General features: G+C 44.4%; 1 protein-coding gene across 1 annotated transcript; it reads left to right on the top strand.

Moving 5' to 3' along the window:
* Positions 1–38,688: 38,688 nt before the first annotated feature.
* Positions 38,689–66,357, top strand: LOC311120772 (cholinesterase-like; the record flags this gene model as incomplete). Its single annotated transcript, XM_084195348.1, has 8 exons — positions 38,689–38,998; positions 47,365–47,623; positions 47,727–47,859; positions 47,956–48,294; positions 48,412–48,722; positions 50,657–50,866; positions 56,087–56,244; positions 66,134–66,357. The coding sequence occupies 8 exons, from the start codon at positions 38,689–38,691 to the stop codon at positions 66,286–66,288; spliced, it is 1,875 nt and encodes a 624-aa protein (XP_084051474.1). The 3' UTR covers positions 66,289–66,357.
* Between the last annotated feature and the right edge of the window lie 5,732 nt (positions 66,358–72,089).

Here is a 72,089-nt window from a genome sequence, read left to right as displayed (position 1 = left end):
GGTGGAAAGTTGTCCTTTGGTCTGGAGTCCAAACTGAAGATTTTTTGTTCCAACCGTGTGGCTTTGTAAGACGCGGTGTGGGTAAACGGATGATCTCCGCATGTGTATTTCCCACCTTAAAGCATGGAGGAGGAGGTGTTATGGTATGGGGGTGCTTTGCTAGTGTCTGTGATTTATGTAGAATTCAAGGCACACTTAACCAGGATGGCTACCACAGCATTCTGCAGCGATACACCATCCCATCTGGTTTGGGCTTAGTGGGACTATCATTTGATTTTAAGGAGGACAATTACCCAACACACCTCCAGGCTGTGCAAGGGCTATTTTACCAAGAAGGAGAGTGATGGAGTGCTGCATCAGATGACCTGGCCTCCACAATCCCCTGACCTCAACCAAATTGAGATGGTTTGGGATGAGTCGGACCGCAGAGTGAAGGAAAAGCAGCAAACAAATGCTCAGCATATGTGGTAACTCCTTCAAGACTGCTGGAAAAGCATTCCAGGTAAAGCTGGTTGAAAGAATGCTAAGTGTGTGCAAAGCTGTCATCAAGGCAAAGGGTGGCTATTTGAGGTATCTCAAATATAAAATATTTTTAGGTTTGTTTAACACTTTTTTGTTTTTTGATTCCATATGTGTTATTTCATAGTTTTGATGTCTTCACTATTATTCTACAATGTAGAAAATAGTACAAATAAAGAAAAACCCTTGAATGAGTAGGTGTTCTAAAACCTTTGACCGGTCGTGTATATTTTAAAGGAACAGAACACTCAGTGAAAATAATTAACATAGAACACCCTCCAACACATTGAGTTAAAGCTAGATTGCACACAACTCCCCCACTTTCACAAAACTCATTTTTTACCATAAATACATTATTCTTACATATTTGTATGACTTACATACATATTTTTCCCAGTTTAAAAAGACTAAATTTTGTTCAGGCGTATATTTTGGCATCTTTTTTTAAGTTTTACTGTGAGAGAAAAGTGCTGTCACTGCAAAAGAGTATTTTTTCCTGAGCAATTCCCAGACATTATGCTCCAGCTTACACTGAGGACAATATCAAATTACTCTCTAAATACAGATTTCCAAATACATTTGTGTGTGTGTGTGTGTGCGCGTGTGTGTGTGCTCTTATGCGTAGAGGTAGTGTATGAGCGTGTGTTGGCACGTGTTGCATAAGTGTGTATGGGAGGTGATGTTAGAGAGAGAGAGAGAGAGAAAGAGAGAGAGAGAGAGAGAGAGAGAGAGCGAGAGAGAGAGAGGGGGGAGAGAGAGAGAGAGAGAGAGAGAGAGAGAGAGAGAGAGAGAGAGAGAGAGAGAGAGAGAGAGAGAGAGAGAGAGAGAGAGAGAGAGAGAGAGAGAGAGAGAGAGACAGAGAGAGAGAGAGAGAGAGAGAGAGAGATAAAAAAGAGGAGATAAGCAGGGAGAGACTAAAAGAGAGTGAAGTGTGTAAAGGTTATATTGGCTCTGTTTTCTGTAAGGGTTGGTGTGAGTTGTGACCCAGGTGCGATGCAGGATAGACAGTAGGCAGTAGGCAGAGATGGTGAAACAAGGATCTTTACTGGTGGTCCCGAAGCCAAAATACAAAATATCAGACTTATCACGATAAAAGAAAGTTGGAGCAAAAAAGTATCCAAAAACCGGATGACAGCCAAAATACGAAATACTACCTATGACTGAAACAAATAACGAAACAGGGAGAACACTTCTCAAGTACCTGTACATACAGTGAGGAAAAAAAGTATTTGATCCCCTGCTGATTTTGTACATTTGCCCACTGACAAAGACATGATCAGTCTATAATTTTAATGGTAGGTTTATTTGAACAGTGAGAGACAGAATAACAACAAAATAATACAGAAAAACGCATGTCAAAAATGTTATATATTGATTTGCATTTTAATGAGGGAAATAAGTATTTGACCACTCTGCAAAACATGACTTAGTACTTGGTGGCAAAACCCTTGTTGGCAATCACAGAGGTCAGACGTTTCTTGCAGTTGGCCACCAGGTTTGCACACATCTCAGGAGGGATTTTGTCCCACTCCTCTTTGCAGATCTTCTCCAAGTCATTAAGGTTTCGAGGCTGACGTTTGGCAACTCAAACCTTCAGCTCCCTCCACAGATTTTCTATGGGATTAAGGTCTGGAGACTGACTAGGCCATTCCAGGACCTTAATGTGCTTCTTCTTGAGCCACTCCTTTGTTGCCTTGGCCGTGTGTTTTTGGTCATTGTCATGCTGGAATACCCATCACGACCCATTTTCAATGCCCTGGCTGAGGGAAGGAGGTTCTCACCCAAGATTTGACGGTACATGGCCCGTCCATCGTCCCTTTGATGCGGTGAAGTTGTCCTGTCCCCTTAGCAGAAAAACACCCCCAAAGCATAATGTTTCCACCTCCATGTTTGACGGTGGGGATGGTGTTTTTGGGGTCATAGGCAGCATTCCTCCTCCTCCAAACACGGCGAGTTGAGTTGATGCCAAAGAGCTCGATTTTGGTCTCATCTGACCACAACACTTTCACCCAGTTTTCCTCTGAATCATTCAGATGTTCATTGGCAAACTTCAGACGGGCCTGTATATGTGCTTTCTTGAGCAGGGGGACCTTGCGGGCGCTGCAGGATTTCAGTCCTTCACGGCGTAGTGTGTTACCAATTGTTTTCTTGGTGACTATGGTCCCAGCTGCCTTGAGATCATTGACAAGATCCTCTTGTGTAGTTCTGGGCTGATTCCTCACCGTTCTCATGATCATTGCAACTCCACGAGGTGAGATCTTGCATGGAGCCCCAGGCCGAGGGAGATTGACAGTTATTTTGTGTTTCTTCCGTTTGCGAATAATCACACCAACTGTTGTCACCTTCTCACCAAGCTGCTTGGCGATGGTCTTGTAGCCCATTCCAGCCTTGTGTAGGTCTACAATCTTGTCCCTGACATCCTTGGAGAGCTCTTTGGTCTTGGCCATGGTGGAGAGTTTGGAATCTGATTGATTGATTGCTTCTGTGGGCAGGTGTCTTTTATACCGGTAACAAGCTGAGATTAGGAGCACTCCCTTTAAGAGTGTGCTCCTAATCTCAGCTCGTTACCTGTATAATAGACACCTGGGAGCCAGAAATCTTTCTGATTGAGAGGGGGTCAAATACTTATTTCCCTCATTAAAATGCAAATCACTTTATAACATTTTTGACATGCGTTTTTCTGGATTTTTTTGTTTTTATTCTGTCTCTCACTGTTCAAATAAACCTACCATTAAAATTATAGATGGATCATTTCTTTGTCAGTAGGCAAACGTACAAAATCAGCAGGGAATCAAATACTTTTTTCCCTTACTGTAGGTCTCCGATCAGACACCGAGTAGTACTGCTGGACATAGAGAAACTAACAGAGAAACTGAGCAAGGGAACACAGGGAAGTGAGGGCATAAATACACAGGTGAACAGGTAGACACAGGTGACACCAATAGGATACTGATTAGTCCAGACTGTGAGTGAGGAGGTGCCTAAGGTCTCGGAGGATGACACCTAGTGGGTCGCTCCGGAACTGCAACCCCCTCCTGTAACAGAAGTGGTCCTCTGTAGATCAGTTGGTAGAGCGTGGCACTTGCACAACCATGGTTGTTGGTTTGATTCCCGGGACCACCCATATGTAAAATGAATGCACTCATGACTGTAAGTCGCTCTGGATAAAAGCACCTGCTAAATGATATTATATCAGGGATATAGCTTTTCACAACCTCTTACTTTGAACAGTTTAACTTTGTCTCCCACTGGGTGTGTATGTAATACCATCTCAGAGGAGACTCAACAACAAACAAACAGGCGTCTCTCCTCTCCTCCTCTGTGTGTGTTTCGGGTAGTGTTACATTACACTGACAGATAAAGACAAGAGGATAGGCTTAGTGTGCCCCTCGGTTACACTAAGCCTATCCTCTGGTGTATGGTATTAAATAACACCCCTGATGTAGCGACAAACATACGCATGCAGGGACGCTTCACAGCCCACGTGACACTGGAGAGAACACACATGCACACACTCACGCACGCACGCACAGACACACACACACACACAAATCCACTTTGCTGGTGTGAATATGCATTGCCTGCAGCGCTATAACCATATAGGGAAAAGTACGGTTATCTTTTGTCTCAGCACAGATAGAGTCACACACTTCATAAAGCTGATACGTCCCTCTACAAGCCCAGTCTATTTATCTGATCCATTCTCCACGGCAGTACAGCCATAGATATACAGCCAGTCTATTTAAACAGCAGTACAGCCATAGAGATAAAGCCAGTCTATTTAAACAGCAGTACAGCCATAGAGATAAAGCCAGTCTATTTAAACAGCAGTACAGCCATAGAGATAAAGCCAGTCTATTTAAACAGCAGTACAGCCATAGAGATAAAGCCAGTCTATTTAAACAGCAGTACAGCCATAGAGATAAAGCCAGTCTATTTAAACAGCAGTACAGCCATAGAGATAAAGCCAGTCTATTTAAACAGCAGTACAGCCATAGAGAAACAGCCAGTCTATTTATCTGATCCATGCTACACGGCAGTTCAGCTGTAGAGATACAGCCAGCCTCACACAACTGAAAACACAAGCAGTGACTCTCTTCCTCTCCTCTCTCCTAACTTACCTTTCCTTTCCTCTCTCTCCCTCTGCCTTCTCTCCCCCCTCTCTCTCCCCCTCTCTCTACCCCCTCGCTGTACCGTCCCATGACTGCTAGCGCGTAGGTTTGATGCTCATATGGTTTCTAATTACCTGCAGTGTCCTCAGGTTTGTGATGAGGCCGTCTATGCTGGTGTCATCAGCATATTTAAATACCTTAACTGAGATGTCTGGTTCTGATCCTCAGGAGGTCCAGTATCCACTGGCACATAGCTGGGTTGATGTTCATGTCCTGCAGCTTAGTGAATAGTTTGTGGGGATCCGTAGCGGTGCGTGGGTAAAATCATTGCGGACATATTTCAACCTACACTACCAGTCAAAAGTTTGGACACACCTCCTCATTCAAGGATTTTTCTTTATTTTTACTATTTTTTACATTGTAGAATAATAGTGAAGACATCAAAACTATGAAATAACACATATGGAATCATGTAGTTCAAATAGCGACCCTTTGCCTTGATGACAGCTTTGCACACTCTTGGCATTTTCCTAACCAGCTTCATGAGGTAGTCACCTGGAATGCATTTCAATTAACAGGTGTGCCTTCTTAAAAGTTAATTTGTGTAATTTCTTTCCTTCTTAACGAGTTTAAGCCAATCAGTTGTGTTGTGACAAGATAGTGGGGGTATACATATTGCTACAAGACCATGGTGCTTTCCTACGGAGCTGTGAGGGGAACGGCACCTAAATTTACACAATGTAAATGTAAATGTATCCAGAAGATAGCCCTATTTGGTAAAAGACCAAGTCCATATTATGGCAAGAACAGCTCAAATAAGCAAAGAGAAACGACAGCCCATCATTACTTTAAGACATGAAGGTCAGTCAGTACGGAAAATGTCAAGAACTTTTAAAGTTTCTTCAAGTGCAGTCGCAAAAACCATCAAGCTCTATGATGAAACTGTCTCTCATCAGGACCGCCACAGGAATGGAAGACCCAGAATTACCTCTGCTGCAGAGGATAAGTTCATTAGAGTTACCAGCCTCAGAAATTGCAGCCCAAATAAATGCTTCACAGAGTTCAAGTCACTGACACATCTCAACATCAACTGTTCAGAGGGGATTGTGTGAATCAGGCCTTCATGGTCTAATTGTGGCAAAGAAACTATTACTAAAGGACACCAATAAGAAGAAGAGATTAGTTTGGGCCAAGAAACATGAGCAATGGACATTAGACCGGTGGAAATGTGTCCTTTGGTCTGGAGTCCAAATTTGAGATTTTAGATTCCAACCACCATGTCTTTGTGAGATGCGGTGTGGGTGAAGGAATTATCTCTGCATGTGTAGTTCCCACCGTAAAGCATGGAGGAGGAGGTGTTATGGTGTGTGGGGACTTTGCTGGTGACACTGTCTGTGATTTATTTAGAATTCAAGGCACACTTAACCGGCATGGCTACCACAGCATTCTGCAGCGATACGCCATCCCATCTGGTTTGGGCTTAGTGGGACTATAATTTGTTTTTCAACAGGACAATGACCCAAGACACCTCCAGGCTGTATTAAGAGCTATTTTACCAAGAAGGAGAGTGATGGAGTGCTGCATCAGATGGCCTGGCCTCCACAATCCCCCAACCTCAACCCAATTGAGATGATTTGGTATGAGTCGGACCGCAGAGTGAAGGAAAAGCAGCATATGTGGGAAATCCTTCAAGAATGTTGGAAAAGCATTCCAGGTGAAGCTGGTTGAGAGAATGCCAAGAGTGTGCAAAGCTGTCATCAAGGCAAAGGGTGGCTATTTGAAGAGTCTCAAATATAAAATATACTTTGATTTGTTTAACACTTTTATGGTTACTACATGATTCCATATGTGTTATTTCATAGTTTTGATGTCTTCACTGCTATTCTACAATGTACTCCTGAGTGGTGCAGTGGTCTAAGGTACTGCATCGCAGTGCTAACTGTGCCACTAGAGATCCTGGTTCGAATCCAGGCTCTGTCGCAGCCGGCCGCGACCGGGAGACTCATGGGCGGCGCACAATTGGCCCAGCGTTGTCCAGGGTAGGGGAGGGAATGGCCGGCAGGGATGTAGCTAAGTTGATAGAGCATGGTGTTTGCAACGCCAGGGTTGTGGGTTCGATTCCCACGGGGGGCCAGTATAAAAAAAATATACTCACTAACTCTTGGTCCTCTGTAGCTCAGCTGGTAGAGCACGGCGCTTGTAACGCCAAGGTAGTGGGTTCGATCCCCGGGACCACCCATACACAAAATGTATGCACGCATGACTGTAAGTCGCTTTGGATAAAAGCGTCTGCTAAATGGCATATTTATTTTTATTTATTTAACTGTAAGTCGCTCTGGATAAGAGCGTCTGCTAAATGACTAAAATGTAAATGTAAATGTAGACAATTATACAAATAAAGAAAAACCCTGGAATGAGTAGGTGTGTCCAAACATTTGACTGATACTGTATATGTTGTGATAATTGCGTTGTTTGCTCTATAACCTGTTAGTTCATATGCCTTGACAACGTGATATATAGGCCTAAAGGCCGAGACAATAAGAAGACACAGTGGCAGAATAAATTCAACCACACCTGTGTTTCACCACAAAACCGGATAGCAACCTCTGTCTGGTGAAGTCCACAAAGCATATTTCATTTAACAAGCAGTTACATGACCTACAGCATGGTCAATCAAGTTAATTTTTCAGACATTTTCAGACTACCAAACAACTATTGATTTAGAACCACAGAGAGTTACCACAAGTCGCAAAGAAAACAGGAGCTTTATCCACTATTCAAGCACCATTTCAACTGCATAATTTCAACATCATCAAATCACCTATGCTTAGTGTACTACAGTGACAACTAAACGATTCCAAAAACGATTTAGTCCAATCAACGTAAGCTAAATATGATGTGGCTATCCATGGTACTGATTTCTGTGTGTGTGTTTGTGTGTTTGTGTGTGTGTGTGTGTGTGTGTGTGTGTGTGTGTGCATGCGAGAGTGAAAATAGAAAAATCATGTTGACCCACCCTACTTTTAGAGAAACGCCAACGCCATCCCCCTCTCTTTGACGACCCATAAAGTGCACGCTTGTAGTTTTTGTTGTCCTAGGCTACCTGGCTAAAATGCTTGCTAGCTAGCCTAACTTCCTGTCATTGGCAAGCCAGCTATTTAACATTAGCCTACTATATCTAGCTACATATTGAACTTCCATCCTCTCAGGCCAGGGGCAACATTGATTAATTTGTGGTTGGATCAGAATCACCGATATAGTCATTGGCCAGTACGGAGAATTAAGTTAAACCACAAGTCCAAATCCCTATCTCCATCCATGGCTAATTTAGGAAAGGGACAATTTTAGCTAGCTAGCCACCGGAGAACAATGACAAAACAAGATGCAACAATTCATATTTTTTCTGTAAATGACGTGTTGCTTTTGTATGTGATGTGATTGGTGTGAAGCCAAAACCAATCTGGCTTCCCTTGACAGTCTTTTTTGGTGCGCCAGGACAATTCACAGTTGAGCTCAGTCAGTTTAGATCAACGCTGATTTGCTATTATCTTAAAGTTCTTCATCAAGGGAAGCCAAATGCTCGCTGGCTTCCTTTGCATTCAATACTATGGGCAGCAACAATGTCATTCTCTTTTTGACTAGACAGCGTCAAATAGATGATCTACATATACTGAGACAGAGGCACACTGTTACTCTCACTCGGATGCTTTATCCGATACATTCAGCCTCTTGCAAATTGAAGGAAAATTATTCAACATTATTATTATTATTATTATGTATTTGTACATTTTGGGGGGAAGCCTGACTTCCCTTGGCATCGATGAATACACGCCACTGGTCGGGATTGATGGTATTGAAGGCCGAGTTAAAGTCTATGAACAAGATGCGTGCATAGGTATTACAACGTGTGGTGGAGAGCCAGGTTGACAGCATCTTCAACCGACCTATTAGCTCTGTAGGCAAACTGGAGTGGGTCCATCAGTAGAGATGTGAATGATTTTAAGTAGGCCAGGACTATGCGTTCAAACTCCTCCATGGCCACAGAAGTCAGGGCGACGGTTCTGAATTCGTTCAGGCAGGTTGTTTTGGGTGATTTGGGGACAGGGGTGATGGTGGATACTCTGAAGCACTGTGTTACTGTACACTGTTGCAGCTCTCACAGTCTCTCGTCAGAATTAGACGTTCATCCATGTTTTCTCAAACATCACATTTCGAAGTTTTTAAGTGTTTAATTAAGGTTAAGTTTAGGCATTAACTCCAAATTGTTTTACATTAGAATTTGGATTATAATAATTGAGAATATATATATATATATACTGTAGCTTCAAAAATAATGTGTGTGACGACCCTCCCACTCTGTCTGCCGTATTCTCTCTCTTTGCTCTGGTTTCCTTATTAGGATGCCGGTGGGCGGAGTTGGGAGGGTCGTCAGCTACATGGGAAACACCTGGGCCCGGGTGTGTCCCAGGATAAATGGACCTCTTCTACATTCATTGGGGAGACTCTCTCCAGGCAGATACTTTGATAGATTTTTGTTGTGGTAGTTTGTGGTTTTTGGTTATTTGCTTTGGCACCTTTCAACACCTTGCATTATTAAATGTATGCATGCAAACCCTCACTTACACTACTGATTACTGATTACACACACCATTGTTAATTGATTTAGTTTACTTTAGCTAATAAATATATATTTGGGTATTCCTTGTCTCCACGGTGTCTCCCTTTTTGTTACGAACTTTGAGCCGGTTTGTGACAGTGTGATCAGAAACGTGCACACACATGCACACTGACACACACACACACACACTGAACATGTCAAGGGCTTTTTTTACTAATTGTGCCTTTCATTAGGATGTGATCCGAATGGAAATGAATTAGCTCCATTTTAATCTCATGTGAATGAAACCCTGTTTGGATTTATGTGTGTCACGATTTAACTAGATATGAACCCAAATGCAGACAACTACACCGAGCCAGAGAAGGTTTAACAGGTTTATTTACAACGTGCAATTGTCCAGGTTTCCAAAAATAGGGGAAGAGGAAGTCCAGGTTTACAGGGAGGGTAACAGATCCCAGGTTCTGAGCAGGAGTGGTACCGTAACGTCCGTTACGTGTCCGTGGTGAGTCCAAAAGGGAGGTCCGGTAGTGGAAAGCAGGGTGGTGGTGGCAGGAGTGAAGCGGAGCAGGAGTCAGGTTCCAATAATTATGTGGCACAGGAGAAAAGTAAATAGAACAGGCCAAAACACAAAGAGCGAAAACAAGCAGGTTGAGTCAACAGCGAGACTAACATGGTCGTCTTGACTATGATCTGACGATGAGTGGTAAGTTTGACCGGGTCTTAAAGGCTGAGGTGATTATGGTGAATGAGCTGCAGCTGGAAACCCTGACTCCCGCACACCAGACTTCACTCCTGCAATCAAAACAGACAGAGGGGAGGGGGAGAGCAGAGAGAGAGCTACCTAGCAGCAGTAGGCCTAACAATGTGCTCTTATGATCAATATACAGTTTCAGGGCTGCACTGGGAGGCAAAGGCCAAAGTCATCTCCAAATGAGTTTTTTGCTGTAACGAATGAGGTCTCAACAGCGCAATATGTTGGGTTCCACACATTGTGTGTGTGTGTGTGTGTGTGAATGAGGACTTCAGTGAAAGATTGTGTTCTAACGATGAGGAACAACATCAATATGCGCCAAACACACAGCAATAAAACAAGGAAACAGACACACATTAAAATGCGGGAGCATAAGTCATTTCAATTTACAGACTGGATGTGATTATTTTTTTTTTACAAAATGTAACATTATGACATTTGTGATGCAATGGCAGGAAAATAAACAAATTGCAGAAGCCAGGCAACAGCAATTTCTCCATCTTACGAAAATCACTTTCATTATTTGTGACGGTGGAGTTTTTACACGGGTAATGGGAATAAAATGTTATGGTGGAAAGTCTACTTCTGGTAACTCTACCTCTCCATCCTCCACCTCCCTCACTGTTTCCCTGGTAACTCTACCTCTCATCCTCCACCCCCCTCAGTATTTCCCTGGTAACTCTACCTCTCCATCCCTACCCCCCCTCAGTGTTTCCCTGGTAACTCTACCTCTCCATCCTCCACCCCCCCCTCAGTTTCCCTGGTAACTCTACCTCTCCATCCTCCACCCCCCTCAGTGTTTCCCTGGTAACTCTACCTCTCCATCCTCCACCCCCCTCAGTGTTTCCCTGGTAACTCTACCTCTCCATCCTCCACCCCCCTCAGTGTTTCCCTGGTAACTCTACCTCTCCATCCTCCACCCCCCACACTTTGTCATCCCTCCTCCTCACCTGTGAGTCACTACAACAATTACATTTAGACCAGAAAGAAAGAGGGGAGGGATAGAGAGAAAGGGGTGAAGGGGGGAGAGAGAGAGAGAGAGAGAGAGAGAGAGAGAGAGAGAGAGAGAGAGAGAGAGAGAGAGAGAGAGAGAGAGAGAGAGAGAGAGAGAGAGAGAGAGAGAGAGAGAGAGAGAGAGAGAGAGAGAGAGAGAGAGAGAGAGAGAGAGAGAGAGAGAGAGAGAGAGAGAGAGAGAGAGAGAGAGAGAGAGAGAGAGAGAGAGAGAGAGAGAGAGAGAGAGAGAGAGAGAGAGAGAAAGAGAGAGAGGGAGAGAGAGAGAGAGAGAGAGAGAGAGAGAGAGAGAGAGAGAGAGAGAGAGAGAGAGAGAGAAATAATATAAGTATCCCTCTTCTCCTCTCCTGCAATCTCTTTTATAAATCTCAACATTCCCTTCCCTGTACAAACCCCTTAGGCATTTTAGGGAAACTACATGAAACTACAACTAGGCCATGATGAAATATGGCTTCAATATAAAACAACACTTCAGAAGCACTGCAGAGGTACATTGTAAACATGTGTGTGTGTGTGTGTGTGTGGGTGTGTGTGTGTGTGTGTGTGTGTGTGTGTGTGTGTGTGTGTGTGTGTGTGTGTGTGTGTGTGTGTGTGTGTGTGTGTGTGTGTGTGGGTGGGTGCCCACATGGAGGGGCACTAAACATATAGCTTCTGGTTAAGTGCAATATCAAGATTTTCCCAAATGAGGGCATTTCTCTGCAATAAGAGTGTATAGACAGTGTCCCTTATTTTGTGCCACAATTGTTTTTGTGTGTGTGTGTGTGTGTTTGTGTTTGTTTGTGTGTGTGTGTGTGTGTGTTTGTGTGTGTGTGTTTAGGTACCATAAATTCATGCAGAAAAGTGAGGGAATTAACAGACTAATACGTCAATAATCTCTATCTGCCACAGAAGCTGACCCTCCCCAGACAATATGTCCATCACTAAAATAGGACTTGGCCTACATAGCAGATGGGCATTTTAACACCGAAACAGATAAACCTCTCTCGTTCTCTGTGTGATTGTGAATGAGTGAGTCTGCGTGTGTGTGTGTGTGTCCGTGTGTGTCTTTACTCTACAGTATAATTTATATGGTTGACACGTTGTCGGTATTTCATTTTCACTGACAGAATCACAACTAATCTGAGACAGTTTTTCCCTACTCCTCTCTTCCTCTTCCCCCAGTTAGGCTGACCTGCGCCCTGGACATGACTGTTTCTCAGTTAGGCTGGCCACACGACTGTCTCCCAGATAGGCTGGCCACACGACTGTCTCTCAGTTAGGTTGGCCACACGACTGTCTCCCAGAGAGGCTGGCCACACGACTGTCTCCCAGATAGGCTGGCCACACGACTGTCTCGCAGTTAGGCTGGCCACACGACTGTCTCCCAGAGAGGCTGGCCACACGACTGTCTCCCAGATAGGCTGGCCACACGACTGTCTCCCAGATAGGCTGGCCACACGACTGTCTCCCAGATAGGCTGGACACACGACTGTCTCCCAGATAGGCTGGCCACACGACTGTCTCCCAGTTAGCCAATTAAACTGGTCTGTTCTGATTAGGGTTGCAAAGCTAAAGGTCGTTTTCCCAAGTTACTGGAACATTCAATAATTTGGGTAATTAACATGTAATCTATGGCAATCTATTGTAACTTTGGTAATTTCTATTTACCACCACGAACCGATGCTGGCACTAAGACCGCACTCAATGAACTGTATAAGGCCATAAGCAAACAGGAAAACGCTCCTCCAGAGGCGGCACTCCTAGTGGCTGGGGATTTTAATGCAGGGAAACTTAAATCTGTTTTACCTCATTTCTACCAGCATGTTAAATGTGCAACCAGAGGGGAAAAAAATTCTAGACCACCTTTACTCCACACACAGAGACACATACAAAGCTCTCCCTCGCCCTCCATTTGGCAAATCTGACCATAATTCTATCCTCCTGATTCCTGCTTACAAGCAAAAACTAAAGCAGGAAGCACCAGTGACTCGGTCAATAAAAAAGTGGTCAGATGAAGCAGATGCTAAGCTACAGGACTGTTTTGCTAGCACAGACTGGAATATGTTCCATGATTCTTCCGATGGCATTGAGGAGTACAATACATCAGTCACTGGCTTCATCAATAAGTGCATTGATGACGTCATCCCAACAGTGACTGTACGTACATACCCAACCAGAAGCCATGGATTACAGGCAACATCCGCACTGAGCTAAAGACTAGAGCTGCCGCTTTCAAGGAGCAGGACTCTAACCCGGAAGCTTATAAGAAATCCCACTATGCCCTCCGATGAACAATCAAACAGGCAAAGCGTCAATACAGGACTAAGATTGAATCGTACCTCACCGGCTCCGACGCTCGTCGAATGTGGAAGGGCTTGCAAACTATTACAGACTACAAAGGGAAGCACAGCCACGAGCTGCCAAGTGACACGAGACTACTGGACGAGCTAAATTGCTTCTATGCTCGCGTTGAGGCAAGCAACACTGAAGCATGCATGAGAGCATCAGCTGTTCCGGACGACTGTGTGACCACGTTCTCTGTAGCCGATGTGAGTAAGACCTTTAAACTGGTCAACATTCAGAAGGACAGATTACCATAACATTTTATTCCCATTACCCGCGTATAGACTCCACCGTCACAAATACTGAAAGGGATTTCCATAAGATGGAGAAATTGCTGTTGCCTGGCTTCCGCAATTTGTTTATTTTCCTGCCATTAAATCACAAATGTCATAATGTTCAATTTTGTAAAAAGATAAATCACATCCAGTCTGTAAATTGAAATGGGGAGGAGGTCAGAGAACTGGCCGTGTGGTGCCAGGACAACAACCTCTCCCTCAACGTGATCAAGACAAAGGAGATGATTGTGGACTACAGGAAAAAGAAGAGGACCGAGCACGCCCCCATTCTCATCGACGGGGCTGTAGTGGGGCAGGTTGAGAGCTTGGAGTCCACATCACCAACAAACTAACATGGTCCAAACACATAAGACTCCTGAACATCTAATCCAATGGCTACCTAGATTGCCCCCCCCCTCCGCCCCCCCCCCCTCCGCCCCCCCCCCCCCCCCGCTGCTGCTACTTTCTGTTAATTATCTATGCATAGTCACTTTAATAACTCTACCTACATGTACATATTACCTCAATTACCTCGACTAACCGGTGCCCCCGCACATTGACTCGATACAGGTAACCGCTGTCCACATCACCATCATCACTCCTTGGAGTCCACATCACTAACAAACTAACATGGTCCAAGCACACCAAGACAGTCGTGAAGAGGGCACGACAAAACCTATTCCCCCTAAGGAGACTGAAAAGATTTGGCATGGGTCCTCAGATCCTCAAAAGGTTCTACAGCTGCACATTCGAGAGCAACCTGACTGGTTGCATCACTGCCTGGTATGGCAACTGCTCGGCCTCCGACCGTAAGGCACTACAGAGGGTAGTGCGTACAGCCCAGTACATCACTGGGGCCAAATTTCCAGCCTTCCAGGACCTCTATAACAGGCGGTGTCAGAGGAAGGCCCTAAAAATTGTCAAAGACTCCAGCCACCCTAGTCATAGACTGTTCTCTCTGCTACCGCACGGCAAGCGGTACCGGAGCGCCAAGTCTAGGTTCTAAACAGCTTCTACCCCCAAGCCATAAGACTCCTGAACATCTAATCAAATGGCTACCCATATTGCCTCCCGCTGCTGCTACTTTCTGTTAATTATCTATGCATAGTCACTTTAATAACTCTACCTACATGTACATATTACCTCAATTACCTCGACTAACCGGTGCCCCCGCACATTGACTCGGTACAGGTACCCGCTGTATATAGCCTTGCTATTGTTATTTTTACTGCTGCTCTTAATTATTTGTTACCTTTATTTCGTATTATTTTATATTTTATTTTTTTGTGATTTTTGGGGGGTATTCTTTCTTAAAACTGCATTGTTGGTTAAGGGCTTGTAAGTAAGCATTTCACTGTAAGGTCTACACCTGTTGTTTTCGCCGCATGTGACAAATCAATTTTGATTTGATTTGATTTGATTTGCATTTATACTTGGATAACTTTTTAAAATGTGTTACTATACAGTATATAATTTTTTTTATATTTGTGTCCATATTGAACATCAGTTTCTAGTAGATAGACCATATGGTTCAAAAGATAAAAGCCTAATTAATAAAAAAAAATATTTAATCAATGATTATTTTCAGTTAACTCTGCAACTCTTCCAACTATTGACTTTTTTCACAACTGCCAACACATTAACAACAACAGCTTTCTCTGTTATAAATGGTTTCCCAGTTCAACTGGTTTCATGTGTAACTGGAATCACAGTAGGTGTGACTATGTCTTCACATGCAGTGGGGCTAAAATAGCCTCGGTAGTATGGTTGTATGCTTTTTAGTGGAAATACAGACCTGCATCCTTGCATATACAGTACATGAATACTCGACATACAAATACACACAGAAATAAACCCACACACATCATACATTCAGTAGGCCTACATTCAAACATGTTTAAAAATACACCTATCCCTCTCGGAGACGCAAGGAAAATATACACTATATATACAAAGTAGTGGATTTGGCTATTTCAGCGACACCCGTTGCTGACAGGTGTATAATGGCCCCGTGTAGCTCAGTCGGTAGAGCATGGTGCTTGTAACGCCAGGGTTGTGGGTTCGATTCCCACGGGGGGCCAGTATGAAAAATGTATGCACTCACTAACTGTAAGTCGCTCTGGATAAGAGCGTCTGCTAAATTACTAAAATGTAAATGTAAAAAATCGAGCACACAGCAATGCAATCTCCATAGACAAATGTTGCCAGTAGAATGGACTTACTGAAGATCTCAGTGACTTTCAACGTGGCACCGTCATAGGATGCCACCTTTCCAACAAGTCAGTTCGTCAGATTTCTGCCCTGCTAGAGCTGCCCCAGTCAACTGTAAGTGCTGTTATTATAAAGTGGAAACGTCTAGGAGCAACAATAGCTCAACTGCGAAGTGGTAGGCCACACAAGCTCACAGAACGGGACTGCTGAGTGCCGAAGTGCGTAGCGCATAAAAATAATCTGTCCTCGGTTGCAACACTCACTACCGAGTTCCAAACTGCCTCTGGAAGCAACGTCAGCACAATAACTTTTCGTTGGGAGCTTCATGAAATGGGTTTCCATGGCCGAGCCTAAGATCACCATGTGCAATGCCAAGTATTGGCTGGAGTGGTGTAAAGCTCACCACCATTGGACTCTGGAGCAATGCAAACGTGTTCTCTGCAGTGATGAATCACGGTTCACCATCTGGCAGTCTGACGGACGACTCTGGGATTGGCGGATGCCAGGAGAACGCTACCTGCCCCAATGCATAGTGGCAATTGTAAAGTTTGGTGGAGGAGGATTAATGGTCTGGGGCTGTTTTTCATGGTTCGGGCTAGTCCTTTTAGTTCCAGTGAAGTGAAATCAATTTGGGGAAAGGCCCTTTCCTGTTTCAGCATGACAATGCCCAAGTGCACAAAGCGATGTCCATACAGAAATGGTTTGTCGAGATTGCAAGTCCCTGCAGCAATGTTCCAACATCTACTGGAAAGCCTTCCCATAGGAGTGGAGGCTGTTATAGCAGCAAAGGTGGGACTAACTCCATTTTAATGCCCTTGATTTTGAAATGAGAAGTTTGACGAACAGGAGTCCACATACTTTTGGTGATGTAATGTATGCATAAGCACATCGTACCCGGTAACACAAGAGGACACTAGATTAATAAAATGTTTTCCTTTTAGATGTAAATATTGTAAACGGAGATTGACGTTAAAATGGACGTCTGTGAAACGAAGTCTGTTGTGATGTTTGCTGCAGTCTCAGACCTGGTTTGATGATCTTAGAATGAGAGAAACATTCTCTCAAAGGCCCAAATCAAATGCCTGTCAGTTCTCCCTTTAACTGGCTAATCCCAATGGCATATGGAAAGGTTGAAGATGGCTCCCTTCTGAAAACACTGTTTACACTCTCCCTCCCTCTATTTAGACCCCCCTCTGAGCACTACAAGCCTCTAAAGCGGTTGCGTTATTAGGTCTGGGCTTCCGGGGTATCAGCCCCGGATGGTTTTGATCCAGCACCGAAACTTCTGATAGTCCCAATTTTTTTTTTTTTACATTTCAGTCTGATATGAGTTTCCATAATCATATATCACTTGGGGCTATGCAGTATTTTTTTTTTAAAACATTACATTATTTAACGACACAATACACTGTGCTAGGCGGTAGCAGGCAGCAACAGGAGAGGGCAGACAAGAGAGACAGCAACAGGAGAGGGCAGAAAAGAGAGACAGCAACAGGAGAGGGCAGACAAGAGAGACAGCAACAGGAGAGGGCAGACAAGAGAGACAGCAACAGGTGAAGGCAGAAAAGAGAGGCAGCAACAGAAGAGGGCAGACAAGAGAGACAGCAACAGAAGAGGGCAGACAAGAGAGACAGCAACAGAAGAGGGCAGACAAGAGAGACAGCAACAGAAGAGGGCAGAAAAGAGAGACAGCAACAGGAGAGGGCAGAAAAGAGAGACAGCAACAGAAGAGGGCAGACAAGAGAGACAGCAACAGAAGAGGGCAGAAAAGAGAGACAGCAACAAGAGAGGGCAGACAAGAGAGACAGCAACAGAAGAGGGCAGACAAGAGACAACACAGCGAAAGTGATGGAGAGGCAGAGACAGTAGACTGTGTCACTTAAAGCTGCTCTATGGATTCAAATTACTTCACTGTGTGTGTGTGTGTGTGTGTGTGTGTGTGTGTGTGTGTGTGTGTGTGTGTGTGTGTGTGTGTGTGTGTGAGTGTGTGTGTGTGTGTATGAGTGTGTGTGTTTGTGTGGATGTATTTAACTATAGTTGTGGGGACCAGCTGGGGACATTTTGTTGGTCCCCACAAGGTCAAATTATATTTCTAGGGGGTTTAGGGTTAAGGTTAGAATTAGTGTTAGAGTTAGAATTAGGTTTAGGTTTAGGAACTAGGGTTAGGTTTAGGGTTAAGGTTAGGTTTTTGGGTTAAGGTTAGGGTGAGGGTTAAGGTCAAAGTTAGGGTTAAGGTTAGGGGTTAGGGAAAATAGGATTTTGATGAGAGAGATCGGTCAGAGAGGCTCATTGGATACCGTCAGAGTCTATGTTTAGAGTGGTTTTTGGTAATACTAGATGTACTGTATGTGTTCCAAAGTAGAAAGTGTTCCCGAGTAGAGAGTAGAGAGTCTTCCAGAGTAGAGAGTAGAGAGTGTTCCAGAGTAGACAGTGTTCCAGAGTAGAGAGTGTTCCAGAGTAGAGAGTGTTCCAGAGTAGAGAGTGTTCCAGAATAGAGAGTGTTCCAGAGTAGAGAGTGTTTCAGAGTATATAATACAGAGTGTTCCAGAGTAAAGAGTGTTCCAGAGGAGAGAGTGTTCCAGAGTAGAGAGTGTTCCAGAGTAAAGAGTATTCCAGAGTAGAGAGTCTTCCAGAGTAGAGAGTCTTCCAGAGTAGAGAGTGTTCCAGAGTAGAGAGTGTTCCAGAGTAGAGAGTGTTCCAGAGTATAGAATATAGAGCGTTCCAGAGTAGAGAGTGTTCCAAAGTAGAGAGTGTTCCAGTGTATAGAATATAAAGTGTTCCAGAGTAAAGAGTGTTCCAGAGTAGAGAGTGTTCCAGAGTATAGAATGTTCCAGAGTAAAGATTGTTCCATAGTAGAGAGTACTCCAGAGTAGAGAGTGTTCCAGAGTAGAGAGTGTTCCAGAGTAGAGAGTGTTCCAGAGTAGAGAGTGTTCCAGAGTAGAGAGTGTTCCAGAGTAGACAGTGTTCCAGATTAAAGACTGTTCCAGAGTAGAGAGTGTTCCAGAGTAGGCAGTGTTCCAGTGTAGAGAGTGTTCCAGAGTATAGAATATAGAGCGTTCCTGAGTAAAGAGTGTTCCAGAGTAGAGTGTTCCAGAGTAAAGAGTGTTCCAGAGTAGAGAGTGTTCCAGAGTAGAGAGTGTTCCAGAGTAGAGAGTGTTCCAGAGTAGAGAGTGTTCCAGAATAGACAGTGTTCTAGAGTAGAGTGTTCCAGAGTAGAGTGTGTTCCAGAGTAGACAGTGTTCCAGTGTAGAGAGTGTTCCTGAGTATAGAATATAGAGTGTTCCAGAGTTAAGAGCGTTCTAGAGTAGAGTGTTCCAGAGTAAAGAGTGTTCCAGAGTAGAGAGTGTTCCAGAGTAGAGAGTGTTCCAGAGTAAAGAGTGTTCCAGAGTAGAGAGTGTTCCAGAGTAAAGAGTGTTCCCGAGTAGAGTGTTCCAGAGTAGAGAGTGTTCCAGAGTAAAGAGTAGAGAATGTTCCAGAGTAGAGAGTGTTCCAGAGTAGAGAGTGTTCCAGAGTAGAGTGTTCCAGAGTATAGAGTAGAGAATGTTCCAGAGTAGAGAGTGTTCCAGAGTAGAGAGTGTTCCAGAATAGAGAGTGTTCCAGAGTAGAGTGTTCCAGAGTAGAGAGTAGAGAATGTTCCAGAGTAGAGAGTGTTCCAGAGTAGAGAATGTTCCAGAGTAGAGTGTTCCAGAGTAGAGAGTATTCCAGAGTAGACAGTGTTCCAGAGTAAAGAGTGTTCCAGAGTAGAGAGTGTTCCAGAGTAGAGAGTTTTCCAGAGTAGAGTGTTCCAGAGTAGAGAGTAGAGAATGTTCCAGAGTAGAGAGTGTTCCAGAGTAGAGAGTGTTCCAGAGTAGAGTGTTCCAGAGTATAGAGTAGAGAATGTTCCAGAGTAGAGTGTTCCAGTGTATAGAGTAGAGAATGTTCCAGAGTAGAGAGTGTTCCAGAGTAGAGAGTGTTCCAGAATAGACAGTGTTCCAGAGTAGAGTGTTCCAGAGTAGAGAGTAGAGATTGTTCCAGAGTAGAGAGTGTTCCAGAGTAGAGAGTGTTCCAGAGTAGAGTGTTCCAGAGTAGAGAGTATTCCAGAGTAGACAGTGTTCCAGAGTATAGAGTGTTCCAGAGTATAGAGTGTTCCAGAGTAGAGAATGTTCCAGAGTAGAGTGTTCCAGAGTAGAGAGTAGAGAATGTTCCAGAGTAGAGAATGTTCCAGAGTAGAGAGTGTTCCAGAGTAGAGAGTGTTCCAGAATAGACAGTGTTCCAGAGTAGAGTGTTCCAGAGTAGAGAGTGTTCCAGAATAGACAGTGTTCCAGAGTATTAAATAGAGATTGTTCCAGAGTAGAGAGTAGAGAGTGTTCCAGAGTAGAGAGACTACAGTAGCAACTGTAATTGAGTACTGGCAGTGTCTGTTGTGGCAGAAGGAGGTTCAAGTTAGCCAGCCTGGACTCATAGACTAGACGTAACGTAGAACACATATATCCGGGACCCTCAAATTAGTATGATATGTTACATTTTGTTTGATTGCTTAAGACATTCCTTAAGGCAAAAACGAAAGTAGGGTGGGTGGCGCCGGAGAAGATGGCTGCCGTTTTACAGCCCTCTAACCAATTGTACTATTATGTGTGTTTTTCCGCGTTATTTGTAATTTATTTTGTACATAATGTTTCTGCCATCGTCTCTTATAACCAAAAAGAGCTTCTGGATATCAGGACAGCGATTACTCACCTCGCATTGGACGAAGATTTTTTCTTCAACGAGGCGGCCGCGAAGGATATCATACAGACACCCGACAAGGCCCAAATCCCCGTCATTCGCGTGAGGAAGAGACGGAGATATCGCGGACGCAGATCCGGATGCCTTGTAAGGATCCGATGGCGAGCGAGTAAACTGCCTCTTCCATCAATCCTATTAGCCAACGTTCAATCTTTTGAGAATAAAATGGACGATTTAAGATTACGGTTATCCTACCAACGGGACATAAAAAACTGTAATATCTTATGTTTCACGGAGTCGTGGCTGAACGAGAACAATGATAACATTCAGCTAGCAGGCTATACGCTACATCGGCAGGACAGAACGGCTGACTCTGGTAAGACAAGGGGTGGCGGTCTGTGTATATTTGTAAACAACAGCTGGTGCACAAAATCAAATACTAAGGAAGTCTCGAGGTTTTGCTCGCCTGAGGTAGAGTATCTTATGATAAGCTGTAGACCACACTATTTACCAAGAGAGTTTTCATCTATATTTTTCATAGCTGTCTATTTACCACCACAAACCAATGCTGGCATTAAGATTGCACTGAATGAGTTGTACAAGGCCATTAATCAACAGGAAAACGCTCATCCAGATGCAGCGCTCCTAGTGGCCGGGGACTTTAATGCAGGGAAACTTAAATCCGTTCTACCTAATTTCTACCAGCATGTTAAATGTGCAACCAGAGGGGAAAAAACTATAGACCACCTTTACTCCACACACAGAGACGCATACAAAGCACTCCCTTGCCCTCCATTTGGCAAATCTGACCATAACTCTATCCTCCTGATTCCTGCTTATAAGCAAAAACTGAAGCAGGAAGCACCAGTGATTCGGTTAATAAAAAAGTGGTCAGATGACGCAGATGCTAAGCTACAGGACTGTTTTGCTAGCACAGACTGGAACATGTTCCGGGATTCTTCAGACAGCATTGAGGAGTACACCACATCAGTCACTGGCTTCATCAATAAGTGCATCGATGATGTCGTCCCCACAGTGACCGTACGTACATACCCCAACCAGAAGCCATGGATTACAGGAAACATCCGCACTGAGCTAAAGGGTAGAGCTGCCGCTTTCAAGGAACGGGACTCTAACCCGGACGCTTATAAGAAATCCCGCTATGACCTCCGACGAACCATCAAACAGGCAAAGAGTCAATACAGGTCTAAGATTGAATCATACTACACTGGCTCTGACGCTCGTCTGATGTGGCAGGGCTTGAAAACTATTACAGACTACAAAGGGAAGCACAGCCGCGAGCTGCCCAGTGACACAAGCCTACCAGACGAGCTAAACCACTTCTATGCTCGCTTCGAGGCAAGCAACACTGAAGCATGCATGAGAGCACCAGCTGTTCCGGATGACTATGTGATCACGCTCTCCGTAGCCGATGTGAGTAAGACTTTTAAGCAGGTCAACATTCACAAGGCCGCAGGGCCAGACGGATTACCAGGACGTGTACTCCGAGCATGTGCTGACCAACTGGCAAGTGTCTTCACTGACATTTTCAACATGTCCCTGACTGAGTCTGTAATACCAACATGTTTCAAGCAGACCACCATAGTCCCCGTGCCCAAGAACTCTAAGATAACCTGCCTAAATGACTACCGACCCGTAGCACTGACGTCTGTAGCCATGAAGTGCTTTGAAAGACTGGTCATGGCTCACATCAAAAGCATAATCCCAGAAACCTTAGACCCACTCCAATTTGCATACCGCCCCAACAGATCCACAGATGATGCAATCTCTATCGCACTCCACACTGCCCTTTCCCACCTGGACAAGAGGAACACCTACGTGAGAATGCTATTCATTGACTACAGCTCAGCATTCAACACCATAGTGCCCTCTAAGCTCATCACTAAGCTAAGGATCCTGGGACTAAACACCTCCCTCTGCAACTGGATCCTGGACTTCCTGACGGGCCGCCCCCAGGTCGTAAGGGTAGGTAACAACACATCTGCCACACTGATCCTCAACACGGGGGCCCCTCAGGGGTGCGTGCTCAGTCCCCTCCTGTACTCTCTGTTCACCCATGACTGCATGGCCAGGCACGACTCCAACACCATCATTAAGTTTGCCGACGACACAACAGTGGTAGGCCTGATCACCGACAACGATGAGACAGCCTATAGGGAGGAGGTCAGAGATCTGGCCGTGTGGTGCCAGGACAACAACCTCTCCCTCAACGTGACCAAGACAAAGGAGATGATTGTGGACTACAGGAAAAAAAAGAGGACTGAGCACGCCCCCATTCTCATCGACGGGGCTGTAGTGGAACAGGTTGAGAGCTTCAAGTTCCTTGGTGTCCACATCACCAACGAACTATCATGGTCCAAACACACCAAGACAGTCGTGAAGAGGGCACGACAAAGCCTATTCCCCCTCAGGAGACTAAAAAGATTTGGCTTGGGTCCTCAGATCCTCAAAAAATTATACAGCTGCACCATCGAGAGCATCCTGACTGGTTGCATCACCGCCTGGTTGGCAACTGCTTGGCCTCCGACCGCAAGGCACTACAGAGGGTAGTGCGTACGGCCCAGTACATCACTGGGGCAAAGCTTCCTGCCATCCAGGACCTCTATACCAGGCGGTGTCAGAGGAAGGCCCTCAAAATTGTCAAAGACTCCAGCCACCCTAGTCATAGACTGTTCTCTCTGCTACCGCACGGCAAGCGGTACCGGAGTGCCAAATCTAGGTCCAAAAGACTTCTCAACAGCTTCTACCCCCAAGCCATAAGACTCCTGAACAGCTAATCATGGCTACCCGGACTATTTGCACTGCCCCCCCACCCCATCCTTTTTACGCTGCTGCTACTCTGTTAAGTATTTATGCATAGTCACTTTAACTCTACCCACATGTACATATTACCTCAACTACCTCAACTAGCCGGTGCCCCCGCACATTGACTCTGCAACGGTACCCCCCTGTATATATAGCCTTCCTACTGTCACTTTATTTTACTTCTGCTCTTTTTTTCTCAACACTTTTTTTGTTGTTGTTTTATTCTTACTTTTTTTTTGTTTAAAATAAATGCACTGTTGGTTAAGGGCTGTAAGTAAGCATTTCACTGTAATGTCTGCACCTGTTGTATTCGGCGCATGTAACCAATAAAATTTGATTTGATTTGATTTGATTTGGTCGGGATGGATGTGTTGGCATATAATAAGAACGTCTCGCAACCCAAAGGTTACGAGTTCGAATCTCATCAAGGACAACTTAACCATAACCCAAACCCTAGCCTTGCTAATGTTAGTCAGGTAGCTAACGTTAGCCAGGTAGCTAGAATTCGTAACATATCATATGTTTGGAAAATTCGTAACACATAGATTTTTTTGCAAATCCGTAACATATTGTAAGTTTTTCAAATTTGTAACATATTATATAAATTGTAATTCAAATCAAATCAAATTTTATTTGTCACATACACGTGTTTAGCAGATGTTATAGCGGGTGTAGCGAAAAGCTTGTGCTTCTAGCTCCGACAGTGCAGTAATATCTATCAATTTCACAACATATACCCAATACACACAAACAAGTAAGGAATGGGATTTAAGAATATATACATACAATGGGGAAAAAAAGTATTTAGTCAGCCACCAATTGTGCAAGTTCTCCCACTTAACAAGATGAGAGAGGCCTGTAATTTTCATTATAGGTACACGTCAACTATGACAGACAAAATGAGAAAAAAAAATCCAGAAAATCACATTGTAGGATTTTTTATGAATTTATTTGCATATTGTGGTGGAAATTAAGTATTTGGTCAATAACAAAAGTTTCTCAATACTTGGTTTGAAGAAATCAACTGTGGGAGCAATTATTAGGAAATGGAAGACATACAAGACCACTGATAATCTCCCTCGATCTGGGGCTCCACGCAAGATCTCACCCCGTGGGGTCAAAATGATCACAAGAACGGTGAGCAAAAATCCCAGAACCACACGGGGGGACCTAGTGAATGACCTGCAGAGAGCTGGGACCAAAGTAACAAAGCCTACCATCAGTAACACACTACGCCGCCAGGGACTGAAATCCTGCAGTGCCAGACGTGTCCCCCTGCTTAAGCCAGTACATGTCCAGGCCCGTCTGAAGTTTGCTAGAGTGCATTTGGATGATCCAGAAGAGGATTGGGAGAATGTCATATGGTCAGATGAAACCAAAATATAACTTTTTGGTAAAAACTCAACTCGTCGTGTTTGGAGGACAAAGAATGCTGAGTTGCATCCAAATAACACCATACCTACTGTGAAGCATGGGGGTGGAAACATCATGCTTTGGGGCTGTTTTTCTGCAAAGGGACCAGGACGACTGATCCGTGTAAAGGAAAGAATGAATGGGGCCATGTATCGTGAGATTTTGAGTGAAAACCTCCTTCCATCAGCAAGGGCATTGAAGATGAAACGTGGCTGGGTCTTTCAGCATGACAATGATCCCAAACACACCGCCCGGGCAACGAAGGAGTGGCTTCGTAAGAAGCATTTCAAGGTCCTGGAGTGGCCTAGCCAGTCTCCAGATCTCAACCCCATAGAAAATCTTTGGAGGGAGTTGAAAGTCTGTGTTGCCCAGCGACAGCCCCATAACATCACTGCTCTAGAGGAGATCTGCATGGAGGAATGGGCCAAAATACCAGCAACAGTGTGTGAAAACCTTGTGAAGACTTACAGAAAACGTTTGACCTGTGTCATTGCCAACAAAGGGTATATAACAAAGTATTGAGAAACTTTTGTCATTGACCAAATACTTATTTTCCACCATAATTTTCAAATAAATTCATAAAAAATCCTACAATGTGATTTTCTGGATTTTTTAAAATGTTTTGTCTGTCATAGTTGACGTGCACCTATGATGAAAGTTACAGGCCTCTCTCATCTTTTTAAGTGGCAGAACTTGCACAATTGGTGGCTGACTAAATCCTTTTTCCCCACTGTATAAATTATGTGTCTCCGATTTAGTTCGAGAATAATGCGAAATCCTCTGAGATCAGTTTGAGTAACCTGACATTTATTTTTACAATCTCTCAATTGTATCTAATCAAAGTGCACCAAATCCATGTATTTAGCTGTTGAAATTCCTTTCAGGCCCCAAGACTGGCTTTGGGCTAAGTCCTCAATGTTATCAAACCCTAGAAACGCCACTGCTCTAAACAGCCTACCCTACTTCCCACCTTCCTCCATCCATCCCTTCCTACTTCCTGCCTGTATTACTAGTCTTCTGATTTATTTTAAGTGTAAATGAGAGAGAGAGAGAGAGAGAGAGAGAGAGAGAGAGAGACAGAGAGAGAGAGAGAGAGAGAGAGAGAGAGAGAGAGAGAGAGAGAGAGAGAGAGAGAGAGAGAGAGAGAGAGAGAGAGAGACAGAGAGAGAGAGAGAGAGAGAGAGACAGAGAGAGATAGAGAGAGTGGGAGAGAGAGAGAGAGAGAGAGAGAGAGAGAGAGAGAGAGAGAGAGAGAGAGAGAGAGAGAGAGGAGAGAGAGAGAGAGAGAGAGAGAGATCACTTTGTTTCAATGACAGAGCATGTCATGTCAGACAAGGCCTATCTCCTGCCTAACATAACGGGTGCCTCCAACATAACGGGTCTGTACACTTATTATTCACAACCCTGACACACACACACACACTCACATGCACACACACACACTCACGCACACACACATGCACACACTCATTCATCCATCCAACTGATAATTGAATCGCTTAATTCTCCCCAACCCCCTTGCTTTGCCGAATGTGGAGGGGAGAGCAAACAGCCCCCCACAGACAACCAAACTGACCCACAGATAATTACTGGTCTTTATAAGCCCTTTCAAATGCTCACATCATATCACCCATAAAGCTGTGTATCATCATGACACACCAAACGCTATGACTGACCAAGTTATAGGTTTGTCATCTCCTTTCAGGCCCAAAATGTGGAGGGAATAAATATACACAGTGAAGATAAATAAATAAAGACATTCAAAGAGATGAGTGTGAAATGAGGCAGTTTGAAAGGCAGTCATTTCACGCATCATCTTGCCATCAGCTGTAACAGGGCTGGAGTGCGCTGGGGACAGGAAGACACATCACATCACAGCATGACGAATCACCGCTACTGACATGTCCATGTGGAGAGGACAGGGAGGAGAGGGAGGACAGGGAGGACAGGGAGGACCGGGAGGAGAGGGAGGACCGGGAGGAGAGGGATGACAGAGGGACAGGGAGGAGAGAGAAGAGAGTAAAGAGAGGTAGGAGACACCCTAACTAGGTTACCATAGAAATAGAATCTATAGAAAGGGCTTGGAACCTCTAACCCTGATAATTCGACTGGGTATACTCACAATGGCTGCCCAGTTTGCCATCAATGACTTGAATGGGGAGGTATATTCTATGGATTATATTTCTATGCAGGTTAAATGTGCACACTAAAAAATGAGGGTTTCTCAAGGGTTCTTTTGGAAGGGTGATGGTTCCATATGGAACCATGCTGACCCAAAGAACCATTTGAGCCCTTCAATGGTTCTTTTCAGTTCAAAGAAGGGTTCATTCCTCTTTTAGTGATAATTAAATTGTAGGCGCGGCGGCTCATTCAAATATTTTGGGGTGTGGTTTGCTCACAGCTCTTTTTGTGTAATCCGTTAGTGAAAGTGTTATTCCAGTTCATCTAAACTGTTGTGTTATAGTATTACATTTCATATCTGAATATGGCCAGTGACTGTTTATTGTGAAAGACTCGCGTATGACTTTGTGTCAATTGAGACTGGTTCATTAAATCAGTCAGTGATTTTCAACGCTCTCCTTGGGGGACCCCCAGTTGTTCCAGAGGTAGCTCACTTGATTCAACTTGTTAATAAACACAATAAGAAAACCTATGGAATTATGGTTATTAAATAGTGACGGGAAAGCTTTCACCAAATTGTGTTGAAAAACGGTTAATTACTCGGAGCTTCATTATCGGTTCACAATGCACATTAGTGACATCTGCAGGTCAGCAATAAATAGCTGCGTGTGATTATTAGATAAAAAATATATATAAATATTTATTCTCCACTGTTTTTATCCAAACACGTTGGCTTTAGTAGCCTATACTGAGTTGGAATTCCAGTTTGGCATCTTAGATCATGCTACCCTTTTTTTGCATTCAAGTTTACTATTTTTCCAAAAATGAATCTATGTCATTATTTAGGATGCTTAAGACAGAAGCGTATACTATACTAAATAAAACTAATTATTTGAACAACAGTGCAGAAAGTGCCGTTTCACATAAATAAATAAAATCTAAATAGTGTGCCTTCAGCGGGATTCAACCTCGCACCCTCATGTCCCTGAGTGTTCCATAGTTCCCTACTCTACCAGCTACTGGTCAGGTGTAAGTACGGTGTCCAGTAGAGGTTGGTGTTTGAAAGCAGTTTGGAATCAAAGAAGGCACTGGGCCCATGGCGAAATTAGTGTGATCTCGCATTTTGCAAAACATGATTTAATCAAATGAAGCTTCGGAAGTCATTGATAATGTACGTTTGATAAAGCGATACACACATCGGCACACTGCTTCAAAATTTGCTTCTTAGTGATTTTGACGCACGCCTCGGAGCTCCGGTATCAAACGTAACATTACTTCTAATAAACCAGAAGAAAAACAAACCTTTATGTTTCTACAAGAACCCTTCAGATTGAGAAAGGTTCTTTATAGAACTATTCTCCATAAAGTTTCTATATAGAACCTTAGGAAATTGTTCTTTATAGCACCATACAGGTTCCATTTAGAACATGGTTCTTCATAGAACCTTGAAAAAAAGACTCCACATAACACAAAAATGGTTTCACTATGGTTACAAGTGCAATCTTTATCAGCATCATAAAAGCCATTGCCTCATACCCCTGCACATCGACTTGGTACTGGCACCCAGTGTACACTGAGTATACAAAACATTAGGAACACCTTCCTAATATTGAGTTGCACCTGTCCGCCCCCCGTCCCCCTTCCCCCCCTTGCCCTCTGAATAGCCTGAATTTGATGGGGCATGGACTCTAAAAGGTGTCGAAAGCATTCCACAGGGACGCTGGCCCACGTTGACTTCAATGCTTCCCACAGTTGTGTCAAGTTGGCTGGATGTCCTTTGGGTGGTGGACCACTCTTGATACACACAGGAAACTGTTGAGCATGAAAAACCCAGCAGGGTTGCAGTTTTTGATACAAACCGGTGCGCCTGGCTAGGGCTGTTACGTTGACCATATTACCGCCACACAAGCGGTCACAAGTCATGACAGCAGTCAAATTCCACATGACCGTGTAGTCACGGTAAATAGGCTTCTCCAAGCTCTGATGCTGCTGCTGGTCATTAGTAGCCTACCAAACTTGCTAACTGCCGGGTACTCAGCACTCTATTGTCCCTCTCATCACTCTGACATCAGTGGAAATGTAATCGAAAATCCAATCAAACACTTAATGAGAGCCCATGAGCTCATGTTGCGCAACATTTCTATAGGCTATGCAATTGCATGAGAAAACAGAGTGATGGCATCTATTAAAAATAGGAGGATCCCATCAGCTTTCTGTAGGCTAGGCCTACTGTATTTATTTCTCAACTTTCCTAATATTAAGCATTATCTTTACAACAGGAGTATAGCCTATCTGGCTGGCATGAAAATGAACCGCGGGAAAAGCATCCTCCATTCATTATTTAAGTGCATAGATGACATGTATTTTTCACGCTGCCCCCTGTTTCGAGACAGGTGCATGATAATGGTCCATTCTAAATCCAAACTAATTTCACACGTACATTATTTAGTACAGGTAAAGGCAAGATTAAATCAAAAATAGTCTGATGGTTGACAATATTAGCCTATCACTTGTGAATGATATATTATCACTTGTGAATGATGCCCAGTGTGTGTGCAGTAAGGCAGGAAACAGCGCATGCCATTTTCTTTACAACTTTTTCTAATCATAGTCGCACACCTCATGTAGCCTAGCCCATAGGCCTATATGTTTTGATAAGGTTTGTATCACAACTAAAGTGGCAAAATAACTTCTTAAAATTAAGCACATTCATCCGCTTTACACCCGGGGTAGAGCCTAACAGTCACGTATACTCCCTCTCCGGCGTTCCAGGTCGCCAGTCTGCTCATTGTTATGCACACCTGTCACCATCGCTTCGCGCACCTGCACCTCATGAGACTCACCTGGACTCCATCACCTTCCTGATTACCTCCCCTATATATGTCACTCCCATTGGTTCCTTCCCCAGGCGTTATTGATTCTGTTCCTGTGTCTCATGTCTGTACGCTACTCGTATTGCTTGTGTTGGTCCATGTTTAATTTATTATTAAATTCACTCCCTGTACTTGCTTCCTGACTCCCAGCGTACACGTTACAGAATAACACCTCCCCAAAGGGAAGCATCAGGGATTTTTTAGTTTTTGTTGGTGATGGCTCAATTCCTCAGCTGGCTCGAGAGGTTCACAAGCCTCGGTTGGCTCGTCGGGCTTCAATGCCTCAGTTGGCTCGGCAGGCTCCCATGCCTCAGTTGGCTCGTCGGGCTCCCATGCCTCAGTTGGCTTGGCAGGCTCCCATGCCTAGGTTGGCTCGGCAGGCTCCCATGCCTCAGTTGGCTCGGCAGGCTCCCATGCCTCAGCTGGCTCGAGAGGTTCACAAGCCTCAGCTAGCTCGTCAGGCTCCCATTCCTCAGTTGGCTCATCAGGCTCCCATGCCTCAGCCAGCTCGGCAAGCTCCCATGCCCCAGCCGGCTCGGCAGGCTCCCATGCCCGAGCCAGCTCGTCAGGCTCCCATGCCCCAGCCGGCTCGACAGGTTCCCGCGCCTCAGCAGAAGCGGTCAGCCCGCTCCTGGTCCCCGGCACGGTCCCTCTGGTCGGCGTCCTGCGGCTGGGAGGGGGTACTGTCACATATACTCCCCCTCCGGCGTTTGAGGTCGCCAGGCTGCTCATTATTACGCACACCTGCGCCTCATGAGACTCACCTGGACTCCATCACCTTCCTGATTTCCTGATTACCTCCCCTATATATGTCACTCCCTTTGGTTCCTTCCCCAGGCGTTATTGATTCTGTTCCTGTGTTTCATGTCTGTACGCTACTCGGGTTTCTTGTTTTGTTCCATGTTTAATTTATTATTAAATTCACTCCCTGTACTTGCTTCCCGACTCCCAGCGTACAAGTTACACTAACTGGCATACATTAGCAGCGCGTGAGTTTCAAATCTGGGGAAGATAATTTTCACCATAAAAGTGAACCTTTTTAAATAAAAGCATTACATGCATACTTGCATGTGCGGTCTCTTTTGAGAATGGTGTTTCCGGCTAATTGATTGCATTTTGGAACATTCATGCTTATAGCCTACTGCCATGTGCACATTGCTGCCCTAATAATGTGAAGAAATAGCCTATTAACATTTTAAGCTAAACGTTCTGATCTGCTGCGTCAGCCTCAATGCTTAAAGTTTTTTGGGAAAGCTAGTGGTTGTATAAATATGGGATCTACAGTTGAAGTTGGAAGTTTACATACAACTTAGCATAATACATTTAAACTAAGTTTTTCACAATTCCTGAAATTTATTCCTAGTAAAATCCATGTCCTAGGTCAGTTAGGATCAGCACTTTATTTTAAGAATGTGAAATGTCAGAATAATAGTAGAGAGAATGATTTATTTCAGCTTTTATATCTTTCATCACATTCCCAGTGGGTCAGAAGTTTACATACACTCAATTAGTATTTGGTAGCATTGCCTTTAAATTCTTTAACTTTGGTCAAACATTTCGGGTAGCCTTCCACAAGCTTCCCACAATAAGTTGGGAGAATTTTGGCCCATTCCTCCTGACAGAGATGGTGTAACTGAGTCAGGTTTGTAGGCCTCCTTGCTTGCACACATGCTTATTTAGTTCTGTTATAGACACAATAAGGCCACGCACACACACACACACACATACACAATCCTAATACACACCTACAGTGGGGGAAAAAAGTATTTAGTCAGCCACCAATTGTGCAAGTTCTCCCACTTAAAAAGATGAGAGAGGCCTGTAACTTTCATCATAGGTACACGTCAACTATGACAGACAAAATGAGGAAAAAAAATCCAGAAAATCACATTGTAGGATTTTTAATGAATTTATTTGCAAATTATGGTGGAAAATAAGTATTTGGTCAATAACAAACGTTTCTCAATACTTTGTTATATACCCTTTGTTGGCAATGACACAGGTCAAATGTTTTCTGTAAGTCTTCACAAGGTTTTCACACACTGTTGCTGGTATTTTGGCCCATTCCTCCATGCAGATCTCCTCTAGAGCAGTGATGTTTTGGGGCTGTCGCTGGGCAACACAGACTTTCAACTCCCTCCAAAGATTTTCTATGGGGTTGAGATCTGGAGACTGGCTAGGCCACTCCAGGACCTTGAAATGCTTCTTACGAAGCCACTCCTTCGTTGCCCGGGCGGTGTTTTTGGGATCATTGTCATGCTGAAAGACCCAGCCACGTTTCATCTTCAATGCCCTTGCTGATGGAAGGAGGTTTTCACTCAAAATCTCATGATACATGACCCCATTCATTATTTCCTTTACACGGATCAGTCGTCCTGGTCCCTTTGCAGAAAAACACCCCCAAAGCATGATGTTTCCACCCCCATGCTTCACAGTAGGTATGGTGTTCTTTGGATGCAACTCAGCATTCTTTGTCCTCCAAACACGACGAGTTGAGTTTTTACCAAAAAGTTATATTTTGGTTTCATCTGACCATATGACATTCTCCCAATCCTCTTCTGGATCATCCAAATGCACTCTAGCAAACTTCAGACGGGCCTGGACATGTACTGGCTTAAGCAGGGGGACACGTCTGGCACTGCAGGATTTGAGTCCCTGGCGGCGTAGTGTGTTACTGATGGTAGGATTTGTTACTTTGGTCCCAGCTCTCTGCAGGTCATTCACTATGTCCCCCCGTGTGGTTCTGGGATTTTTGCTCACCGTTCTTGTGATCATTTTGACCCCACAGGGTGAGATCTTGCGTGGAGCCCCAGATCGAGGGAGATTATCAGTGGTCTTGTATGTCTTCCATTTCCTAATAATTGCTCCCACAGTTGATTTTTTCAAACCAAGCTGCTTACCTATTGCAGATTCAGTCTTCCCAGCCTGGTGCAGGTCTACAATTTTGTTTCTGGTGTCCTTTGACAGCTCTTTGGTCTTGGCCATAGTGGAGTTTGGAGTGTGACTGTTTGAGGTTGTGGACAAGTGTCTTTTGTACTGATAACAAGTTCAAACAGGTGCCATTAATACAGGTAACGAGTGGAGGACAGAGGAGCCTCTTAAAGAAGAAGTAACAGGTCTGTGAGAGCCAGAAATCTTGCTTGTTTGTAGGTGACCAAATACTTATTTTCCACCATAATTTGCAAATAAATTCAATACAAATCCTACAATGTGATTTTCTGGAATAAAAATTCTCAATTTGTCTGTCATAGTTGACGTGTACCTATGATGAAAATTACAGGCCTCTCTCATCTTTTTAAGTGGGAGAACTTGCACAATTGGTGGCTGACTAAATACTTTTTTCCCCCACTGTATACATATGAGATGAGTAGTGCAAGATATGTAAACATTATTAAAGTGACTAGTGTTCCATTTCTTAAAGTGGCCAGTGATTTCAATAGGCAGCAGCAGCCTCTAATGTGCTAGTGATGGCTATTTAACAGTCTGATGGCCTTGAGATAGAAGCTGTTTTTCATTCTCTCGGTCTCAGCTTTGATGCACCTGTACTGACCTCGCATTCTGGATTATAGCGGGGTGAACAGGCAGTGGCTCGGGTGGTTGATGTCCTTGATGATCTTTTTGGAATTCCTGTGACATCGGGTGCTGTATGTTTCTTGGATGGCGGGTAGTTTGCCCCCAGTAATGCATTCGGCAGACCACACCACCCTCTGGAGAGCCCTGCGGTTGTGGGCGGTGCAGTTGCCGTACCAGGTGGTGATACAGGCCAACAGGATGCTCTCAATTGTGCATCTGTAAAAGTTTGTGAGGGTTTTAGGTGCTAAGCCGAATTTCTTCACCCTTCTGAGGTTGAAGAGGCTCTGTTGCGCCTTCTTCACCACACTGTCTGCGTGGGTGGACCATTTCAGTTTGTCGTGATGTGTACGCCAAGGAACTTGAAGCTTTCCACCTTCTCCACTGCGGTCCCGTCGATGTGGATAGGGTGGTGCAACCTCTGCTGTTTCCTGAAGTCCACGGTCATCTCCTTTGTTTTGTTGATGTTGAGTGAGAGGTTATTTTCCTGGCACCACACACACGCACACACACACACACACACACTGAATTGAAGTAGCTAGCAAGTTAACACATCATCACATAGTAACCTACAGGCTGTATATGATGGTTAGCACAAAGACACACAAACTCTTACTAACGTTGATAGCATGTAGCAAGCCTACCGTTAATGTTGCAGTAGGTGAATTAATAACAGATGAATCATGAATTAATAATAGATTAATTAATAGATAGTAGATGAATAGAAAGAAGTTAGAAGGGTGAACTCCTATTTTAAAGGGACAGGAAGTGTTTGCTGTACATTTGGCCAATGACAGATATTTCACATTTAACCCCACCCACTTGTGACAATCAAAATATCAAGTTGTTGCTTTTTATATGCAAAAAACAAGATAACAAAAACAAACAATGTCTCAATTTTAAAATATAATTTAAAAAAAAGGCAATTTGTTGTTTTGTTTATCTGACAAAAACGAGATACCAAAAAATAAGTCGTTTTTCGTTTTTGAAAAAAAAACGTGAAAACGAAAAACGGGCCGTTTTCACGTTGCCGTTTTACATCGGAAAACGATTGGCCAGGATATACAACACTACTGCCTCAAATATCTTTCAGCAGGAACACTGAAGAGAGGATACATCGCAGTTTAGAGAGGGTGAGTTTAGAGAGGGTGTTGGTATGTTCCATGTAGCCTATTCATTATGTTTGTTTTTAAATAACCTATGCTAAGTGTGCTTCTCTTGTACTGTTCAATTGGCCAAGTGTCCCCTTTAAATACAGTCCTCTGTCCTGCTACAGAACGCTGCTTCATAGGAATTAATGTTTTGCCAACTTGCTTCTTATGAATATGATTTATTTATGCAACACATAGATGCTTTAAATATTTGGCCGATGGCCTTAATATGCTTAAAGTGAAGGAGTATTGTAAGAGGCATAGAAGAGTGAAGTTTATCGGGAAGGCGACCAACAAACGGTGTGTTTTTATTTTGAATCAGTGAACGGGGTTGACAGGGAGGTATTGTTTGCTTTAAATCCGATCACCAGCCCTCTCAAGCACCCCAGGGACATTTTATTCTCTTTTTAAAATAGTTTAAAGAGGGAATGACCAAACACTTTCTCAACAACACATTTCTTACCACCGTTGTCAGTCTGTTGTTGTAACCCTTTGTGAGGTTGTCTTCCATCCAACCAGTGAAGGTGTCAGTGGGGCACAGCAGCACAAAGGGGGGGTCTCCCACCACCACTTGTTCTGTTGTATCTTTCTCCTCAAACCACAGCACAGATCAGTTCTTCAAAAGCCATTATTCACCCTAACAATTTGGTAAAATACCCATGGGGTGTGTCTGACATTTAGCTAGCTTGTTACACAGACTGTGTGAATGTGTGTGATAATAATAATAATTTGGGGGTTGCTTATATTTTGTCTATTACACACAAATGGAAATGTTTCTTGCATATCCCAACTCCCACTGAGACACCAGCGAGGCAATTACGGTTAAGTACTTTGCTCAAGGGCACGGCGACAGATTTTTCACCTTGTCGGCTCGAGGATTCAAACCAGTGACCTTTCGGTGACTGTTTCAACACTCTAACCTCGAAGCTACGTGTGCGTGTGTGTCTGTGTGTGCAGCCTTTGTGAGAGTGCATGGCTGCTTGCATATGCGTGTTTCTCTGTGTGCTACTTGATAAAGCTGGTATTTGGTCTCATTTGTTAGCTATGACTGGCTGTTGTGGCAACCCATTCTTTCACCAGACACTGTCAGAAATGGAAAGTGGTCGGATATTAGTGTGTGTGTTTGGGTGTGTGTAGGCCTGGCTCGCAGTTGGCGTTCCAATTCATCCCAAAGGTGTTCGATGTGGTTGAGGTCAGGGCTCTGTGCAGGACAGTCAAGTTCTTCCACACCGATCTCGACAAACCATTTCTCTATGGACCTCGCTTTGTGCACGGGGGCATTGTCATGCTGAAACAGGAAAGGGCCTTCCCCAAACTGTTGACACAAAGTTGAAAGCACAGAATCGTCTAGAATGTAATTGTATGCTGTAGGGTTACAATTTACCTTCACTGGAACTAAGGGGCCTAGCCCGAACCATGAAAAACAGTCCCAGACCATTATTCCTCCTCCACCAAACTTTACAGTTGGCACTATGCATTGGGGCACGTAGCGTTCTCCTGGCATCCGCCAAACCCAGACACTGACTGGCTGATCTTGAAGTGTGATTCATCACTCCAAAGAATACGTTTCCACTGCTCCAGAGTCCAATGGTGGTGAGCATACACCACTCCAGCCGACACTTGGCATTGTGCATGGTGATCTTAGGCTTGTGTGCGGCTGCTCGGCCATGGAAACCCATTTCATGAAGCTCCCGACGAAGAGTTATTGTGCTAACCTTGCTTCCAGAGGCAGTTTGGAACTCGGTAGTGAATGTTGCAACCGAGGACAGAATATGTTTTACGCGCTACGTGCTTCATCACTCGAAGGATGAGCCATTGTTGTTCCTAGATGTTTCCACTTCACAATAACAGCACTTACAGTTGACCGGGGAAGCTCTAGCAGGGCAGAAATTTGATGAACTGCCATGTTGGAATGGTGGCATCCTATGGCGGTGCCACGTTGAAAGTCACTGAGGTTTTCAGTAAGGCCATTCTACTGCCAATGTTTGTCTATGGAGATTGCATGGATGTGAGCCCGATTTTATACACCTGTCAGCAATGGGTGTGGCTGAAATAGCCGGATCCACTAATTTGAAGGGGTGTCCACATACTTGTGTATATACAGTACTAGTCAAAACTTTGGACACACCTATTCATTCCAGGGTTTTTCTTTATTTTGACTATTTTCTACATTGTAGAATAATAGTGAAGACATCAAAACTATGAAATAACACATATGGATTCATTTTGTAACCAAAAAAGTGTTAAACAAATCAAAATATATTTTATATTTTATATTCTTCAAATAGCCACCCTTTGCCTTGATGACAGCTTTCCACACTCTTGGCATTCTCTCAACCAGCTTCACCTTGAATGCTTTTCCAACGGTCTTGAAGGAGTTCCCACATATGCTGAGCACTTGTTGGCTGCTGTTCCTTCACTCTGCGGTCCGACTCATCCAAAACCATCTCAATTGGGTTGAGGTCAGGGGATTGTGGAGGCCAGGACATCTGATGCAGCACTCCATCACTCTCCTTCTTGATAAAATAGCCCTTACACAGCCTGGAGGTGTGTTTGGTCATTGTCCTGTAGAAAAAGAAAATGATAGTCCCACTAAGCCCAAACCAGATGGGATGGCGTATCGCTGCAGAATGCTGTGGTAGCCATGCTGGTTAAGTGTGGGAAATACACATGCAGAGATCATCCGTTCACCCACACCGCGTCTCAAAAAGATACGGCAGTTGGAACCTAAAATCTCCAATTTGGACTCCAGACCAGAGGACACATTTCAAGCAGGTCGCTTTTTCTTATTGGTGTCCTTTAGTAGTGGTTTCTTTGCAGCAATTCGACCATGAAGGCCTGATTCACACAGTCCCCTCTGAACAGTTGATGTTGAGATGTGTCTGTTACTTTTATCTGGGCTACAATTTCTGAGGCTGGTAACTCTAATGAACTTATCATCTGCAGCAGAGGTAACTCTGGGTCTTCCATTCCTCTGGCGGTCCTCATGAGAGCCAGTTTCATCATAGCGCTTGATGGTTTTTGTGACTGCACTTGAAGAAACTTTAAAAGTTCTTGAGATTTTCCGGATTGACTGACCTTCATGTCTTAAAGTAATGATGGGCTGTCGTTTCTCTTTGCTTATTTGAGCTGTTCTTGCCATAATATGGACTTGGTCTTTTACCAAATAGGGCTATCTTCTGTATACCCCCCCTACCTTGTCACAACACAACTGATTGGCTCAAACGCATTAAGAAGGAAAGAAATTCCACATATTAACTTTTAAGAAGGCACAGCTGTTAATGGAAATGCATTCCAGGTGACTACCTCATGAAGCTGGTTGAGAGAATGCCAAGTGTGTGCAAAGCTGTCATCAAGGCAAAGGGTGGCTATTTGAAGAATCTCAAATATAAAATATATTTTGATTTGTTTAACACTTTTTTGGATGCTACATGATTCCATATGTGTTATTTCATATTTTTGATTTCTTCACTATTATTCTACAATGTAAAAAATAGTAAAAATATAGAAAAACCCTTGAATGAGTAGGTGTGTCCAAACTTTTGACTGGTACTGTATAGTGTTTTTCAACTGGATAGGTAAGCTATTTCCACAGACACAGGGTTTTATTTAAAGTCCATAAGGAAAGGTAGATGTGGTATAGATATCCTGCCTGCCAGCTCTATTCATTCTGCCTCTAAGTTCATGTGAGACTTCTGGGACAATCTTTCTGGTCAGTGTAGACCTGAATAATCCAGGATTCATCCAATATCAGAACAAGCCATCACACTCTAATTTTAGACATTAATTTGATTCGCCCTTTCAGTTGAGTAATCTGTTGGGAGAGAAGTGGAAGGCAATTGTGGTGGGTGTGTCTGTACGCCTGTCTGGTGTTGAATGAGTCAGAGGGAGAGATTTGATCGCCCCCCCCCCATCTCACTGTGCACCCCTTCACACACTCTTATCCTGATATCAGCTGAATTCGTGGTGTTATTAATAGCTGTCGGCCTCCCTCTCTCTCTCCTCTCCCTCTGCCCTAGTTGTTCTGTGCTTGTTGAAGCCGGTGACTATCTTTGGAAAATCTTGAATGCTTAAAAAAAACGAAGTTATAGTTTGTTTGTTGTGCGTGTGTTTCTTGATCCGTGTTTGTGTGTTTGTGTGAGTGTGTATATTTCTGTTGACCTCCACATCCTTCTATGTGTTTTGACCTCTCCAGACCTGAATGTGTTACCATGGTGACCACTCACACACACATCACCCTGTCACTCCTGCTGTTCCACATTCTCCCGGCCACAACGGCTCAGGTTGATGACCTCATCGATGACCTCATTGTCGCCACGAACCGCGGCAGAGTCCAGGGCACTCAGCTTCCCGTGCCAGGTGGTGGATATGTCAGGGCATTCCTGGGAATTCCCTATGGGAGCCCCCCCGTTGGGGAACTGCGTTTTCGCCCTCCTCAGCCTGCAGAGGGGTGGACAGGGGTACGACATGCCACCCGCTACCCCAACTCCTGCTTCCAACCCCGGGATATAACCTTTCCTGGTAGGGATATGATATCAGAATGATGACATAGGCCTGTATAGTAAACTGGCGTAGCTTATTACACCTACATGAATGTATTGTATATGTTTGTGTGCCTTTAAACCTGTTGATGTTAGTGACGGTCTACAGTCATTGAGTACGGTTACATGCACGCAATAATGCGATTATTGTGGATAATCAGATTTATATATTAGTTAGATTAAAACATTTACATGGTTTTCAAGAAGAATGATCTCCCTAATAATCCTGTTTACATGGACATGTCAGAAATCAGGCTACCTGATGGCATTCTGATAAAGGCAGAGAATCGCCAGTCAAAATAAACGTTCTACCACAGCGACCATGTTAATCTTGGGAAGCATGTTTGATAGCAAGCTTCTAAAGGCATAATATCCTGTAGTCCACCAATTCTTCCTTGTAAGTGTCATCCATTGTGAGACTGAGTTTAAAACCTCCAACCCCTCATCCATCATATACAGTTTTAACTTGCAAGTTTCTGCTAATGATTATATACAATTTTAAATCAATCATTTAAAGAAAGGATTCTTCTTCAAGAGCTGAAGGGTGAGGGGTTGGAGCCCAACTGGGCACTGGGTAAAGATCAGGCCAGACATCACTGTCTCAGCTAATCCTTCACAACTTGCATTCTGGCCCTGGGTCATGGCAACATTTAACATTACATTTGGTTCTTAAATGTGTTACCTGTTTTAAACACATATTGCAGTAAAATGTCAGCATGAGAACAAAGCAACAGAATCAGTACAATGACTAAAGCAACGGCTACACAGTCAGGCTGCAATTGTTGACTCCCTCTTGGTCCAGTGTACAATTGCAGATTGTCTCTCCCACATGATTACTACCTTTACCTTTAATACACCAGGGGTCCAACAGAGAACCCACAATAGGGATAGCGGGGTTACTACTATTGTCAGGATGTGCATCACAGACTTTGGGGGCTTTATACATCTGGTAAAAGGTCACGTCATCTGGTCTCTTTGGGCGATAGGTGATAAAGGGCAGGGATGACATCACACTTAGGGTGTAATTCACTCCCAGGGGGACCCCCATATACAGTGAGGGAAAAAAGTATTTGATCCCCTGCTGATTTTGTATGTTTGCCCACTGACAAAGACATGATCAGTCTATAATTTTAATGGTAGGTTTATTTGAACAGTGAGAGACAGAATAACAACAAAAAAATCCAGAAAAACGCATGTAAAGAATTTAATGAATTAATTTGCATTTTAATGAGGGAAATAAGTATTTGACCCGTCTGCAAAACATGACTTAGTATTTGGGGGCAAAACCCTTGTTGGCAATCACAGAGGTCAGACGTTTCTTGTAGTTGGCCACCAGGTTTGCACACATCTCAGGAGGGATTTTGTCCCACTCCTCTTTGCAGATCTTCTCCAAGTCATTAAGGTTTCGAGGCTGACGTTTGGCAACTCAAACCTTCAGCTCCCTCCACATATTTTCTATGGGATTAAGGTCTGGAGACTGGCTAGGCCACTCCAGGACCTTAATGTGCTTCTTCTTGAGCCACTCCTTTGTTGCCTTGGCCGTGTGTTTTGGGTAATTGTCATGCTGGAATACCCATCCACGACCCATTTTCAATGCCCTGGCTGAGGGAAGGAGGTTCTCACCCAAGATTTGATGGTACATGGCCCCGTCCATCGTCCCTTTGATGTGGTGAAGTTGTCCTGTCCCCTTAGCAGAAAAACACCCCCAAAGCATAATGTTTCCACCACCATGTTTGACGGTGGGGATGGTGTTCTTGGGGTCATAGGCAGCATTCCTCATCCTCCAAACACAGCGAGTTGAGTTGATGCCAAAGAGCTTGATTTTGGTCTCATCTGACCACAACACTTTCACTCAGTTCTCCTCTGAATCATTCAGATGTTCATTGGCCAACTTCAGACGGGCATGTATATGTGCTTTCTTGAGCAGGGGGACCTTCATGGCGTAGTGTGTTACCAATTGTTTTCTTGGTGACTATGGTCCCAGCTGCCTTGAGATCATTGACAAGATCCTCCCGTGTAGTTCTGGGCTGATTCCTCACCGTTCTCATGATCATTGCAACTCCACGAAGTGAGATCTTGCATGGAGCCGCAGGCCGAGTGAGATTGACAGTTATTTTGTGTTTCTTCCATTTGCGAATAATCGCACCAACTGTTGTCACCTTCTCACCAAGCTGCTTGGCGATGGTCTTGTAGCCCATTCCAGCCTTGTGTAGGTCTACAATCTTGTCCCTGACATCCTTGGAGAGCTCTTTGGTCTTGGCCATGGTGGAGAGTTTGGAATCTGATTGATTGAGTGCTTCTGTGGACAGGTGTCTTTTATACAGGTAACAAACTGAGATTAGGAGCACTCCCTTTAAGAGTGGAAATTCTAACCAAAAAGAGAAGAGAGACTGTAGATTCTTCAAACAACAACTTTATTGTAAGATTGGAAAAAATGGAGCGGTTAACAATCACTCAATGGTGCAGAGTTAAGAGCCCAACGAACAGAGTTGGCTCTCAGCTTTTCTAGAAAGGACAACCTCTTTGTTTTACGTGGCAGTTAGCAGATATGTGGAAACAGGGGCGGAACATAGTGTAAAAGGTAAGGGTTGGGGTGAGGTGTGACCCAGGTGCTGTGCAAGATATACAGTAGGCAGTAGGCAGAGATGGTGAAACAAGGATCTTTACTGGTGGTCCCGAAGCCAAAATAAAAAATAACGGACTTATCACGATAAAAGAAAGGCGGAGCAAATAAGTCTCCAAAAACAGGCTGACAGCCAAAATACGAAATACTAACTATGACTGAAACAAATAACGAAACAGGGATAACACTTCTCAAGTACCTGTACATAGATCTCCGATCAGACACCGTGTAGTACTTCTGGACATAGAGAAACTAGCAGAGAAAACTGAGCAAGGGAACACAGGGAAGTGAGGGCATAAATACACAGGTTAACCAATAGACACAGGTGACACCATTAGAATGATGATTAGTCCCGACTGTGAGTGAGGAGGTGCCTAAGGTTGTCGGAGGATGACACCTAGTGGGTCACTCCAGAACTGCAACCCCTTTCTGTAACTGCGACCCCCTCTTGTAACAGTAACCCCCCCACCCAAGCTTGGTGAAGACCCAGGCTCCCTGCAACGACTCGAATGCCGTCGTCATCAAGGGGAGTGGGTAGCGGTTCTTAACCGCGATGTCGTTGAGCGCCCGGTAATCAATGAGAGGCCGCTGCCCACCGTCCTTTTTCCCCACGAAGAAGAAGCCTGCGCCTGCTGGTGAGGTAGAGGGATAGATTTGACCCTCGACAAGTACCTCGTCGATATACTCCCTCATGGCCAGCGTCTCCGGCCGGGACAAGGCAAACAATCGCCCTCGTGTGGGCATGGCGCCCGGCAGGAGATCGATAGCGCAGTCGTAAGGCGTGTGAGGATGTAGGCACTTGGCACGCCTCTTACTAAAATACTCCTGGGGAACGCCTGCCAGGTCTGTAGCCGCTGTCTGTATCCACCGTCCTCCCGGTGGCAGATGCCGCAAGGGTGGTAGGCGATTCGGAGTGCTGGCCCTGGGGAAGACGTGAGGACTGGTAGGTTGACTGGGACGGTCGTTTGGGCTGATGAGTGGTCTGTGGAGACTGGAACAGGATTGGGGCGGAGCCTGCCTCCAGGATGAGCCGCCCCGTGGATCAGTCTATCAGGGGTTAGTGGGCGACCAGGACTCCGGAGAGTCCTCAATGAAAAACTGGATATCCTCCTACAGCCCCCCCACCACCCGGATAGTGCGCTGGGTGATGAAGCCCGACCTCAACGGCCGGCCGTCCAGGCCCATGACCGGAACCGGCTCGGAGAGGGAGAGTAACGGAACGCTCCACCCTTGGGCCAGCCCCGCGTCCATCAGGTTTCCCGCGGCCCCAGAATCCACCAGTGCATACGCCCGACGCGCAGCTCAGGCCCACTGAACCCTGATAGGGAGAAAAGTCTGGGAGTCTCTGGAGTTGGGGTTTCGGTTCCGGCTCTCTAGCTCCCCTCCCGATACTAGCGAGCCCTCCCATTTCCCGGCTTCTTCTGGCATGAGTCGCAGTGCTAACCTGCTTGGACGCAGTACAGGCAACGTCCCTGGCGCAGACGCCTCTGCCTCTCCATCCTGGACAAGCGCGCCGCCCCCAGCTGCATAGCCTCCTCCTGAGGCGTCTTCTCCCTGAATCGGCGGAAAGCCTCTGGGTTGATAGGTGGACGTGGAGGCGTGCCTTGCGTCATCCCTCTCTCATGCGCCCTCTCATGACGGCGATTGTCTACCCGCACCGAGAGTTCAATGAGGCTGTCCAGTCATTCATGCAAGGAGAGTTCGTCCTTCATCCCCTCCGATAGCCCCTGGGCGTAAAGGACGACCAGGGCGGCCTCCTCCCATCCTGCCTCTCGAGCCCGGCCACTTATATAGCTAGGCCACGTATATAGTTATAAACATACTAAAACGTGCTCAAGTCAATTAGTCAGTTTCCAACAGTCCCTCATCTAGAACAATGATCACTCGCATGTTTCACACAACCTAGAAATCATATTGACTTTCACAGGGAAGAAAGAGAACACGTTATAACAGTTTCAAACCAACCTTGATGATAATGAGATTGGGGTGAGGACCACAAAGCCCCTACTATCAACATCCCAATTATGGATAGCCCAAGCCAGTGGGTTTTCTGGTAACCTCCCTCTCGGAAGACACAAAAAGATAAGGTTTCCCTGGGAGGAACCCTCCCTAGACTGGATTCTTACAAATATTTAATTAGTTTCAGAAACCACCTGCAGGATGAGCAGTGCACCCTCCCCTCACTTTGTACTCTCCTCACAGTTTTAGGGGCAGCTTTCTGTCTCTCCGTCTCGCCTTTCCGAATCATAATTAGACCTATTGATAAATTATACAACCCAAATTTAGAATGACAGTCCTTAGTGCTTCACGTTGGTTCTCTCACTCAAATTTTAAGACCCTCAACTTAGCACATACTGGTGCTGGCAGAATGTACATTTACATTGACATACAGTATATTCATCTTATTTTTCTAGCATTAACTTTTCTCATGACGACCCCCATTTGTGGTAATGACAGATTGATATCTCAAGGCATTCTTAGTCTAAATTACTATACATTTCCCAGTGTGCAGACCTCCACAATCAACCTGATACCCCAAATAAACAATTTTGGACAAGCCATCATCAATTACGGGCACGGTTGACCACCCCCCTCCTTCAGGGCACTCATTCTTCTGGCGTCTTCATTTTCTAATTCAGATAGCTTTACAGTTTGTCTTCCCAATGGCACACATGTTCAAAGTGGATGGCCCTTGATAATATCCCATTTTACCAAGCATACGAATCTCTCACCTGAGCCGCCACTGTCCTTTACTCTCCGTTATGTCTTGTCCATCCTCCTACCAGTATACCAGCATCATAAGAGAAGTTTGGACGAGATCTCTCTCCATGCTCACTCCACGTGGACTCGTGTCGCACTCCTGAGAGAAAAGGCATGAGGAAAAAGGCAGTTGATAGCTTCGACTGGATGCTGTGGACAGGTTGCTGGCTCGGACTCAGGTCTCACGATAGAAGTGGTGAAGGACAGGGCCATAGTGAACACCATTTTCGCCATTACTTCAGCAGGTTAGAGGGAGTGAGGTTCACACCGTTCCTGGCCGAATTATCCCTTCCATGCATGTAGATACCATCTGTGGTCACCTTCGCCATAACCTGGAGAGAGAGGACAGACCAGAACAACAGTTTAGTTTAGGGCATTTCTGATTCAAGAAGTTATTTACTGTATGACAAATGACAAATGATTCACGTACCAATATTCTTAATACAGATTTCTAAGACAAATGTCAAAGAGAACAACAACACACAATTAAACAATTTTTGCAAATTTGCTTATACTCCCTTATCACATTGGCGACCTCACCACAACATTACAGGTTCAGGGAGTTAGAGGGCTAATCCTTAGGGACAAATCCCAACCATCCAGCAGACCCACTCTGATGAGATTTGTTCTTGAAGCAAGACAAAAACAAAGAAAACATCAACAGCAATACAAATATATCACTAGAGGTTGGGAAAACTTCAATCCATTTGGAGTAACTGTCAACATATTTTTTCCTTTTACAGGCAGGCATGTGTGGAAAATCTATTTGCATATTTACCCAAAGGGCCCCAGGGGACTGGTAATTCCCCCTTTGGACACATGACTCACATCGTGATTCATGCATCCCCCCAATAAACAACACAGCCTGTTAAGTCAAAATAGCAAATAAAATTAGAATTACAAGCCTTGATAACTCCATCTTAACTTAATTGTATCCCATAAGGTAATTCAAGGAATAGTAAAATAGACTAGAGACAGGTGTCCCTCATTCAGGGGCAGCGCTCTCTCTCTGTCCTTCTCGTGGTCCGAATCACATATAGGACTATTGCTAAATTATAAACTTCTTCCCAATCATTAGTGTTTACATATTACATTTAAATCTCACCCAATGTCTCTAGGCTCTCTAGTGAGGGTGATCAGGCCTCACCAGAAAGTCAGAACAGCGGTCAGAGGTCATTCAACCCCATTAAGTGGGTGTTTCTTTCCCTTTTCTTCCTCTGTATCTCCAACATGATTTAAACAATGTTTATTCAAACATTTCAAACATTTTGTGTATCAGGTTTACATTGGGTTTTTCAGTACATTTCTTATCAGGAGAATTTACATGTGTGCAACCAAAACTCTGACAATAGAAACGTTAGAACATTTAATTTCTGTGCCCTTTAAGGTGTATCATTTCTAACCTGTGAAAAACCCACTAAAACTAAAATAAAAAGACCCCACACAATAAATCACACACGGTATTAACACCACTAACAAATATTCATAACAGGTGGGTTGTGTATGTTTGTGCCGGCATTTGTTGTATAACGTAGGGTGAAAACAAACAAATGGCCAGGCCTTACTTAATTGGGAGCTCCCTTTACGGCCGGATCTGCATACCTTTATACTTAATAGAACTGCAGAATTTCATTAACTGCTCTCCCAAGACAACACCGTCGGGAAACATTTAAAAGGGAGAGATAGGGACACCCCATCCTCTCCTGGAATAGAAAATAAACATTTAGTTAGTTTTCACTTTGCTAAATCTTAATCAGTCCAAACAATTCAACATTTTAATTCTTACTTTCCAATTAACTTTCCAATTCATTTCTTTCCCGCTTCCTTTGTTACTTTCACTAGTCTACATACCTGTTTCCTTCAACTCAGAAAGCACTCTCAATCACCATCACCCAGTACATTTCTCTTCCACTCTAACACTTGTTTCATTCTACAATCTCTACTAAACTCTACCTCTGTCTTTCCAGCTAACGTTACTTTACCAGGTGAACAAAACGTTTTAAATTACAGACAAAACAAAACATGATAACTTCTGTTCACAGGGAGGCCACTGTCCTCCCTCCACTCTTTAATCATTTGTGTTTTAATCCACTCCAACATTTACTGTATATACTATAACCAATCTCCGTTGGATGTTCACTATTTGCTTCACACTCATTTCATTGGTTATTAATCTTATACTTTACAGTCTAAGAATTAACAATCCACACTCTCCTCATTCACACGGGAGGCTATTCCTCCTGTCAAAAAGTTTAGTCATTCACACTTATTCTCTCATACATGCATGTTCAACACACCACTGTGCAGTATTCAACACTCACTTCTCTATTTTCGCTACTCGTAGCTCTCAGGCTACATAGCCATTTATCTTATGTCTATCTTCACTACTCGTAGCTCTCAGGCTACATATACATCTTACGCCTACAAACAGTACTTCCAACGGGGCTCTCACTAGCTCGCCAAATCCCCTCTCTGGGATTTAGGATCCTTGTCATTATTTTCACTACAAATTCATTTAAATTGACTTACTGAAATTCAGTGGGTTATAAATTGACTAACTGAAATTCAGTGGGTTGTCCTGTTCAGATTCGTGAATGTGGTGTGTTCTCCCAGGCAGTCATCAGTGGAGGTCTGGTCAGGGCGGGTCCACTCGTCTTTGGTTGGACAGGAATTTCCCTCACTCTCCCACGGAGAATGCCACCGGTGTCTCCTTCGCAGAACTTCACTGTTGCTCTGCCCAGACAGAATCACACATGACTGTTCGTGACGCCATTAAACTCGGTCCACACGCATCGCACTATGCGGTAGAGCATGATACTTCTAGGAATGCACAATTTCTCTTTCACTTAGCGCAAAGTGATTTCGACAATTAAAAATGTAAATTACAATGTAAACGTACTCAATGTTGTTTTGTAGTCAAGTCGTTAACTACAAGTATTTGACTCTGACTTCCTTACTCCGAGGGTTCCGTGGAGCTGAGATGTGGAACCCCAACACCAAGATGAGTGAAGACTGTCTCTACCTCAACATATGGACTCCTCCCCCTTCGTCTAAGACACACCCTAAACGTTCCAAGAGCTCCTCCCCTGATTCCTCATTAGCTCCTGTCATGGTGTGGATATACGGGGGCGGGTTCACTACAGGCACCGCCTCCCTAGACCTGTATGACGGACAATTCCTTAGCCAATCAGAAGGCGTGGTGGTAGTGTCCATGAACTACAGGTTGTCCTGGAACAATAGAGTGAAACTAATATACTTATTTGAGCTTCATGTATTCATGTTTTAAAAATACGCCGATAATAATGTTTGTTTTGATTGGACACAGGCTCGGCCCGTTGGGTTTCCTGTCTCTTCCTGAGAGCAAGTTTGTCCGTGGCAACGCTGGAATGCTGGACCAGCGCTTGGCTCTGCACTGGGTAGCCAATAACATCGCTGCCTTCGGCGGCGACCCTTCAAAGGTTACTCTCCTTTTTTCTATTACTGTTTAAAAATATATATATATTCTTTATTTTACAATGTTTAGTTATTCTCCGTTTTTATGTTGTTGTTGTCAGGTGACGTTGTTTGGGGAGAGCGCTGGCGCTGCGTCTGTGGGTCTCCATCTCCTCTCCCCTGGCAGCCATGGTCTGTTCAACAGGGCAATACTACAGAGTGGTTCCCCTAACACTCCATGGGCTGTCATGACTCAACAGCAGGCCTGGAACAGGTCACTGTCCCTGGGTAGGCTGCTGGGTTGTCCCCTGGCACCTCTGGCTGTCCTGGAGCAGTGTCTACTAAGAGCCCATCCAGAGGATATAATCAACCAGCAGTACAACGTCCTCTCTCTCCCCACGCTCATTGCATTACCATTTACCCCCTCTGTCGACCAAAACTTCCTACCAGACATGCCCGAGGTGTGTGTGAATTTATGGTTGCTTGTTTGGGCCCAAAGGCACTGAACAAACAAGCAGCTGACTCCCGTGGATATTTCCAGTGTCATAATGTCTAATATTCTCTATCTGGTCCTATAGGTTCTGCTCCGGACGGGACACTTCCTGAAGAAAGAGGTGCTGATTGGTTTGAACCAAGATGAGGGGACCTACTTCCTGGTTTACGGGGCGCCAGGATATGACATCACTAGCCAGAGCCTGATCAGCAGGGAGAACTTCCTGAAAGGGGTGGACCTAGTGTTGCCGGGATTCAGTAATGTCACGAGGGAGACAGCCATCTTCCAGTACACTGATTGGACAGATGAGAATAGTGCGTTGAAGAATCGTGATTTGCTCGGACGAATGGTGGGAGACCGTTATTTTAACTGCCCTGTGCTGGAGTTTGCCCAGAGGTAAGGACAACATATTGTAGAGTTACACAAAGCTCTAATGCAGGGGTCTCCATCCCTGTTCCTGGAGAGCTACCCTTCTGTATGTTTTTAATCCAACCCCAGTGTAACTAACCTGCTTCATTTTATCAACCAGTTAATTATTAGAATCAAGTGCATTAGATCAGGGTTGGTGTGAAAACCTACAGGACCAGTAGTTATCCTGTACAGCAATGCATTATTCACAGCGCCTTGCAAAAGTATTCATTCCCCTTGTCGATTTTCCTATTTTGTTGCATTACAACCTGCAATTTTATTTGGATTTCATTTAATGGACATACACAAAATCGTCCAAATTGGTGAAGTGTAATGAAAAAAAATTACTTGTTTCAAAAAAATTCTAAAAAATAAATAACGGAAAAGTGGGTCATGCATATGGATTCACCCCCCTTTGCTATGAAGCCCCTAAATAAGATCTGGTGCAACCAATTACCTTCAGAAGTCACATAATTAGTTAAATAAAGTCCACCTGTGTGCAATCTAAGTGTCACATGATCTGACACATGATCTCAGTGTATATACACCTGTTCTGAAAGGCCCCAGAGTCTACAACCCCACCAAGCAAGGGGCACCACCAAGCAAGCGGCACCATGAAGACCAAGGAGCTCTCCAAACAGGTCAGGGACAAAGTTGTAGAGAAGTACAGATCAGGGTTGGGTTATAAAAAAATATCTGAAACATTGAACATCCCACGGAGCACCATTAAATCATTTTTTTTTTATGGAAATAATATGGCACCACAACAAACCTGCCAAGAGAGGGCCGCCTACCATAACTCACAGACCAGGCAAGGAGGGCATTAATCAGAGAGGCAACAAAGAGACCAAAGATAACTCTGAAGGAGCTGCAAAGCTCCGCAGCGGAGATTGGAATGTCTGTCCATACGACCACTTTAAGCCTAACACTCTACAGAGCTGGGCTTTACGGAAGATTGGCCAGAAAAAAGCCATTGCTTAAAGAAAAAAATAAGCAAACACATTTGGTGTTCGCCAAAAGGCATGTGGGAGACTCCCCAAACATATGGAAGAAGGTACTCTGGTCAGATGAGACTAACATTGAGGTTTTTGGCCATCAAGGAAAATGTCTGGCGCAAACCCAACACCTCTCATCACCGCGAGAACACCATCCCCACAGTGAAGCATGGTGGTGGCAGCATCATGCTGTGGGGATGTTTTTCATTGGCAGGGACTGGGAAACTGGTCAGAATTGATGGAATGATGGAAGGCGCTAAATACAGGGAAAGTATTGAGGGAAACCTGTTTCAGTCTTCCATAGATTGGGACAGAGGTTCACCTTCCAGCAGGACAATGACCATAAGCATACTGCTGAAGCAACATTCAAGTGGTTTAAGGGGAAACATTTAAATGTCTTGGAATGGCCTAGTCAAAGCCCAGACCTCAATCCAATTGAGAATCTGTTGTATGAATGAAAGATTGCTGTACACCAGCGGAACCCATCAAACTTGAAGGAGCTAGAACAGTTTTGTCTTGAAGAATGGGCAAAAATCCCAGTGGATAGGTGTGCCAAGCTTATAGAGACATACCCCAAGAGACTTGCAGCTGTAATTGCTGCAAAAGGTGGCTCTACAAAGTATTGACTTTGGGGGGGTGAATAGTTATGCACGCTCAAGTTCAGTTTTTTTGTATTTTTTCTTGTTTGTTTCACAATAAAAAATAGTCTTCAAAGTTGTAGGCATGTTGTGTAAATCAAATGATACAAACCCCCCCAAAATCAATTTTAATTCCAGGTTGTAAGGCAACAAAATAGGAAAAATGCCAAGGGGGGTGAATACTTTCGCAAGCCACTGTACATGGAATGTTGAGTTGTGTAGTTAGTATCTGGCCCCTTTATGCTCAGTTTTTAATGAACTCTCCTATCATTACCATACCTGCCCCCAGGTACACAGAACACGGGGGTAAGGCCCGCCTCTTCCTGTTTGACCACCGCTCCTCCACCAATTCCTGGCCGGCATGGATGGGTGTGATGCACGGCTATGAAATTGAGTTCGTCTTTGGAATGCCGCTGAACAGCACCCTGGGATACCTGGAGGACGAAGTGGTCATGAGCAGGAGGATGATGAAGTACTGGGCGAACATGGCTAGGACCGGGTGAGATAGACCTCATATAGATATTATATAGACATGGCTAGGACCGGGTGAGATAGACCTCATATAGATATTATATAGACACGGCTAGGACCGGGTGAGATAGACCTCATATAGATATTATATAGACATGGCTAGGACCGGGTGAGATAGACCTCATATAGATATTATATAGACATGGCTAGGACCGGGTGAGATAGACCTCATATAGATATTATATAGACATGGCTGGGACCAGGTGAGATAGACCTCATATAGATATTATATAGACATGGCTGGGACCAGGTGAGACATCATATACAGTACCAGTCAAAAGTTTGGACACACCTACTCATTCCAGGGTTTTTCTTTATTTTTACTATTTTCTACATTGTAGAATAATAGTGAATACATCAAAACTATGAAATAACACATATAGAATCATGTAGTAACCAAAAAGTGTTAAATAAATCAAAATATATGTTATATTTGAGATTCTTCAAATAGCCACCCTTTGCATTGATGACAGCTTTGCAGAGTCATTATCTCAACCAGCTTCACCTGGAAAGCTTTTCCAACAGTCTTGAAGGAGTTCCTACATATGCTTCTTAAGGTAGTCACCTGGAATGCATTTCAATTAACAGATGTACATTCTTTAAAGTTAATTTGTGGAATTTATTTCCTTAATGCGTTTGAGCCAATCAGTTGTGTTGTGACAAGGTGTGTGTGGGGGGGGGGGGGGGATACAGAAGATATCCCTATTTGGTAAAAGATCAAGAACAGCTCAAATAAGCAAAGGGAAACGACAGTCCATCATTACTTTAAGACATGAAGGTCAGTCAATACGCAGTCGCAAAAAACATCAAGCGCTATGATGAAACTGGCGGTCATAAGGTCCGCCACAGGAATGGAAGACCCAGAGTTACCTTTGCTGCAGGGGATAAGTTCATTAGAGTTACCAGCCTCAGAAATTGCAGCCCAAATAAATGCTTCACAGAGTTCAAGTAACAGACACATCTCAACATGTGTTCAGACGGGACTGTGTGAATCAGGCCTTCATGGTCAAATTGCTGCAAAGAAACCACTACTAAAGGACACCAATAATAAGAAGAGACCTGGTTGGGGCAAGAAACACGAGCAATGGACATTAGACCGGTGGAAATATGTCCTTTGGTCTGGAGTCCAAATTGGAGATTTTGGGTTCTAACTGCTGTGTCTTTGTGAGACGCGGTGTAGGTGAACGGATGATCTCTGCATGTGTATTGCCCACACGTAAAGCATGGAGGAGGAGGTGTGATGGTGTGTGGGTGCATTGCCTGTGACACTGTCTGTGATTTATATAGAATTCAAGGCACACTTAGCCAGCATGACTACCACAGCATTCTACAGCGATACGCCATCCCATCTGGTTTGGGCTTAGTGGGACTATCATTTGTTTTTCAAGAGGACAATGATCCAACACACCTCCAGGCTGTGTAAGGGCTATTTTACTAAGAATGAGAGTGATGGAGTGCTGCATCCAATTGAGATGGTTTGACATGAGTCGGACCGCAGAGTGAAGGAAAAGCAACCAACAAGTGCTCAGCATATGTGGGAACTCCATCAAGACTGTTGGAAAATCATTCCAGGTGAAGCTGGTTGTGAGAATGCCAAGAGTGTGCAAAACTGTCATCAAGGCAAAGGGTGGCTATTTGAAGAATCTCAAATATAGAATATTCTTTGATTTGTTTAACACTTTTTTGTTTACCATATGATTCCATATGTGTTATTTCATAGTTTTGATGTCTTCACCATTATTCTACAATGTACAATTACATTTTAGTCATTTAGCAGACGCTCTTATCCAGAGCGACTTACAGGAGCAATTAGGGTTAAGTGCCTTGCTCAAGGGCTTAACAACAGATTTTTCACCTAGTCGGCTCGGGGATTAGAACCAACAACCTTTCGGTTAGTGGCACAACGGTCTTAACCGCTAAGCTACCTGCCGCCCCCATGTAGAAAATAGTCAAGGTAAAGAAAAACCTTTGAATGAGTAGGTGTGTCCAAACTTTTGACTGGTATTGTAGATATTATATAGACATGGCTGAGACCAGGTGAGACCTCGTATAGATATTATATAGACATGTCTGAGACCAGGTGAGACGTCATAAAGATATGATGCATATCAGATCATATATTTATTTTTTATTTTTTTATTTAACATGTTATTTTAACAGGGAAGACATTGAGACCTACAGTATGTCTCTTTTACAAATATGCCCTTTATATACAACATATATATACAGTGGGGAAAAAAAGTATTTAGTCAGCCACCAATTGTGCAAGTTCTCCCACTTAAAAAGATGAGAGAGGCCTGTAATTTTCATCATAGGTACACGTCAACTATGACAGACAAATTGAGATTTTATTTCTCCAGAAAATCACATTGTAGGATTTTTTATGAATTTATTTGCAAATTATGGTGGAAAATAAGTATTTGGTCACCTACAAACAAGCAAGATTTCTGGCTCTCACAGACCTGTAACTTCTTCTTTAAGAGGCTCCTCTGTCCTCCACTCGTTACCTGTATTAATGGCACCTGTTTGAACTTGTTATCAGTATAAAAGACACCTGTCCACAACCTCAAACAGTCACACTCCAAACTCCACTATGGCCAAGACCAAAGAGCTGACAAAGGACACCAGAAACAAAATTGTAGACCTGCACCAGGCTGGGAAGACTGAATCTGCAATAGGTAAGCAGCTAGGTTTGAAGAAATCAACTGTGGGAGCAATTATTAGGAAATGGAAGACATACAAGACCACTGATAATCTCCCTCGATCTGGGGCTCCACGCAAGATCTCACCCCGTGGGGTCAAAATGATCACAAGAACGGTGAGCAAAAATCCCAGAACCACACGGGGGGACCTAGTGAATGACCTGCAGAGAGCTGGGACCAAAGTAACAAAGCCTACCATCAGTAACACACTACGCCGCCAGGGACTCAAATCCTGCAGTGCCAGACGTGTCCCCCTGCTTAAGCCAGTACATGTCCAGGCCCGTCTGAAGTTTGCTAGAGTGCATTTGGATGATCCAGAAGAGGATTGGGAGAATGTCATATGGTCAGATGAAACCAAAATATAACTTTTTGGTAAAAACTCAACTCGTCGTGTTTGGAGGACAAAGAATACTGAGTTGCATCCAAAGAACACCATACCTACTGTGAAGCATGGGGGTGGAAACATCATGCTTTGGGGCTGTTTTTCTGCAAAGGGACCAGGACGACTGATCCGTGTAAAGGAAAGAATGAATGGGGCCATGTATCGTGAGATTTTGAGTGAAAACCTCCTTCCAACAGCAAGGGCATTGAAGATGAAACGTGGCTGGGTCTTTCAGCATGACAATGATCCCAAACACACCACCCGGGCAACGAAGGAGTGGCTTCGTAAGAAGCATTTCAAGGTCCTGGAGTGGCCTAGCCAGTCTCCAGGTCTCAACCCCATAGAAAATCGTTGAGGGAGTTGAAAGTCCGTGTTGCCCAGCGACAGCCCCAAAACATCACTGGTCTAGAGGAGATCTGCATGGAGGAATGGGCCAAAATACCAGCAACAGTGTGTGAAAACCTTGTGAAGACTTACAGAAAACGTTTGACCTGTGTCATTGCCAACAAAGGGTATATAACAAAGTATTGAGAAACTTTTGTTATTGACCAAATACTTATTTTCCACCATAATTTGCAAATAAATTCATTAAAAATCCTACAATGTGATTTTCTTGATTTTTTTCTTCTCATTTTGTCTGTCATAGTTGACCTGTACCTATGATGAAAATTACAGGCCTCTCTCATCTTTTTAAGTGGGAGAACTTGCACAATTGGTGGCTGACTAAATACTTTTTTCCCCCACTGTATACACATTATACTCAACCTATATACCTATATATTCTCTGGGAATTAAATGTATTCAGACCCCTTTACTTTTTTCAAATTTTGTTACATTACAGCCTTATTCTAAAATTGATTAAATAGTTTTTTCCTCATCAAACTACACACAATACCCCATAATGACAAAGCAAAAACAGGTTTTTAGAAATTGTTGCACTTTTTTTATTTTATTTTTTTACAGAAATATCACATTAACTAAGTATTCAGACCCTTTACTGAGGACTTTGTTGAAGCACCTTTGGCAGCAATGACAACCTCAAGTCTTCTTGGGTATGACGCTACAAGCTTGGCATACCTGTATTTGTGGAGTTTCTCCCATTCTTCTCTGCAGATCCTCTCAAGCTCTGTCAGGTTGGATGGGGAGCGTTGCTGCACAGCTATTTTCAGGTCTCTCCAGAGATGTTCGATTGGGTCCGGGCTCCGGCTGGGCCACTCAAGGACATTTAGAGACTTGTTCCGAAGCCACTCCTGCATTGTCTTGGCTGTGTGCTTAGGGTTGTTGTCCTGTTGAAAGGTGAACCTTCGCCCCAGTCTGAGGTCCTTGTCACGTTCGTTGAAGGACGGGTCAGACCAAGGCACAGCGTGAAATGCATACATGTTTATTATATAAACTAAACACACGAACAAAACAACGTAACGTGAAATCCTCAGGCTAAACACAATACAAGCCTATACACAGAACAAGATCCCACAACTAATGATTTCCAACAGGCTACTTAAGTATGATCCCCAATCAGAGACAACGAGCGACAGCTGCCTCTGATTGGGAATCACACCCGGCCAAACATAGAAACACAAAACCTAGAATGTAAACAGAAATAATAACATAGATCTCCACACCCTGACTCAACATACAAGAGTCCCATGAGTCAGGGCATGACAGTCCTGAGCAGTCTGGAGCAGGTTTTCATCAAGGATTTCTCTGTACTTTCTCCGTTCATCTTTGCCTCAATCCTGACTAGTCTCCCAGTCCCTGCCGCTGAAAAACATCCCCACAGCATGATGCTGCCACCACCATGCTTCACCATAGGGATTGTGCCAGGTTTCCTCCAGACATGACGCTTGGCATTAAGGCCAAAGAGTTCAATCTTGGTTTCATCAGACCAGAGAATCTTGTTTCTCATGGTCTGAGAGTCTTTAGGTGCCTTTTGGCAAACTCCAAGCGTACTGTCATGTGCCTTTTTCTGAGGAGTGGCTTCCGTCTGGCCACTCTACCATAAAGGCCTGATTGGTGGAGTGCTGCAGAGATTTCTAAGTCAGTGTAAAGTTACTCTCACGGTTTTACTGACATGATTGGTTGATTGTTGTGTTTTCCCTGGCAGGAACCCAAGCATAGAGGAAGGGGATTGGCCACTTTTCACCCTGGACCAACAGGAATACATCACCCTAAACTCTTCCCCTCCACACACTCAAAAGAGGCTTGCAGCTCATCAATGTCAGTTCTGGAACAACTTCCTCCCCAAACTGCAGGACGTCACTGGTGAGAACACACACAGGCACACACATACGCAAGTGTGATGGCCGTGTCAGGCCGCACATCAAAAATATAATTGCTTCTTATGCACATTAATCTTGCACATAGTGGGCAGAGATTGGGTGATGCTGCATCAGGGCCCTCCAGGGGCCTCTGATGCCTAAACTAGTCTGTGGAAGTGCACCATGGCTGGGTTGGCCAAGGCTCCAGCTCCCTCTCCTCTCCAGAGTGCTGGAGGTCTGAGTGGGAGTCGGGTAAGTCTCCACTTCACAGAGCTCCAACTGTAGAGGGTGAATAACACTCACTCCCCTGCACTTAATTCATTACACACACACGCATCGGGCTCATTATACAAACAGCATCTGTGGCCTCCCCGGTTTGAAGATCATGATGTGGCTGTGCGTGCGTATGAGGTGTAACCCAAGGGAATCTTCAGGTCAAGATAATTTTGTTGTTAATCTACTTAGTCAAAGATAACTCACCGGAAATTATTTATTTAGGAAGTATTTTAGATCCACTTGCCTTATTTCATTGTTTAGGCTTTTTGAAAGGTTGCTAGGTGATCTGTGTACTTCTAAATGTGTGTTTTTTTGGTTAGTTCTCTTGGCACAATATAAAAGAGCACTTACGTTTAGTTGGTTTGGTTTTCTTTAATCCTGAGAGAGAAAAGATGGTAGCTTAACAGTGTTTTCAAGCTGTGTGTGTATGTGGTTTGTCTCTGCATGCAAATTGCACAGCACAAAGCTGACAAACACACAAACACACATTACGATACAGAGATATGTATATCCCTTCTACAAGGTTGAGGTCAATTGTGTTTGGAACATTTAACTGGGATGGAACTCGTGTGTGTGTGTGTTTGATTGGCGCGGGACATTGGAGTCCCCGGCCTTTGTGATTTGGGGAAGTGTGATTGATTTTGACGCTGATATGGAATCAATCAATGGAGTCTAATTCCTGTGCACGGACGTCCGCTGGGTTCTGTGCTTCGTTGCACAAAATGGCAAAAAAAATGTTTTCTCTGTCTTAATTTGTTGCACACACACACTTCCTGAAGTTCAGAGGTGGTTGATGCCAACAAATGTCATTGCCATTGTCATTTACAGTGTTATTTGCGGTTCGCTTTAACCCAAGTCTATTAGTTGGGGAGGTTGGCTTTGCCCTTGTCACGACTTCCGCCGAGGCTGCCTCCCCTCCTTGTTCGGGCAGGCTTCGGCGTTCGTCGTCACCGGCTTACTAACCACTGCCGCCCCAATTATCATCATCACATTTGTCTTGTCTTGTCAATCACACACACCTGGTTCTAATCCCCTCATTAGTCTGTGTATATGTGTTCCCTCTTTTCCCTTGTCCTTTTGGGTGATTGTTTGTATGTGAGAGTAGTGTAGCTCGGTGGAGCTACTCGTATCATTTTGCTTTAACCTTAAGTCTATTAGTTGGGGAGGTTGGCTTTGCCCTAAGTTTATTAGTTGGGGATGTGTGTTGCATTCAAAAGATAAGCAAAGCATAATCAAAGACGAAAAGAGTGAGCAATGTGAACAAAGAACTTAGGAAATTATCACACATTGGGAAAAGCAAGAAGCAAAGGTCTTTGCAAAGGGCAAAGGCAAAAACAGAGTTTTGGCATTAATACGTGTTTTATTGGAATAATGTGTATGGAGTCGATGCCTAATTATTAACTTTCCTCCTGAGCTGTCCCTTTACTAACTCATGGACAACTAGAAAAAGCTCAAACCAAGTTTATTCACCCACTGGGTCATACAGCTGCAAAGACATGTTTACACAAGCACATATATTTATACCCTCCTACCAGGCGAAGTCAACTCCTTACACATCTAGACAGTCAATACATCTCTGTTGCTAGGCAGGAACTTAATTGGTTCCTCTCACTGGTGTAGTCATGGCCCTGCCTCATGCTAGAACCGTTGTAGGCGTGGAAGTATATATGTGTGGGATAGTACTGTTCCTTCTCACTTCATCTGACCTCAGACCAAATTTCTCGCTCCTCCCTAATCCGCGTCTGTCCTACCTTGTCAGTGACTGAAACAAGACTGTTGCCCTTTGCCGCCATCCTTATGAGCCATGAGATTTAACAAGAACATGTTTTGACAGAATGTAAACTTTCTGTACTTCCCCTGGTCTCACTCAGTAACTTTCCATACACCTAGTTCTTATCCACCCTCCATTGACCCCAACATATACATTCCTTATATATGTAAAGCAGTCAATAAGTTCTAGTGTGGTAACATGAATAAGTATATTTCATGTTAGAACCCTAACAGTCCCTCCTTTTTTAATAGTAATTCCATGCTGTTCAACATTATATAAACTTAGAAATTACTTATAAATGAACAAAAAGGAAACATTATTAATGTTCTCAGTTGATTTGTATGTTTATACCTCCGAGACATATGACCTCTGACTTCTAATCACACTATTGCACACTCTTATCCCCCCTCTCGTTTTCAGCTGGAGCTTTTGACTTTCTCAGACAAGCCCTCCCCCTTCCTGAGTCTAGGATGTACAATGAATCTCTGTGGCTAAGTAGGTGGTGTTATCGCCCGAGTCCAGAACCTCTGGTACTCCACCACTCATCTCCCGGTCTTCTTATCAGTAGGGAGTATACATTCTTGCACCTTGCCTCAGTCTATTGTTAATTATCCGGACTCATACACAAAGAGCTATTTGAGAATAAGCGACCCATTCATACTCAAGTGACTATCATGATGCAAAATATAGAGAGAATATAATGATATAAAACAGTGAAGCTATAAGACAGTGTTATAGGGCAATAGTTCTCAATCTATAGTATTAGCTCTATCATATGCCTCCTATTTCACCCTTATGGAAACATTCGGCCTCAAATACATTTGCACATAAATCATTCCATCTAACCCATAACTCGTTAATCACTACTGCTTGGCCACTTATATAGTTATAAACATACTAAAACATGCTCAAATCAATTAGTCAGTTTTCAACATTCCCTCATCTGGAACAATGATCACTCACATGTTCCACGCCACCTAGACCCAACTTTAGAATGACAGTCCCTAATGCTTCACGTTGAGTCGTTTTACTCGAATTTAAGACCCTCAACTTAGCACACCCTGGCAGAATGTACATTTACAGACAGGGGGAAAATATCTATACAGTATGTAGTACTTATATTACCAGCATTAACTTTTCTCATCACGGCCACCGTTTGTCCCTGTCTTTCACTGTCGCTAGTGGCATGTTAATGACAGATCAGTATCTCAATGCATTTTAAAATTACTATAACATTCCCAGTATGCAGTCCCCCACAATCAACCAGATACCCCAAATAAACAGTTTAGGGCAACCCTAAATCAATTACGGGCACGGTTGACCACCCCTCTCCTTCCCGGCACTCATTCTTTTTCTGCCATCTCTTCATGTTCTTCTTCAGATAGCTTTACAGTTCATCCTCACAGTGGCACACATGTAACTCATGCCTGTCGAAGTGGATGGCCCTTGATAATGTCCCGATTTCAATATCTGGGGAACAATCTGATTTTCACAAGCAAATAAATCTCTCACCTGAGCCACCACCACCATTATTTACGGTCCATTCTGTCTTGTCCATTTTCCGACCAGTGCACCAGCAGCATGAGAGGAGTTTTGGACGTGATCTTTCTCCATGCTCACTCCACGTGGACGGTCTCAGAACTCATGCCGCACTCCTGAGAGAAAGGGCAGGTGATAGCTTCGACTGGATGCTGTATACTGGTTGCTGGCTCTGACTCAGGTATCAGGTAGATGTGGTGAAGGACAGGGCCGTAGTGAACGCCATTGTCACTATTATTTCAGCCGGTTAGAGGGGGTGAGACTCACACTGTTCTCGGTCGAATTACCCCTTCCATTCATCTAGATACCATCTGGGGTCACTATCGCCATAACCTCTAGAGAGGACAGACCAGAACAACAGTTTAAGGCATTTCTGATTCAGGAAATCCAGACCAACTATTCATCGTATGACTAGTTATTACATTCCCAATTTTCTTAATACAACATTTCTAAGACAAATGTCAAAAAGAATAACAACACTGTTGAAACCATTTTGCAAATTGGCTTATACTCCCCTATCATATTGGTGACCTCATCGCATAGTTACAGGGTCAGGGATTTAGTTAGTTAGCTAACCCTTAGGGAGAAATCCCGACCATACATCAGACCCAATCTGGTGAGATTTGATTTGAAAACAAAACAACCAAAGCAACAACAGCTATTCACTTCTTCATATTATACTTAAATCTCACACAATGTATCTAGCCTCTGAGGGTGATAAGGCCTCACCAGAAAGTCAGAACAGAGGTCATTCAACACAGTTGAGTATTTCCTTTCCCTTTTCTTTCCCTGTACTTCAGACTACTTATTTAAAGACATTTCAAACATTTCAAACATTCTCAGGACCTGGTTTACATTGGGGTTTTTTCAGTACATTTCTTATCAGGAGAACTTGCATGGGTGCAACCAAAATTCGGACAATAGATACTTTCATGTCTGTGCTCTTTAAGATGCATCCTTTCTAACCTATGAAGAACCTACTAAAAAATAAAAAGACCCCACACAATAAATCAGACACGGTATTAACACCACTAACAAATATTCATAACAGGTGGGTTGTGTGTGTGTGTGCTGGTGTGTGTGGTAAAACGTAGGGTAAAAACAAACAAATGGCCAGGCCTTACTTAATTGGGAGCTCCCTTTACGGCCGGATCCGGGTACCTTTATACTTTATAAACTGCAGAATTTCACTAACTGCCCTCCCAAGACAACAGCCTGGGGAAACATTTCAAAGGGAGAGATAGGGACACCCCATCCTCTCCTAGAGGAGAAAATGTACATTTCATTCGTTTTCACTATGCTAAATCTTAATCAGCAACACAAACATTTTAATTCCAGACAAAACAAAACATGATAACTTCTGTTCACATGGAGTCCACTGTCCTCCCTCCACTATTAATCGTTTGTCTTTTAATCCATCCCAAACTTTACTGTATATACTATTACCCATCTCCATTGGATATTCCCTATTTGCTTCACACTCATTAATGTCTACTATTTTAAAGATTAATATGCACTGAATCGAGCGAGATCTACTTTTTTTTGGCCCATTAAAATCGAAGCAGTGTTATGCAAAACCATTTCTGTCGCCTGTACTGCCCTCAGACACAGAGGCATTCCTCTCGCCATCAAGTCTAACGATTTACTGCAGTACATTACTGGTCATCGCTTTTCCCCCATGATTTTGCGTAGCTACAATGGCCTTCATGTTCATGAACAAACATTTTAAAAGGTAATTTTAGGTTTGGTAACCCCAGTGCTGGCGTTTGACACAATTGCTTCTTTAGCTCGACAAACGCTTCCTTAAACTCTATTCTTTCATCGGGACCCTTCCCCCCTTTTGTCAATTCTGTAAGTGGCTCAGCAATTTCAGAATACGACAGAATAAAATGCCTCACAAAATTGATAACCCCTAGGGTTTTCCTTAGTGTACGAGGAGTGTTTTGTTGTGCAAGAGTTGTGCCTTTTGAAATCGAAAACCCCAAAACCTCTTGTTTTGCCAGTTGTGCTTTCTCATATGATGATTTGTGACCCTGCTCTGTCAAATAGTTTACTCGCATGTGAGTTTCTTCGTCTTTTGACGGCAACAACAAATAATGTACGTACTGTACCAACATGGAACCCTTTTTGTGATTATTTTAATGCGGCGTGATACAAAGTTGGACTATATGTAAACCCCATAGGTGCCCTCACCCACGTGTGCTGCTCCCCCTGGCAACAATACCAAAACCAGTGTTGTGACTCTTCAGCCACCGGCACTGACCAAAATATATTTTTTTATGTCAAGCATGCTGTACCATTCTGAGTCTGAGGGAATAGATGCCAAAAGGTCTGCCAAATCCGCTACCTCGGGTGTAATTTTCACTGTATGGTTGTTCATGCTGTGAAAATCCACTGTAATAAGCCATTTTAGTCCCTTTTTCGCTGGGAATAAAGGGCTGTTGCACCGATCTGGTCCTCGTACCACCATGCCTCGTTCAAGTAATATTGGAAGATCCTCCGTCACCGACTTCTCAGCCTCCGGTTTAATAGGGTATCAATTAATTGGTTACGACGGCTCTCCCTCCACCACAACAGGCTTGCAACCTTTAATCAGACCACAATCTAATGCGTCTTTTGCCCATAGTAGATGATGATTGTTCGTACTGCCAATTTTAATTTGTTACCTTTTAGAATCCAACCCCAAAATCGGTTCCACACCCGTCGCCATGTAAAATGATCTGGGTATTGTTACTGGACCTATTGTCAAAGACATGAGTAGTAGTTGCATCACTTTCGATTATTTTGAACCCCTATGCGGCGTTCACCTGCCCCACTGCCCTCGAAGGTTTGCTGCTGCTCTTTTGTTAATGCTACAAACGCTTGGATCGCAAAGGCAGCGGGTGAAGTAGGCTCCAGTACTACCCTACACTCATTCCTCCAATGACCGACGGTCCCACATCTAAAACAGGGAGCCTTAGCACAGGTTCGCTGCCCTTTCCTCTCTGTTTCTTTGTCTTACCTTGGCCATTGAAGCAACCGCTATTGACTTTCACTGTGGCTGTATTAGCCACACGCACGGCTGCAAAGTGAGCGGAATTAGATTCCACTCTCAAGGCCGCCTGTACTATTTCATCCCAGTGAGAATGCTGGTCCACTACCCCTGCAATAGCCATTTTGATAACAGGTTTCAAACCTGCCATCAAAGCAGATGTACAAATTATATCAAAGTACTCACACACCCAGTCCTTTTGATGCTGAGTACGTCTACTAATTTTGGTTCTATCGGTTTAGCTTTTCTGTTGATAGAACGCTGACATCAAAACGCTGGTGTATTGAGCTTTTAATTTTGATTTTATGTCATTGTGCCAACTCACATTAGCATCTCTGAATTCTTTATTAGATTGGAATTTTCCATCAGCAGGGAAGTGCTGACCAATCCTAACACATGGCAGTACAATCACAGGGATCAGTCTGTTCCCATGCCAGTAGAATCACAGGGATCAGTCTGTTCCCATGGCAGTAGAATCACATGGGATCAGCTATAGCTAAAGTACAGATGGATCGTAGGAGTAGATTCCTGAAAGGGACGTTTGTTTTTGAGGTTGAGCTAAATGTCAAGTCTCATTTCTCACTCTGATTCTGATAATTTCATTGTTTAAATGCTGGAAACACTTAACTTTGCAGCCCCTTCTCGGGCAATTTAAATCATGTCCTGGAAAACTCCAGGGTTGGATGGCATACCAGTTGAAGTGTACCAAACCTTTTTTGATATACTAAGAGGACCGTTATTAGCATGTTTTAACCACTCCTATGTAAATGGTAGATTATCTGACACTCAAGAAGAAGGTCTGATCTCATTATTACTGAAACAGGATACAAGTGGAAAATATAAAGATCCAGTCCATTAAAAAAATTGGAGGCCCATTACACTTCAGTGTTGTGATGCAAAAACTCTAGCAAAATGTATAGCGCATAGAATTAAAAAGGTATTGCTGGATATTATTCATTCTAATCAGACAGGTTTTTTACAAGGAAGATACATTGGAGATAATATAAGGCAAGTATTGGAAACAATAGAACATTATGGAAAATCGGAGAAACCAGGCCTGCTATTCATAGCAGACTTCGAAAAGGCATTTGATAAAGTACGACTGGGGTTTATATATAAATGCCTGGAGCATTTCAATTTTGGAGAATCTCTTATATAATGGGTCAAAATCATATATACAGTGGGAGAAAAAAGTATTTAGTCAGCCAACAATTGTGCAAGTTCTCCCACTTAAAAAGATGAGAGAGGCCTGTAATTTTCATCATAGGTACACGTCAACTATAACAGACAAAATGAGATTTTTTTTTCTCCAGAAAATCACATTGTAGGATTTTTAATGAATTTATTTGCTAATTATGGTGGAAAATAAGTATTTGGTCAATAACAAAAGTTTCTCAATACTTTGTTATATACCCTTTGTTGGCAATGACACAGGTCAAACGTTTTCTGTACTCTTCACAAGGTTTTTACACACTGTTGCTGGTATTTTGGCCCATTCCTCCATGCAGATCTCCTCTAGAGCAGTGATGTTTTGGGGCTGTCGCTGGGCAACATGGACTTTCAACTCCCTCCAAAGATTTTCTATGGGGTTGAGATCTGGAGACTGGCTAGACCACTCCAGGACCTTGAAATGCTTCTTACGAAGCCACTCCATCGTTGCCCGGGCGGTGTGTTTGGGATCATTGTCATGCTGAAAGACCCAGCCACGTTTCATCTTCAATGCCCTTGCTGATGGAAGGAGGTTTTCACTCAAAATCTCACGATACATGGCCCCATTCATTCTTTCCTTTACACGGATCAGTCGTCCTGGTCCCTTTGCAGAAAAACAGCCCAAAAGCATGATGTTTCCACCCCCATGCTTCACAGTAGGTATGGTGTTCTTTGGATGCAACTCAGCATTCTTTGTCCTCCAAACACGACGAGTTGAGTTTTTACCAAAAAGTTATATTTTGGTTTCATCTGACCATATGACATTCTCCCAATCCTCTTCTGGATCATCCAAATGCACTCTAGCAAACTTCAGACGGGCCTGGACATGTACTGGCTTAAGCAGGGGGACACGTCTGGCACTGCAGGATTTGAGTCCCTGGTGGCGTAGTGTGTTACTGATGGTAGGCTTTGTTACTTTGGTCCCAGCTCTCTGCAGGTCATTCACTAGGACCCCCGTGTGGTTCTGGGATTTTTGCTCACCGTTCTTGTGATCATTTTGACCCCACAGGGTGAGATCTTGCGTGGAGCCCCAGATCGAGGGAGATTATCAGTGGTCTTGTATGTCTTCCATTTCCTAATAATTGCTCCAACAGTTGATTTCTTCAAACCAAGCTGCTTACCTATTGCAGATTCAGTCTTCCCAGCCTGGTGCAGGTCTACAATTTTGTTTCTGGTGTCCTTTGACAGCTCTTTGGTCTTGGCCATAGTGGAGTTTGGAGTGTGACTGTTTGAGGTTGTGGACAGGTGTCTTTTATACTGATAACAAGTTCAAACAGGTGCCATTAATACAGGTAACGAGTGGAGGACAGAGGAGCCTCTTAAAGAAGAAGTTACAGGTCTGTGAGAGCCAGAAATCTTGCTTGTTTGTAGGTGACCAAATACTTATTTTCCACCATCATTTGCAAATAAATTCATTAAAAATCCTACAATGTGATTTTCTGGAATTTTATTTCTCAATTTGTCTGTCATAGTTGACGTGTACCTATGATGAAAATTACAGGCCTCTCTCATCTTTTTAAGTGGGAGAACTTTCACAATTGGTGGCTGACTAAATACTTTTTTCCCCCACTGTATATATATATATATATATATATATATATATATATATATATTTATATATATATATATATATATATATATATATATATGTATATATAAAAACATGGGGGATTGGAAGTGATGCAGACAATTACATTGATGGAAGTTACAATCTATCTGCAATATTAAGCTGATCTACCCCACCCAAAAAATAAAAATATCATGCTCACCTCTCTGTCTCCTTCGCCCTTCCCTCCTTATCTCTCTGTCTCTCTCTCTCCCTCTCTCCCTCTCTCTCTCTCTCTCTCTCTCTCTCTCTCTCTCTCTCTCTCTCTCTCTCTTTCTCTCTCTGTCTCTCTCTCTGTCTGTCTGTCTGTCTGTCTGTCTGTCTGTCTGTCTGTCTGTCTGTCTGTCTGTCTGTCTGTCTGTCTGTCTGTCTGTCTGTCTGTCTGTCTGTCTGTCTGTCTGTCTGTCTGTCTGTCTGTCTGTCTGTCTGTCTGTCTGTCTGTCTGTCTGTCTGTCTGTCAGTGAGTGTAGATGAGGTAGAACAGCAGTGGAAGAAACACTTCCATCGTTGGATGTCCTACATGTTGGAGTGGAAGAAATACTACTCTGACCAGATCCTGAGCAGCCCAGAGGTACAGAACCAGCAGGACTGTGACCAGAGGCCCTTGGAGCCCTAGACCTGGGACTGGACCCCTCAACCCATCCATTACTCTGGTCTGGACTGGACCACAGTGGATTGGATTGGATTGGACTAGACTACACTGGACTGGAGCTTCAATTATGGTGCACATGTAATTAGTTCATGGGTAATTGGAGATAACGTTTTCAAAGACTAACTTTAAAATTATACTTTGCTTTTTACTGAGACAATAAATTGTGTTGTCAGTAAATACAATTTCACAACCCACATTTGTTTCTGAATGTAATGCCAGGCCTTTCCACTGCTACATCAGTCTGCACTGTGGTATTTGTTCTTGTCCTTTCAATTGTACCTGTGTCTTGCTTTTGTGTATCTGACGATGTTATGTTTCTGTGTGTTTGGTGGGGTAATGTAACGGGAGAGATGTTTCTGTGTGTTTGGTGGGGTAAAGTAATGGGAGAAGATGTTTCTGTGTGTTTGGTGGGGTAAAGTAATGGGAGAGATGTTTCTGTGTGTTTGGTGGGGTAAAGTAATGGGAGAGATGTTTCTGTGTGTTTGGTGGGGTAAAGTAATGGGAGAAATGTTTCTGTGTGTTTGGTGGGGTAAAGTAATGGGTCACATAGTGTTAACGTAAAGATAATCAATAGGAAATAAACTATTCTGGTTGGATTAGCTTTTATACGATAATTTACAGTCCTTTGATACAAGATTCACTTGCGTGTGTGTGTCTACGTGTGTGTGTTTGTGTGTGTGTGTGTGTGTACCATATGTTCACTGTTTACATTTACTGTGTCTATGGATGTATACATGTAGATTTAAACAAATCATTTCTTCATACAGAACTATGCATGCTATGTGGTGGCGATAATGCTGACTGCTCTAAGTGGGACATTCATTTATCTATTCATCTCTTTTACTTGTTATGCATGTATTTTTCTGTAACAGATGGTCTGAGATCCTTAAATGCCATAGCTTTTATTTGGGCCATAACCAGTCTGGATCATTCCTCAAAAACGTTGCATGTGCACGCACACACACACACACACACACACACAGACATACACGTACACACACACACACAGTCAGTTTGGACCGTTACTTCCTGTGTGACCTTTTAAAAGTGACTCGATGTAAGATGGCTGCCGGCTCCCACCTCAAGGTGTGCGTGTGGAGGGTGAAGATAGGCAGACGAGACGTGACCATTGGCATTACCCGTGTCATCGATGTGGCATTTTCCAAAGAGAGAGTGCATTGTCTGTGGTGGGAGTCATGCGTTATTGATCTTTGCATAGAGAGAGAGAGAGAGAGAGAGAGGTAAACTATAAATGAATGTGTAATGGGTTGTCTGGGTGATACAGAAAGAGGGTTATTTAAAGTAGGTTTGTGTGGTGGACCTTTTTATTGGCTTGGGTTTGATTTCTTTAGTTTGATTGCCTTTGAGGTGTAACACTTTAAATAAAGTTTGAGTTGATTTGATCTGTTTTTAACGTTCCCTTTGTGTCCCATTTTTCGTCTAATGTTTTATTGTTTTGGCATCACATCATGTCCGTTTCTTAAGGGTTTCAGATTGCCTAGACCGTCTGAGAAATGTTGATGTGATTGTGTCTTTTCCCTATCAAATCAATGTCAAAACAGATTTGAGTTTTATATTTAAGTCTGACACTTTAACATTTAACATGTTTTATTGTTTCTCTCTCTCACACACACACACACACACACACACACACTAGAGCTGCCTTCTCTGCAAGGTGCTTTATCTCAATGGCATTTCCTGGTTTAAATAAAGGTTAAAAAGCAACATGAATAAGAAGTGACAGCCAACCTCACACCTACTGGTCCTTCATGTGAGGTGGCTGTGAGGTGAGGCCTGACGCAGCACAGGTTGAGGCTGGACGACTGCTCTGGAAAACAGGGACAATCTCTTTAGGGTCAGACACGAGGAGGAGGGAGAGAGGACCAGACACGAGGAGGAGGGAGAGAGGACCAGACACGAGGAGGAGGGAGAGAGGACCAGACACAAGGAGGAGGGAGAGAGGACCAGACACGAGGAGGAGGGAGAGAGGACCAGATACGAGGAGGAGGGAGAGAGGACCAGATACGAGGAGGAGGGAGAGAGGACCAGACACGAGGAGGAGGGAGAGAGGTGTGAACATGAGGAGGTGGGAGAGAGGACCAGACACGAGGAGGAGGGAGAGAGGACCAGACACGAGGAGGAGGGAGAAAGGACCAGACACAAGGAGGAGGGAGAGAGGGGCGGACACAAGGAGGAGGGAGAGAGGACCAGATACGAGAAGGAGGGAGAGAGGGGCGGACATCAGGAGGAGGGAGAGAAGATCAGACACAAGGAGGAGGGAGAGAGGACCAGACACGAGGAGGAGGGAGAGAGGACCAGACACGAGGAGGAGGGAGAGAGGACCAGACACGAGGAGGAGGGAGAGAGGACCAGACACGAGGAGGAGGGAGAGAGGACCAGACACGAGGAGGAGGGAGAGAGGACCAGACACAAGGAGGAGGGAGAGAGGACCAGACACGAGGAGGAGGGAGAGAGGGGCGGACACGAGGAGGAGGGAGAGAGGACCAGACACGAGGAGGAGGGAGAGAGGACCAGACACGAGGAGGAGGGAGAAAGGACCAGACACAAGGAGGAGGGAGAGAGGGGCGGACACAAGGAGGAGGGAGAGAGGACCAGATACGAGAAGGAGGGAGAGAGGGGCGGACATCAGGAGGAGGGAGAGAAGATCAGACACGAGGAGGAGGGAGAGAGGACCAGACACGAGGAGGAGGGAGAGAGGACCAGACACGAGGAGGAGGGAGAGAGGACCAGACACGAGGAGGAGGGAGAGAGGACCAGACACGAGGAGGAGGGAGAGAGGACCAGACACGAGGAGGAGGGAGAGAGGACCAGACACAAGGAGGAGGGAGAGAGGACCAGACACGAGGAGGAGGGAGAGAGGGGCGGACACGAGGAGGAGGGAGAGAGGACCAGACACGAGGAGGAGGGAGAGAGGACCAGACACGAGGAGGAGGGAGAGAGGACCAGACACGAGGAGGAGGGAGAGAGGACCAGACACGAGGAGGAGGGAGAGAGGACCAGACACGAGGAGGGAGAGAGGACCAGACACAAGGAGGAGGGAGAGAGGACCAGACACGAGGAGGAGGGAGAGAGGGGTGGACATGAGGAGAAGGGAGAGAGGACCAGACACGAGGAGGAGGGAGAGAGGACCAGACACGAGGAGGAGGGAGAGAGGACCAGACACAAGGAGGAGGGAGAGAGGGGCGGACACAAGGAGGAGGGAGAGAGGACCAGACATGAGGAGGAGGGAGAGAAGGCCAGACACGAGGAGGAGGGAGAGAGGATCAGACACGAGGAGGAGGGAGAAAGGACCAGACACAAGGAGGAGGGAGAGAGGACCAGACACAAGGAGGAGGGAGAGAGGGGCGGACACAAGGAGGAGGGAGAGAGGACCAGACACGAGGTGGAGGGAGAGAGGACCAGACACAAGGAGGAGGGAGAGAGGATCAGACACGAGGAGGAGGGAGAAAGGACCAGACACAAGGAGGAGGGAGAGAGGAGCGGACACAAGGAGGAGGGAGAGAGGACCAGATACGAGAAGGAGGGAGAGAGGGGCGGACATCAGGAGGAGGGAGAGAAGATCAGACACGAGGAGGAGGGAGAGAGGACCAGACACGAGGAGGAGGGAGAGAGGGGTGGACATGAGGAGGAGGGAGAGAGGGGCGGACACGAGGAGGAGGGAGAGAGGACCGGACACGAGGAGGAGGGAGAGAGGACCAGATACGAGGAGGAGGGAGAGAGGATCAGACACGAGGAGGAGGGAGAAAGGACCAGACACAAGGAGGAGGGAGAGAGGGGCGGACACAAGGAGGAGGGAGAGAGGACCAGATACGAGAAGGAGGGAGAGAGGGGCGGACATCAGGAGGAGGGAGAGAAGATCAGACACGAGGAGGAGGGAGAGAGGACCAGACACGAGGAGGAGGGAGAGAGGACCAGACACGAGGAGGAGGGAGAGAGGACCAGACACGAGGAGGAGGGAGAGAGGACCAGACACGAGGAGGAGGGAGAGAGGACCAGACACGAGGAGGAGGGAGAGAGGACCAGACACAAGGAGGAGGGAGAGAGGACCAGACACGAGGAGGAGGGAGAGAGGGGCGGACACGAGGAGGAGGGAGAGGGACCAGACACGAGGAGGAGGGAGGAGAGGACCAGACACGAGGAGGAGGGAGAGAGGACCAGACACGAGGAGGAGGGAGAGAGGACCAGATACGAGGAGGAGGGAGAGAGGACCAGACACGAGGAGGAGGGAGAGAGGACCAGACACGAGGAGGAGGGAGAGAGGACCAGACACAAGGAGGAGGGAGAGAGGACCAGACACGAGGAGGAGGGAGAGAGAGGGTTGGACATGAGGAGGAGGGAGAGAGGACCAGACACGAGGTGGAGGGAGAGAGGACCAGACATGAGGAGGAGGGAGAGAAGACCAGACACAAGGAGGAGGGAGAGAGGGGCGGACACAAGGAGGAGGGAGAGAGGACCAGACATGAGGAGGAGGGAGAGAGGGGTGGACATGAGGAGGAGGGAGAGAGGGGCGGACACGAGGAGGAGGGAGAGAGGACCGGACACGATGAGGAGGGAGAGAGGACCAGATACGAGGAGGAGGGAGAGAGGACCAGACACGAGGAGGAGGGAGAAAGGACCAGACACAAGGAGGAGGAGAGAGGGGCGGACACGAGGAGGAGGGAGAGAGGACCAGACACGAGGAGGAGGGAGAGAGGACCAGACACGAGGAGGAGGGAGAGAGGACCAGACACGAGGAGGAGGGAGAGAGGACCAGACACGAGGAGGAGGGAGAGAGGACCAGACACGAGGAGGAGGGAGAGAGGGGCGGACATGAGGAGGAGGGAGAGAGGACCAGACACAAGGAGGAGGGAGAGAGGACGAGACACAAGGAGGAGGGAGAGAGGGGCGGACACAAGGAGGAGGGAGGACCAGACACGAGGAGGATAAAGGTGAAATAAATAAACAGAGTCTTATCATAGGAAGTTACAGACAGACTGGGTTACCCCTGGGTATTTGCCACAGAGTCTGATCATAGGAAGTTACAGACAGACCTGATGTGACCTACGCTGTCACCGGGGATAGAGTGACTCATCATTTAAATGACAGACGAATGTTAGAGAAAAAGAAGGAACGATAGATAGAGAGAAAATGAAACGCAGCCTCTCAAAGTGTGGAGGGATTTCTTGACATTGAACAACAGAGGGGGAGACAGGTGAACTGTATAAAGCTTACGATGGAGAAAAGTGGAAAGTATAATATAATTATTTGAGGAAGATAAGGCAAGTTTTGTAACAACTCTCCAAGCTCATGTTTTTATGCATACAATGTAGTTTAGTGATGGCTGGGCCGATAATTGTTCTCTCTCTCTCGCTCTCTCTTTTTCTCTCTCTCTCTCTCTCTCTCTCTCTCTCTCTCTCTCTCTCTCTCTCTCTCTCTCTCTCTCTTTCAAATTCAAGTTGCTTTATTGGCATGAAAAACATTGCGTCAATATTGCCAAAGCAACAATGTATGCAATATAATAAAATAATAAAGAAAGCAAATAATAATATAAAATGGTAGTAAATAATAATAATAATAAAAAAAATAATAATAATAACAATAAAATGGTAACAATCAATAGTAGAAAATAATAAATAGAAAAGGCTAAACATGGAAAATGAAAATATAACTAACTTATAACTAACTAACTGTCATCGTCACCATTAAATCAGTACTACAACTACCATCATCATTACTGCTACTACTACCACCACCATCATTAAACT

The sequence above is a fragment of the Coregonus lavaretus genome, assembly GCF_964263955.1.
Source record: "Coregonus lavaretus genome assembly, contig: HAP1_SCAFFOLD_609, whole genome shotgun sequence".
NCBI lineage: Eukaryota > Metazoa > Chordata > Actinopteri > Salmoniformes > Salmonidae > Coregonus > Coregonus lavaretus.
The sequence above is the reverse complement of the archived record's forward strand: the minus strand, read 5'-3'. Positions and strand labels throughout refer to the sequence as shown.